This window comes from Wolffia australiana, chromosome 19, assembly GCF_029677425.1.
Source record: "Wolffia australiana isolate 7733 chromosome 19, ASM2967742v1".
NCBI classification, from domain to species: domain Eukaryota; kingdom Viridiplantae; phylum Streptophyta; class Magnoliopsida; order Alismatales; family Araceae; genus Wolffia; species Wolffia australiana.
Genome location: NC_135853.1, coordinates 9,671,415 through 9,726,143, shown reverse-complemented (window position 1 = coordinate 9,726,143; position 54,729 = coordinate 9,671,415). Strand labels below are relative to the sequence as shown.

Here is a 54,729-nt window from a genome sequence, read left to right as displayed (position 1 = left end):
ATCTCATCCGACGGCGCTTGAGGAATATACCAAGGGGCGGTATGTTCACCGCCCGCACGGCGCATACAATGCGCGGTGACGTGGCATATTCCTACTGGCAAACGTTGTGCAAAACACACAGCTAAGTGTGTTTTAAATGTACAGCCCTCGTTTTTCTGATCTTTTTTTCTTTATTTTTATTTTCACCAAGGGGTACGTGGCACTCAGAGAATCAACCCAAAAAATGGAGTTCAAATTTTTACAGCCAATCCGCCATCGACACATCATGGCGTGTGAAGAAAAAAAAAATAAATAAATGAATTTCAATCCAATGGCTAAGATTGGTCGAACTTCATTTATTCATAACTCTTGATCCTGAAGTCTAATTGAGGTGATTTTTTTATGGATTTACTCGTCTTAACCTCCTCTTTTTATATTTATGCATTCAGATTAGGCTACATTGATAAATAAAAATTAATTACTAAATGGGGGTAAAATGACAATTTTTACTATGTAACCTAAGTATAAAAGCCAAATTTCAAGAGGAGTTCATTCTGGAGGTGGCTCTATGACAATTGCAAGACATAGAGGAGATTCTGATAACATGCATTTTTATTACCTCATATGATCACATTTACATGTTTATTTGCATTAAATCACTCATATTTGCATGTCATCAAGCTTAAAATGATTAAATCTATTTTTAGAATGATTTTCTGAATTTTCTATATATTTTAGGATTTTTCTAAAAATGGATTCTATAAGAATATAATATTTGGGACAAAATATGATTTTTATGGAATATTTTGACATTAAATTTGGAAATATATGATTTGTTTGAGTAAAAATATATATTTTTACATATTTTTTGGTGTTTTATTTTATTTAATATGAAATTTTATGTATTTTGGCTTTTTTATGGCATAGGGTGACATGGCGCGCTGACGCGCCGCCACGTCAACGTCGAGAAAGAGGTTTTTTCTTTGTTTTTTGTCCTTTTGTCATGTACATGTGGCACGAAATGCGAAAAGCCATGGAATACAAAAAGCCATAGAATACGAAAAGCCACGGAATACAAAAAGCCACAGAACACAAGTGCTTTGACTTCTTAACAAGCACGAAACCGATGACATTGATGAGGAGGTGTAAGAAAATAAAGACTAGGATTGCTTCAACTTCAAACGGCCATAACTTTTGATCTACCACTCCGATTGAGATGAATTTTTCAGTGTTGCTTCATCTTCCCCTCCTCTTTCTATACATAACATAAATAGAGGCCTGGATCATTGTAAAAATCATCTTGAACTTGCTTCCTACTTTTGTCCTAGGTGTGTGGGGAGTTTTGAGATCAATCAAGAGTGTTCTTGGTGTCCTAGGTGTGTGGGGAGAAGCATTGGAGAAGAGGGGGATCTTAATGTCTCTCACAAATTGCCGTGATCCTGGCGGAACGTAAGGATCCAAGGTAAGTATCGACACCATACGTTGTCTCTTTCCGATGCCATAGATAACGTAATTATTGTTTATCATCAAACTTGCACTCTCATTTTACTCTCATTTCTCATCTCTCATCCTCGCCATTGTACCACTCCATATCCAACAACTATCCTCTTTCATACCATCGTTCATTGTCATATCCATCTCAATCACTCACTCTTCTCTTTAAGTTAATTTAGCTTATAAATTACCTAATTTTTATCAATATCACTAACTAACATCCTCGAATCTGCTTTCCGTCGATCGTCTTGTCAATCATCACTATTATAAGAAAATAATTCCTTAATCATCATTCCCTGTGGAAACTATCTGTACTATTCACTAACTAAGTATTTTCAAGTACAATTAAATATATTTTTATTGAATAATCTCAATTACCAACGACAATTTTTAACCCTAAAATTGAGATTCTCAGATTTATCGTGTATCAACTCTATTAGGTTATTTCTATTTCATTGCATATGATTTTTAGTGTGATTTGGATTATGTGTTAGTAAAGTTTGTGATTATTCTTTTTGATCTTGGTCTGCATTTCTAAATCGCTTGGCTTGAGCGGAACGTACAAGCCCATAATAGGATTGAGTGGAGAAATTATGAAATTGATCTAGCTATTCCATTTTCATATTACAAAAATTATAAAAAAGTTTAATTTCTAGGAGATAGTAGATTGCCTTTATGATCTAATAGTTAGTAAATTTTGATACCAAATCCCCCAAAACAAACTAAATTCAAATCATATTTTCTTCTTATCCCCTCTAATTGACCCCTTTGATTCCTTTTATTGGATCAAAGAAGCCAATCTAGAGCTCCTCACTTCTTTTATTCTTCCCATCTCTTCTACCCCCCTTTCTAAATTCTTCATCTAATTAGACTGATTTGATCTTCATTGAAGATTGAATTAACTCTAATTAGGGTCTAGTTATATACACAGGTCACAATTGAAATTCCTTACTAGCATCCCTTGGACGATACCTATACTTATCATTATACATCTTAAGTGAAGGTTTTATAAATTTTATTGTATAAGCTAAAATTAACAACGACAAGGGATTATAAAATTACAAATTCACCCCTATTTTTGGCTTATCAATTTGGGTGAATTTTGTAAGTTTATAATCCATTGTAATTGTTAATTTTAGCTTATACAATAAAATTACAAAATTCACCCCTATTTATGGACTTGTAGTTTTAGTACAAAAATGGCAAAATTAGTTTACAAAGACATATAGGGAAAAAGGTGGATTCTAATTCTGTAAAAGTAAGAATATTCAAGGGATAGAAAGATGAAATATTGATGACATAATAATCAATAAATATTTAGGATAATCCCCAATCATGATCTTGATACTCTATTTTCCCAAAAGTCTCTTTCTCTTAGTGCCATCTGAATAGGCAAATCATGAGTAAGGCTGATATATAACATGCAAATTAGAATGATGACCCTCTCAGCTTCCAAATGATCTGAGATTCAACCCCTATGCTTTGAACATGAAGTTTTACTTATCATTCTACTTTGTCCATGCAATGATTTTCCTATAAAAGGCTCATGATGTGAAACAAAACACCAGAATTTTGTGAATATCAATTTTTTGGGTTCTAAGCCCTTGATTGAGGCGAAACATTAATGATTCACGCAACATAAGACTCACAATGACATTCTAAAAATAATGATTGAATTACATATAAATTAATTAAATCTGTGATTTCTCAGGTTGAATACATGCATCTAGCATCTAGACATATCTGCATGATCCCCAGCAAAGTCAAATCTCCTCATTCATCGTGATGAACCATGTTATCACTCCATAACTATCAAAAAGCCATTCTGATCACATTGGGAGGGGAGACGAGGTATGGGGAGGAGGGAAAAGAAGGGTGAGATATCTAAATATTTTTGGCATGGATGAATTTCATCTAGGACCTTCCCTTTTTATACTTGATTATAGTTATTCATAAAAATCCTACACTTTATGTACATCTTTCGACATCCAAAAAAAATTTGTGTGTCACCCTCTAGGCCCATGTCTTTCTAGTTTATAACTCTAGTGGCCACATTACTTTTTTTAGCCTTTCAAACTAATTACCTATATCATCATATAGATTGATTAAACTTGGATTGATAGAAACTAATCAATAGGTTAATTTTTCAAACAATGGAAGCCAAGCTACCTCTTGTGGTCTAGAAGATATAAATAAATATAATGAATCTCTAATGGAATCTTGCAATCATCAGTTAATATGTACATAAATCCCCTCATTCCTTGCTCTCTCTCTCTCTCTTTTCTTTCTATCTCTTCTCTCTCTTCTCTTCTCCACTAGGTCCAATGTTTCTCTCTGTTCCTTTTCTTACTCTACCCTCTTCTCTGGTTTGTTGGGTTCAATGACTTATGGTGTGGTCAACTATCAAATCCTCACGTGTTATCCAAGAAAGTATTGATGCATTTGGGAATCATCGTAGAATGATTCTATGATGTTTTACTACATTGGACAAGGTCTTCATTGCATTGTCTTCCTTAAGTTGTCTCCTCTCATAAAAATGGTGGATGATATTATCTTGAACACTCAATCATCTCTGTAAACTTATTGATGTACTCAAGCTAATAAAGTTTGGAATTTTATGAATATGAATTCGTAGGCCATAATCAAAGCATAACTGTTTGTTCACAAGGCATCTACAGTGTCTCAACTCTAAGGACACTTACACAATCATGACGCGATTCAACATAATTAATAGATTATTATAATACCATTTAAGTATTCATACAGACCAATTCAATTAATTATTTCCACTAAATAATACCCACTATCTATCTTTATTGTCTCCACATTAATAGCTAAGAAATTATCCACACTCATCACATGGGTAAGAGTAAATAGATTTTTTCTAGAGGATGAATAGGGGTCGTCTCCATATGAAACAGATCTTATGGATTTAACTATCTCTATATAGTTATTCAGAAAGGATGAGAAGAGATACATAAAGAAATGGTGAGACGAGAGGAGAGCTTCTAGGTATTAAACGAAGACATAACCATTGATGGGAGATAAGCAGTCAGGGAGACATAAATAGAGTGAATAGAAACAATTGAGGTAACATGGGTGAAGATGTAAGGAGAAAAAGATAGATGCAGGAGATGAGTCTGAAATAATTGGGAGGAAGATAATGATTTATTGTTTATGAGGTAGGTGGGGGGGGGGAATATGGAACGAGATCATGACGACATAGGTGATGTATGACGTAGATAATGGACGAGAGTAGGTGGTGATGAATGATGGAGAGAAAAATGGTATTGATAAACCAATATAAGCAAAATACTAACCTTAAATCCCCATGTTTCCTAGAGTAAAGAAATTTACGAATGTAGATCAACCTTTCCTCTTCTATGTTGACCTTCTCCAATCACTCAAGACACCAAGAAAACCCTTGATGGACCTTCAAAAACTCACTCTCTTTCAATCTGTCTCTTTGGAAGAAGTGAGTCTCAGGTTTTTTTACAAATATTGCGGGCTCAATTTATAGAATAAACCATATTGGTTTATCAAGACAAAGCTACCTGAAAAAATTCAGCTAGATTAGTCTTCTAGATCATCTGATATCAATCAGATTCTTAGTCATTAATTCATTTATTTCTCTGTCCTCATCCTTGTTAGTGCCACCACATCGCATTAGTGTTTTTGTCTTTATCATTGCATTCAATGCAATGATTGCCTCATATTAAATAATCCTCTATCAATGATTCCCCTCGTGCCATGTGTCACAGCTCCAAAATACAAATTAAAGGAATAATGGTATAGTTATACACCAATATATTAAATAAAGGGGTTATGTGACGCTGCGGTACATTATCATACACCACATCAAAGCACAATTTAAAATGATCCACGCCAAACACATGAATGCCACATGTACACATAGTGCTACGTGCCTCGTAACACGTCATCGATGCCACATTTTTACCATATAAACTGTATGAAAAATTATTATTTGTAGATTCTCCATCCTCAGTCCACACACACATTTATTGCGCAAAATTACCCTCCATTTTTTATTCGTTCGTGTCATCGTCTGCAATAAAAAAATAATGAAAATGTTATTATTTAATGCTATATCGATGTCGTTATAATGATTGGCTGATGCCAGTCATTAACATGATTTATATTGGTTGATGATAATAATTAATTTGGATCTTCTATTTCAGTCGACGAGTTAAACATCAACACGTGGCCTGGCAATTTTTAATGCTGAACATACCTTAATAATTCATATAAAATGAAATACAAGCCAAAATATACATAAATATTTATATCTAGACTTTAAAAAATCAAATTGATGGGGGACCATCTGCAACCGGAAGTGCCAAGTCAACCCGCGCCAGCACGCCAGCAGCCACGTCGTGAGTCTCGAGCTGACGAGAAGAACCCGGATTTCAGGTACACGGCGTGACGAGAAGGCGTCTCCAATTCCATTTTTTGTGCGTTTTTCAGAACTTTTCGTTATGTTTCTCTTGGGGAGGGCATCCGTGTTTTGGCCCTTCCGTCGTACTTTGAACCGTCGTTTACGGCCCGATTAGGGGGGGGGGGTTTGTCCCTAATTACGGGCCTCCCCTAGGGCTCTCTCTCTCCCACTATAAAGGGAGAAGAGAAACCCTAGGGGAAAGGAGGAAGATTTTTTGAGAAAGAATGGAATGTGCGTTTGAATGTTCTTGGAGCATGGTGTCCTTAGTTCACCTACGGACCGTGGTAGAGAAGATCCTGCCCCCAAGGGGAGTCGGGGTCCGCCGAGAAGTCTTCCCCCTCCGTCGTCGTCGTCGAACTCGCCGCCCTACAATCGTCGGGTTCCCACCGAATGCTGCTGCTGTCCGTCTTACTCGCGGCCCCTGCAGGAGCCCATTGGTGGCTCTGCCCCGCCCATTGGTCGCCCCAGCCCTACAGGCGTCCATTGGTCGCGCCTGGTCGCCGGCCCTCACCGGAAACGCCGCCAGTACTGCTCGGGCGCCACCGCCGAGCGCCTTCGCCAGGGAGAGGGGCTCTCCCGCATTCGGGTCGACTCGCCGCGCCGACCAGACTCGGCTCGCCCGAGTCACAACCGTGACTCGGTCTTCCCCCTGACTCGGTCGACACTGAGTCAACCCAGAATTAAGAAAGGGCAAGCCGTGGTAATTTCTCGTCTCGGGAGGGGTAAAATCATCCTCGCGGTGTTGTGGCGAGCTAGGGTTCCCCGACGCCCCGCCGCCGCCGCCGCCGCCACCGCCGCCGCCGCCGCCGACCTCGCCACCAACGCCGATGAACACCGCCATTTGCCCTTGCCCTCACCGTCCGCGCCGCCGCACTCTCGCCCCTCGCCGCGCCGACCGCGCCAGCGCTGACGAATGTCGCCGTTCGCCCCTGCCCTCACCGCCCGCCATCCGCGGCTGAATTTGACACCGCTCGCCGCAGCCGCCACGACCGCCTGTCACCGGATTGTGCCGCCCACACTGCCCGGTGCGACCCATCGTCGTTGCCTCAGCACCGGCGGCGCCGTCGCCGCCTAGGGCCTCTGCCTACCGTGGTCCCTCGTCACTCAGTGCCGGCCACCGCCCTCCCCTGCCGCCGGACGAGACCGCCCGGCCCCCCGGCCTCGCCGCCACCAGGAGCCCGCTTGCCACCGCCCGTCGAGGGGCGGAACCCGGTGTGTCCGCCCGCCCCTACGCCGACCAACGCGGCCGCTCGGTGCTCCGTCGGTGCCGTCGAACGCCACGGCCGCTGCCATGGTTTCTGAGCTCGCCTTCGCCGCCGCTCCCGGTCGACTGTGTCTGCCCCGCGCTGCCGCCTGCCGGCTGTTCGTTGCTCGGACGACGCCGACCACATTGCCGTCTTCCGTCACTCCCCACGACTCGTCCTCCTCCCACCGCATCGGCCCGCCACGCCAATCCAGACTCGGCTGCGACCACCGCGACTTCCGGACTCTGTCCGCATGTCACACCGCTAACCCGTTCGCGCGTTATTATTTCTAGCAATATATCCTCTCGCGTGCTCCATCCTTTGATCTCACCCCTCTGCCGTTTCCACTTGCTTGGGAATTTGGGTAGTTATTTTCCATTCGTTCTTCTTGCGTAACAACTTGTTTCCAAACTAGATAGTTGGATCGAGGATACTCGCCCCGACGGCGTCCTCCGATTGATCTGTCGGGACATTGGGAGTCGGATCGTACGAGGCTCGTACGGGAATACCTCCAGGGCACTGCCCCTTCTCAGCTATCGCTGTACCTCTCGTTATTTCTTGCATTACGTGCATCCGCATTCCCGTCATTCGCGTGTTGTTCTTCGTCGTCCTGTGTTGCAACGCGCGCCGTCGATCCCGGCCGTCCGTGTTGCATCACAAATCTTTATGAATATAATGTTGAAAAATTTAGGAACATTTTATTCTGACTTAGAAGTTCATTTTCTTCCAGAATATGACGTCAGAAAAATCTCCACAAATCTTTTTAAAATTCATAAAATTCAAAACATTATTATAAAAATGAACTTATTTACTTAGGCTCATTTATATGCATATACAACCGATTTAATGCAAATAAACATGCAAATATCTGCTTATTAACCTATTAATAATACCTTTGATCAATAACACCTCAGGAGGATACACTCTCTTCACGGGTGAGTCAGCCCCATACAAAGATATCATCACCACTCCGAAGCTTTCTTATACTTTCCCACGAACTGAAAGAACAATACTATAAGTATATGGCATTGAAACCTCATGGCTTAGGCGGTGCTATTATCAAGACTAACAACGATACCATGTATTGCTAATGTAGCAACCGATATATTATATATTGGCTGATACCAGTTTTACCCATTTCAATTTCCAATTTGACATATGGAACAAGCTAACAATACGTGACAAGACAAAAATCACTGAGCAATCTCCCCGTGGCAAGCCAGAGTTCTAACGTGCTACAAGGATATGCTATCCTCACTGGCTAGTGGGCCCCAAAGAATGATTCACGCTTAAGCTCACTCGTTGCTGTACTCTTCTAAACACTTGTTGCTGTACATAAAATCAAAGTAAAGAAATCAGAAGTATGGAAAAAAGGATTAGCATCATCTTCGTAACCAGGTTTAGAATGAATTTTGTTTAGGAGCGGGATCTGCCCAAACCTGTGGTGGTACGGAAGGCATGGACTCTGCTACTTCGGTACCTCAGAGAAAGAAAGCCATCAACCATTACAAACAATATGTATGTTAAATAAATAAATAAAAGGCGTGACTCTAGGAGCAGAAGATGAGCAGGTTCTTACTTATTTTTAAGAAGTGCAAGGCGCGACTTTAGGAGCTTTTACGAACGAGAGCAGAAGACGAGCAAAAGATGCGACTTTAGGAGCGCCTACGAGCACAACTCTTGGGCTGGTCGTACTGTTTTTTCCAAAGGAAAAGCTCACTCGTAGTTCCCACTAACTAAAAGAACAATATGTTGGCAGATGCTAATATCAATACTGATAATAATACAGGCAGTGGCGCCGTAGCAACATATATCTGCCTCTTTCTCTCTTCGTTGCGGTCTAACACTACACCCAAAATTTGATAAATAGCAACCAATATCAGATACCCAAAATTCAGTGTATAGGACTAACACAGGAACACTAAATGGCAAGGCACAATTCAGAGCAATGTCTGACGTGGCAAGTAAGTTCTGACACGTCACGAGAATAAGTGGGCCCTACTAGAGAACGATACGGTTACCGCTCTAAGGGTCACCGCCCGCTAGCAACGAACTAACAGAACGAGACTATAAATATCGGTCTCTTTCTTTCTTCGTTCTGATCTCTGGTTGAGGAGTTGATCGATGGCGCACGAGGAGCTTCCCGTGCCGGTGTTCACGGTGTTGGATCCGGTTTATGGCCATGATTATGATCTCGAGGAGGTTCAGCTCCGATTCCAGACGCTGAACTCCAAGTTTATCGAGATCTACGGTGGACGGCCGGAGATTTTCGCTAGGGCGCCAGGTTGATCGAGTTTTTATCGAGATTGTTGTTTTTGCACGCTCAGATTTTGTGGAGTTCTTCTTGTCTAAATTTGTGTTGCTTGATCGGCGGTCCAGGTAGAGTTAATTTAATCGGCGAGCACATTGACTACGAAGGTTACTCCGTGCTACCGATGGCTATCAGGCAAGACGCTGTAGTGGCGATCCGGAAGCGTCCGGACGCTGAAAAAGTTCTTCGGATTGCCAATGTGAAGGACAAGTATTCGATGTGCACGTACGCCGCAGATCCTTGCCAGGTGCGTTCATGCTAATCGATTAAACTCCGTTTTCTTTGTTTCGTTTCATCCTAGATTTTTGAGTTGAATTTGGACTGCATTTCGCCGTGGTTCGCATTTGATCATTGCCCAGGCATGAGTAATTTGTTGCTCTACTCCATTCTTTCCATGATTTTCACGTGCCTCGAGTCTTTTCTATGGCTGAGATTGCTCTTTTAATCCGTGTTTATCCGAATTTTTTCATGAAAGATCAAATGCGGTTGAATCAAAGATGTCCATACCTCACTTCGTTCTTATGTATATCATGCTTTTCGTGGCATCTTCAGGAAATCTGATATCCCTGACCTTCTATTTCATAAAATGTGAGCCATTGAGAACTGAAATGGAATTTAAATTAGTGCAGTTATTTGAAACGGAACTTGAGCCTTAGCAAATAATAAAAAGTCTCATATGAGAATAAAAATTAGGCACAATTAAATAATAGTATTCCCCATTTCAAGAGATCCAGCATAATACCAATGCCCTCATTTGGATGATATACTGACTTGTAAGTGATCCTCTTGGCTTAATAGTCAAATTTAGGAAATGAAAATGACAGTCAATGAGCTTTCCTTTGGGCTGACTCAGTTATGCATTAAAGCTTAATTTTTTTTGAAAAGAATATATTTGGACTTCTGATTATTATTGTACTTATGTGCAGGAGGTTGATTTGAAGAACCATAAATGGGGACATTACTTTATCTGTGGGTAGGGTATTCTTCTCTCTTAAATTGATGTTATCGCACCCTCTGTCATAGGGTAGCAAAAACAAGGCCTAGCAGGTAGCACAATTTAGGTATTTAAATGCATCGAAATTCAAATGTTGAATGGGGCAGTCAAGGAAAAACTACAGTCGTATTCCTTCGCTTTATGAACTGTGCAATAAGGACAACCATAACACGGCTCTCCCAGTTGAGTTACCTTACCCCCATGCCATGCTATTCCACGATATTTATTGGAAAAATGAAAATGGGGGCGTGATTTATTATTAATATTGAATGCAGGGTTGAGGAAGGTTCTGATTTTAATCAGAACGAAAATAGCTTGCTTGAAACTCCATCAGGTGGGGGAAACTGCCCAATCTTCTTCATCCTGAAGACCCAACCATTAGGGACTAGACTTTATGGGCCAATAAATTACTGAGTAAAAGGCACTAATTTTGATCTTTTTCACTTCCCTCTATTAGTTGGTCAATCAACCTTATGTATCAACAAGTTGGCCATTAGTTAAGTCTTAGAATCCACATTGCCCACCCTTCAGCAAAACAAAGTTTTTCATCTACATACTTTTTTTTGGTGTTTAATATGAGAAATTTACTTTCATTCATCTTGGTACCAGAGCTAATCAAGTCAGATTGTCTATAAACCTGCCTAATTTATTTGATCACGATCTTGCTCTATTTCTTGCTCCTGGTTTTGAGTTTACTTTGTTCAAGATTCTTCATTTCTTCTTTTCTCTTTCCTCAGATTCACAATGGATCCATTTGTTATATTTTGCAGCATTTGGCTTGCTATTGTTTCATCTTTTTTTTTTGTTAGTTTGATTCTCTTCTGATTCCTTTCTATGCCAGATTTGGTAATTTAGTCTTGATTGTTCTTTTTTTTGAGAGACGGACATTTCTGGTTATCTTTAATGGGAGACAATTTCCTCAGCCTCATCGGCTTGTGTTGCCTCCTTTCTTTCATGGAATATGAACGTTCTCTATCGTCGTCCTCTTCTGTTGCCCTTCTTCTATAGAAGACCATTCCAGCTTTCTTTCTGTCATTTTTCTTATCCTCCATTTTATTCTTCGCTTGATCCACTTCCATCAGATCTCTTTGCTCTTTGTCATCATCGAGTATGATATCATTTTTCTCTCACGGTGAATGTCTCTATCACCTTAAATTGTTGAGAGGGTGGATTGGGCTACCCATAAAACATCATTTGTCTGCTTTGAGAGTGTGTAGGGAGATCAGGGAGAAAGAGAGAGGAGGGAGAAAGCGGAGACCCCTCATGCACTCTAACACCATTTTGGTCTCGAGAATTGCACACTGATCATTTCATGCAAATTGCATAATTACAGTACGAAATACTACATGAGTATTTTAATCCTTCCATCTAACATCTTTCCCTAATACATTATCCTTGTGCGCCGGTTTCTTCTGTTGACTGAAGAGCCCACTTGTGGCTTCTCCACATATGTTTTTTATTTCTTTTTTTTTTACTTAAAAAAATTGTTTACCTTTCTCTTTGGGAGCCAAATTACACTTTCTCAGCAAAATGTGTCTATTAGGTAAACATTGACCTTTGATACGAGCCTACCACGTGCATACAAGAGGACTAAGCGGCCTTGGTCAACATGAAGGGCACAGATGTTTTATAAATAAGGGATGGGAGGACAAGAAGCACAACGACTCATTTTTGTGGTCTGTTGCTGCAGCTACTGCCTGGAGGAGTGGGGTAGCCCCAATCCAGAGGGAGGGTTTCCTGGTCAGTAACAGGAGTTTGAGTGCCATCCATTCCCCCTTCTAGTCTCCTTCTCCTTCTTCATTTCTTGTACTACATTCCTCCTCATCACCGTCATACAGATCTCGGCATCCTTGGAATCAACTGACGTTTGTTTGTTACATTATTTTGTGAATTGTTCTAGTTTGGTTGGGAGCCATATCACATTTCCATTACAATATGAATATTTCTCTTGACCACCTATTGATATTCATACTGATGCCGGGGAACCCTCTTGGTATATTACCTTATATGAGCCCTCTAATTTGACATCTTTACTGATCATTGCCCTTGGGTCACTCTAATTTGATATATCCCATGAAGTAAAAATCAGACTTTCAAAGAAAATTATGTCTTCCCTTTCAGACAATTCACACCCAATTCAATAACAAATCCAACACTTGTACTCTGATGTGCACACTTCTCAATATTACTTAATACAGTGGGAAACAGGGTGACATTTCAATACTGGAGGGATGCCTGGTAGGCATGAGGCATCTTGAGTGACACATTTCCATGTCTGTACATGCTTGCACAATATCAAAATCCCATGTTCAGGACTGCTGGGATGGAGTGTGGATCCTTATCATACGGGTTCCTTATCTTACCAGATGATGTCTGAACTCATGGACATGCAACAATCCCAAATCGAGTGAAGACCGGATGATGGAGAGCAGGATGGTTGGGTTTGGACAAATGGCCCCTTCTCAGTCCAGAAGGACAAGGCGAGGATCCAGGAGGAGCGACAGGAAGACAGGTTGCTAATCCAGGCATGCAGATTCATGTCGGACAAAGAGTTCCATTGAAGGTGAGGAACTTCGGCTGGTTGCTAGCACGTAGAAGACTAGACAAGAGTCTTTTAAGAAATGCTATATCCGGACACGTTGTCACAATGCCTGCTATGCTCTAATAGGGAAGAAGACTGCAATCATCTCTTCTTTGAGTGCTTATTTTCTCGCTTGATTTGGGCCAGTCAGGTATTATCAAGGTTGAAGGTAGCATCTGAAGAGACTTTCTAGGACTCAATCCAGAACTACAGAGGTAGAGATTATGAGGCTGAGGATTGGCGGTGTTATGGGCCATCTGGTTGCATTGAAATGAGGTGCTGTTCAGGGAAGAATGGTTTCTACAGATGGAGCCATACACGAAGTCGAGGGATTAACAGCGACATGGCCCCAGCAGCCGACAGGCAGAGAGGGGAGGGTTAGAATATGATCGGCTTGACGGTGAAGGGAATGTAAGGTCCTGATGTGGGGTTTATCAATTCATCGGGTGTTCACCCCTTCATATATTTCAAAAAAAAAAACTTACATACAGTGGGGTATACTTCATGAGACATCTTGTGTATACACTCTATAAAATGAACCTGTGGATCAAAAATTTAGATACATCGCTGAAACTACTCGTTCTCTTTTGTTTTACGTTTCTCTGACTGAATATTTCAAGGAAGAAGCTGCACTTACAGCAGCTCACATCATTGGTCAGGTCAGCGTCGTATGTATTCATAAGTTATCCTCTACTTATGTCTCCTTTCTTGTGGGAAACCTAATTTCTTGGATTAGAAAGAAATGCTATAATATGCTTTAGTGCTGAGTGATAGGGTCCCTATGCGGACCTATCAAAGGATGAAGAGAAGTTGTTTACCAAGTGACGCCACACGTAGAAAGTGGCATTTTGATTCCAAACATCATTGCTGTGGTGAGAGTGGAGGTTCTCCAGCTCGTGAAGGGGGACGGAGAAGTTGCCGATATGGCCAATCTTCCCCTGAACTCTCTGTTTCCAAACCGTTCTTCTCTACATCTTGTTTCTCTGAAGAAGAGATCTCTGAATCTTCTCAGAACGCACATTGAATTTTTGATCCGAGACTTGCTTGATCATTATTTTCCAGTGGAATTACATTTTATCTTTCTTTGTGCATTGAAGCCCTAACACAGGAATAATTTAGAGCTGTGGCTCAAGTGATCTGTGGCTCTGTGGATTAAGAACATTCTTGTCATGTGGTACATTATTTACAAGAAAGTAATGCAGAAGGCTCAAAGGGAGAGGTTGAAGCAAAAGATCACACATGTGGAGTGCCTTTAAAGACGGGAAGGCAGGAAAAGGGGTGTCATTGAATCATTTTTCTAACTGCCGCAACAAACTATACGGCCATGCATGGTGGAGGGCTGGAGAGGCCAAGGATTCGGAAGGGAAGGGTTCTTTTGACTCTTTTATTTTTCGTTCCTCTATGATCTTCTTCCAATTGTCCAACTCTGATCCAGTCTTTCCTACCTATCTGGTTCTGTTAATGAATTTTTTTACAATCGCGTTGGCTATTGAGTTCTATTCATCTTCTTTTTGACGAATATCTGTGGGAGCGGTGTGTTAATCTCTTGACTGAAATTGATTGTAACATCGTGCCTCGTATCTGATGCATCTTGCCCGTTCATCTCCTATATAATTATAGTTGGCTATTGGGATTGCATCCAGTCTAGTTCTGTATGACTATAAACCAAAAATATTCAAATCAATTGACACTACATTAAAGTAACTTGATCTCTTGTACGAACCGTACATTGCTATTTCGGATATTGTGATCTATTGTTGGATCTATGAAAGGAAGAAGGCCAGTAGTAAAAGTGGTACCATTTGGAAGGCCTAGCCCTGCCCACTAATGGAGCATTGCGTGCCCTTCATCAAGCCCTGTAAGGGCAGGAATTCAGTCTGGAGTAATGTAACCTGTGTTCTCTCTCTCCCTCATTCTAACTGGTTGTGACTCTTTCCTCTCTCTCTCTCTGCAGAGAGTGGCATCCTCTAGAGAGCAGCAACCTTACCTCAGCAATCCTTCGTCATCTCCTTGCCATTCCCGTTCTCCTCTTTGACCCAGGGAACTTTCAGTCTCTTCTTCCCCTTCACCTCTCCTTTCTGAACCTTAAGATGGACAGTTTAACTGGAAGTGCTTTGGGTTTCACATCGTGGGCAAAATACATTCCATCGATACTCCCCCGCAGGTTTGTATCATCGGACCACTGCAAACTCCCCTTAATCGAATGCTTCCGTCTGAGTGTTTTCATCTTCTCTTTTCCAATGTGGGATTGGAGAGTATTCGTTTTCACCAGCTTGGGGCAAATTTTTGGATCTACCTCGGTATCCCAAGGTAAATCCAATGCATAGTTGATGAAAAATATTTATTGATCTGTCTTGGGTTATTAACATCATTTGCATGCTGTCATGTATTTGTCACTTTGAGCTCAAAATCTTCATCTTTTCTGATAATTTTGTTAGTTCAGTACTCTGTGTTTTTTGCTCTTATTTCATGCAGAGCAGAATACATTTTTTATGCATGTGCACGCAAATAAAATGTGCAGGTATAAAGGATTCTATGAATATGCAAAGGCGAACAAAATAAGTGTTGGTGAGCCGGTTGGTCTGGATGTACTTATTGATGGAACGGTCCCAACAGGTTTGTTCACTGATAATTAATGCCTATGCCGACGTTCTATCTCTGAAGCACACTTGATATTAATGAAACAAGCAGTCTTATTCCGTCAGGATCTGGTTTATCAAGTTCAGCAGCGCTAGTTTGTTCATCGACAATTGCTATAATGGCTGTATTTGGTGTGAATGAAGGCATAAAAAAGGTATTTTAAGAACCGTGAATGCCTCATATAATAAACTTGGCGAAGGGATCGTCAACTTTTTTGGATTTCATTATCCTTGGAATGGTGGTCTGCTTGAACTTTGTTGTTAACTAAATCTGTCGAAGGGTGGGATTTGGTTGAAAATTACTTGTGTTCATTGTCTTAGTTTTGTTTTTTCTGCATGGATTTTGGCACCTTTTGTAGCTTTAAATAATCTAAAACCATGCAAGATGAGTTCCCTTTTTATTTCTCTCTTTTATATTCTAAGGCATAAAAATTTGTAAATACACTGATCGATCTTGCTTATCAATCTGTTGTGTCTTGTATTAAAGGGTATTGGTTCCCTAATTAGTGTGATGCAAGTCCTTAATAAGAAATATTTTATCATTAAGTTATACTTCGAATATTCTTTTATCCCATTGAGTTGGCTGGAATGTCGCACATAGCAATGGAAAAAATGGGATATCATAACATGGAATCAGTGCTTGGTTATTTCAGGCAACAAGTCACCTGCAAATATAGCGGAAGTCATTGATTGAAAAAGTCCTACAATCCTTCCATTAGATGTATCATATTAGGTCAAGAGCTTCTCATTCTTAAAAAAAAGGACCAAAAGATTCTAGCAGAAAAGAAGATAAATATTGCTTTAGATACACAGTATAATGAGTCTTCAATTTCAACCTTTGTGACTGTTTCATTGATTTGTAATAGCAATAGGCTGTTTCAGGTTTTTCTAGTGACTCCAGAAATGATTGTAAGAACATACTGCATTGAATGTCAACTTGTTGAACTGATTCTGATTGGATATTGTGAGATCGGGAGAATAGAGGGAGATTCAGAGAGTCATAGCGAACAAGAAATAAACTCGTGTTTCCTTATCAAAAGCATAACCTAGACACGGTGTAGTACATTGGCTTTTATAGCCGTGTAAACAAGAAGGAAAAATACCCGTTGGACTCCAACGGTCATCTCATGACCGTGAGAGTCCAACGGTCACATTAGACTTGGGTTATTAGCAGTCACTTATGGGAGCCCAATGGGCCAGTGGAGCTAGCATGGAGCTAACACCCCCCCTCAAGTTGGGTATAGATGTTGAACATGCCCAACTTGGACACCAATGTTTGAAAGTGAGGGCCAGGGAGGCCCTTGGTGAAAACGTCGGCAACTTGCTCCAGAGTAGGAATATAGTGTGGGACAATAAACCCATCATCAATGCTCTTCTTAATGTAATGGCGGGCTACTCTGGCATGCTTGGTCCGTTCATGTTGGACTGGATTCTTGGCCATGGCAATGGCCGATTTACTGTCAGAATAGAGATGTATCCCTGTCCCAGGGAATAGATGTAAGTCTTGTAAAAGGTCTTTGAGCCACATGCCCTCACAAACGCCCTTCTTCAAGGCACGGAGTTCAGCCTCAGCACTTGAGAGGGAGACTTCTTTCTGTTTCTTGCTACGCCAGGTGACCAGGTTCCCTCCAAGAAAGCTGCAATAACCCGAGGTGGATCGGCTATCCTCAAACGAGCCAGCATAATCCGAATCTGTGTAGAGAACGACACTAGGTTCTCCGCCCTTTCGAAACAATAAGCCTTGCCCAATAGAACCTTTAAGATAAGCAAGAATTCGATCAGCTGCTCTTTGGTGTGACTCCCGGGGGTCACGCATAAACTGACTCAGTGAGTTAACTGCAAATGCGATATCAGGACGAGTATGGTTGAGATATAATAATCTGCCAATGAGTCTCTGAAACGACGTCTTGTTTACGGGAGCATCTTTGTCATGCTGTTCAGTTTTCAGCTTAACATTGATGTCAACAGGGGTAGCAGCTGGACGACAATCTAATTTACCAGTTTCCCGCAATAAATCCAAGATGTATTTGTGTTGTGACAATAAAATCCCTGTCTTAGAATATGCCACATCGATACCCAAGAAATAAGTATGGTTGTGACCAAGAGCTTTAATATCAAATGAGCTAGTGAGATATGTCTCAAGGCGCTGAATTTCATCCGCATCATTTCCCGTGATTATAATGTCGTCAACATAGACAATAAGAATAGATATCTTCCCTTGAGCACTATGCTTGATGAATAAAGTATGGTCGCCTTCACTCTGAAAAAATCCAGCAGATAGCATGGTTTTGGAAAATTTTCCAAACCAGGCTCGAGGAGATTGTTTGAGACCATATAGAGATTTCTTGAGATGACATACATCACCCAATTTTTTGCTTAAAGAATACCCAGGAGGAGGTGACATATATACCTCCTCTTCCAACTCCCCATGTAAGAAAGCGTTCTTGACATCATATTGATACAACTTCCAATCAAACAATGCTGCCAAAGCAATTAAGACTCGAATAGTATTTAACTTGGCGACAGGAGCAAATGTTTCATGATAATCAATACCGTATGACTGAGTATATCCCCGGGCAACTAGACGAGCCTTATACCTTGCAATTGAACCATCTGAATGATATTTAATAGTAAAAACCCATCTGCTGCCGACCAGCTTTTTTCCAGCTGGGAGAGGACCCATTACCCATGTGCCATTTCTCTCAAGGGCTTCCATTTCCTCATCCATAGCATTCTTCCATTCGTTGGACGACATAGCTTCTTTAAGAGATTGTGGAACTGACACGGTCATTAGAGCTTGAATTATTTTATTATACTCAGGAGAAATATGAGTATATGAAACATAGTTGCCAACTGGATACCGCTTTGGCTGTGTGCATGCCCAAACACCCTTGCTAATAGCAATAGACCAGCCATTGTTGCCGGGTATATCTTCATCAACTGCTTCATCAATTCTTGGACTACCTTCTGAGGCAGCTAGAGGTTCCTCATCTTGAGTATGACTGGAAAAAGGTTCTGCCATATGCCGCTGACTCATGTTGGGTGGTACAGAGATCTCTTGACTCCCATTGTCGCCGAGCTCCTGAACCATTAGGTCAAGATTGCCATCCAACCTGCTTTCGGAATCATAAAACATCCTTGCCTCATCGAAGGAGGCGTCTGCTGTGACGTAGAGGCGTTTTGAGCTGGGATGATAACATCGGTATCCCTTTTGTGTAGAAGAATAACCCAGGAATAAACACTTTAGAGCCCTGGGATCCAACTTTCCTGCATGATGAGCATGTACATACACAATACAACCAAATATCTTGGCTGGCAGATTAGTCCTTAGACATAAATGAGGAAATTCAGAAGACAAAAGATCAATCGGGGCAGAAAAATTCAAAGTTCTAGATGCAGTGCGATTTATGAGACGTGTGGCCGTTGCAACGGCTTCACTCCAGTATTGTTTGGGACAATTGCCTTGAAATAAAAGAGCTCGGGCTGCAGACATGGTATGGCCAATTTTTCTCCCAGCGAGACCATTCTGCTGAGGAGTATTCACACACGATGACTGGTGCACAATTCCCTTATCGCCTAGATACGTTTTTACTTCTCCGGAGAAATATTCTTTAGCATTATCGGTCCTTAGCTGTCTCACCTTTTTTCCAAACTGAGTATTTATCATTTCGCAAAAAAGGATAATAATTGATGGAACTTCAGATTTGGATTTCAGTAGATACACCCACGTATATCTGGTGAAATCATCCACAAACAAAATAAACCATCTGTGCTGGAAGAGGCCAGTGGTGGAACAAGGTCCCCATACATCACTATGAACACATTCAAATGCAGCGGAAGATCTATGATTTGAAACAGGAAAAACAGTTCTTTTATGTTTGGCAAATTTGCAAGACTCACAAATCAGATTGTCAATGATAATCCCCTTAAACAGGTTGGGGTATACATGTTTCAAAAGGGAAAATGAAGGATGTCCTAGTCTCCGATGGAGGAGGATGAACCGTTCATCGCTCTTGGTGTTGTAGGCCACCTTTTGGTTATCATCCTCCTCTTGGCCGTCTAGTAGGAGAAGTCCCCCTTCCTGCCTAACAGACGAAATCTTCTTCCCGGTGTCCTTTATGCACAAAAAACAAGAATCGGAGTCGAGGGTAAATCTCCATCCAGTATCAACAACCAACTGTGTTAGGGAAAGTAAGTTTGCTTTTAATTCAGGTACGTGTAAAACATCCTTTAGTAGTACTCCTTTGATAAAAACTGTCCCTCTTCCTTCAACTCTTAAAATCCCACCATTAGCGGTAAAAACCTTATGATTGCTGGAAACCGAGTCATAGGATTGAAAAAGAGATCTTTGGGGTGACATATGATCTGTCGCCCCTGAATCCAAAATCCAAGATGATGATATAGGACTAACATTATTGTAAGTAGTGAAAGCAAAGTGCTCACCTGATCTGGCTTATGATGTGGAGCTCATCTTCTGTAGAATCTTACTCATCTCGGATTGGATGAGTTTTTGAATGTCTCCCCCATCATGCTCTTCTTGGTGGAGGGATCTCCCCCTTCACTTGCAACATATGCCTTTTTCTGGTCTCTGGGCACCCAGAGGCCTTTTCGGATCTGCTCCTCCTTCCAGGCCAGTTTCCTGCAGTCCTTTACGTGGCCTTCCTTCATGCAATAGCCTCAAACAAGTGGTTCTGGAGGATTACCTTCCTTTGGAGTTACTTTAGGAGTCTGTGGAGGAGGCGCCCCAGAGCTTGAATTATGTCGTGGCTCACCCCTTTTGGCTAGGTGAGCTACAGGGGTCGGAGTAGTAGATTCTTCATCTTTAAGCGTCAATTTTCTCTGCCATTCTGCTCCTTGCAGTTCGGAGATAGCTTCTGCTAGTGTCGGAAATCTTTCTCGATGCAGCAGTTGACTTCGTAAATTTTCGTATTCGGAGTTTAAACCCATCAAAAAGGTGAGTGTTCTGAACTTGACCTCTCGGAGATAGGATGGTGAATTCTTATCTCCAGTGGGCCAGAGAAGATCTGGTTCTCTCCAAATAGCCTTGAGCTTTGCTGAATATGAGGATATGGACATACTGCCTTGCTTCAGTGTTCTCTCCTGTTCCCGGAGGTCCTGTTCCCGGAGGTCAAAAACGCGGAAGTCGCTGTGGGTCTCTGCACATGATTTATTAATTTCTTCCCAAAGATCTCGAACGCAGTCTATAAGCATATAGTCATCTCTTTGTTCTTCTTCCATATTCCGTATCATCCAATTCACAATAAAGGCCTCCTCCGACTCCCAAATATATAATTTTCGATCATCTCTGAAGGAGCATCCTCCGTTAGGTGTTTGCCCAAGTACGCAGCTTTGAGAGACCTTTGAGCAAGGGTAACCCATTTCTGCCCATTTATCCCATTATATTTCATATCCAGATCAGGTAGTATCAACCTGTTCTGGGTTGTAATATCTGCCTCTTTGGTAGTAGAAATTGACGCCTCTAATTCCCCTTCCAACATCTTTGACCGGGATTTGCCTCCCATGGAATCTAAGCAATTGGTAAACAAAGTTGGGTAGATGGAGAATTACCGGTCAATAACAGTTGACGACAATTGCTCAAAGGAGACGCGTGCGCCTAATAAATACGGCCCGAAGTAAACGAAAATCGCCGAATGGATATGGCACCAGCTGAGAAAAAACTGCAGAACACCGTCGGGCGCAGCTTCCCGTCTGAAATAAGGGGAGTGCCCGAAGTAGAAGAAAATCGCCGAATGGATATGGCACCAGCTGAGGAAAGCTGCAGAACACCGTCGAGAAGTTTCTACGGCCGAAATCTGGCTTATTTTCCGTCCGAAAGCTGCCGAAATCTGCCGAGAGCAATTCTACGACGAAAATCTGGCGTCGGAGGTTCGTTGATGACGATTGATGACGTTGATGACGCAGAACTCCGCCGAGAACAGCTCCACGGACAGGAACAGGTACGATTTCCGTAGGCACAGGACGCCAGAAACGCGTCGTAGATTTGACGAGATTGATTTCCTTCGGAGAATAGGGTTCCGCGAGAGAGTCTCAAAGTTCTCACGGGCTTTCAATCTTTCGGAAAAAAAATATATATTGGATCCGCTCTGATACCATGTGAGATCGGGAGAATAGAGGGAGATTCAGAGAGTCATAGCGAACAAGAAATAAACTCGTGTTTCCTTATCAAAAGCATAACCTAGACACGGTGTAGTACATTGGCTTTTATAGCCGTGTAAACAAGAAGGAAAAATACCCGTTGGACTCCAACGGTCATCTCATGACCGTGAGAGTCCAACGGTCACATTAGACTTGGGTTATTAGCAGTCACTTATGGGAGCCCAATGGGCCAGTGGAGCTAACATGGAGCTAACAGATATGTATTAACAGGCCACCTTAGAAAATATTCGTTGGATCTCAGATGCCAAATATGCTGCATGGAGTTCTGAAGTGGTCAATATTCACTCATGGCTGCTAAGCAGAATGGCTGTGGATTTGTATCAAAAACCTTTTTTTGTGACAATTCTGAAATAACTATGATACCTGAAAGCTTCCTCTAAATGTTGTAAAGCACTAGCATTTGATTATTAGAGGGGGAAAGAGATTTATAAGCTGGGTTAAGCCTGTTTACAAGAAATCTTTGATACTTTTTTTCAAACCCCCTCAAGCTGGAGCATAGAAATCATATGCACCAAGCTTGGGGAAAAACTGCCACAGCTTTCACCATGAACCAAAGTAGATCCACAAAGCCTTGATCCGCACTGGGCTCTGAATTAACAGAACCAGCGACCCAAACAGATACACTTGAATCCACAAGCACCTGGATACAACTTGTGAGTCTACAAGGGAGGTGTGCCTGAATCCAACAGCATTAATGAAGAACTCCAACAGCTAAAAGAGTGCTCAGAGAAGGAGAAAAACTCTCAACGGGGGAAAAGCCTATTCAGTGAGGACAGAGTAAATTAGGGGGGTGGTATGTAAACCACAAAAAAGTGAGAAGGCATGCAAAAAGTTGAGGAGATATGTGACAGCACATCTCACATCCTCTGCCATGCCTGGTTTGCAGGGACAGGTCTTAGAAATTACGTAAGGGAGACCTCGGCCCTAGCAGAGCTGGAAAGTCTTCAAAATACAAAAAACTGAAATTCTCTGGCTACTGGCAGAGCCAATAATTCATGAAAAATGAAAAAATGGAGATTTCTGAAATCTTTTGTCGACAGGAGATTCTGTCGGATCAGATTCCTGACATTTCAGTTCCTACCGCTTATGGAAGGTCTGTAACTCAATAAAGTAAAGTGGTCCAAAAAGTTACTCCCCAATAATGGATATGGGTCATTAGGGTTAATCTGTATCTTTAATGTCTTGAGTGTACATATGGAGAACAGAAGTAGAGAAGTGGAGAGAGCGAGAGTGGAAAAGCTTGAGTGGGCCACGGCGTATGTCAAATGTATCACAAAAAATATTGTGCAATTCTTTGTTGAAACTCTTCCCGTTTTGGTCAAAAAAATGATCTTTGATGGATAATCTGATGTCCAAAAACTAATAAAACAGGCTAGCAGCATGATTTTCTCTAAATACTCCGTGCCAATATTTAGCTTACCCTTAACTTCGAGAAAAATTTATTACATAACTGATGTGATTCCCTCGTGCATCTATGGAACATGCGGAATCAAGGAGGTCCAATAGGCCCTGATCACCTTTCCCTGATCATATGACGCTCTTGGTCTCACAGGGAGGGGAAGTAATCCAGTAACTGTAAGCTCCCTCTTTCTCTCTCTCTCCCTCGTCACCATTATACTAGCTCAGTCAGGGTTGGCTCTGCAAGTTTCCTCAACCCTTAGAGCCTTTAGCGGCTTTGTCTCTCTGGGAGCCTTTTTACACTCATCCCCCTTCCACCTCATTTCCTTCTCACACGAAATCACTTCTGTCCTCCCTCTATCTTCCCTATCCTCTCCTTGTAGAACCCTGTCGACAATTGTGGAACACACTTTCTTTTGTTTAATTCAGGCACATTTTGGAAGATTGAGGTTGAGACACAGTTGATAGGATCTAGGAGAAAAGAAATCAAACAGGATTCTCCTTGTATAGATGAGAGTCAAAATATATCAGATTGGATTAATTGTCTGATAGATCGAGATAGAGTTCCACCAATGCAGACAATGTAGCATACAATGTAGAAAAAGTAAAGAGATTATCAAACCAGGATCTCCTGCTCCCCTTCTGGACGCAGGCTTCTCCTGCTCTCCCGCCCTTCCTGCGCTCCTTGACGGGAACCGACCTTTCTTGAAAAATAAGCTTGTCCCGTGAGCTGGTCCTGGTCTTTATTTATAGGGTCGTTGACCCTATTAGTGTCCTCGGGTTAACATGGACCTGCCTGTGCGGTTAAGTCTCCTTTGTTTATACTTTCTTGAAAAGAACTTATCAACAGTGAACCAGTAAATCCATTATAGGGAGAATTATGAATGATTGTGTGATTATTTATAAATTACAGAGGTGAATTTGGATGGTTCTGGTTTGGGTTGGTCATCCTTGCGGGTAATGACCATGGGACAGTGATGAATTATCATTGTCCTTGTCATTTGTTTGTCTCAGGACAATGATGGCAATATCATCATCCATATGCTAGCCGTGGATGATCTCAATGATGATGTGGGAAGATGAGGAAATTGTCATCGTCAACATCTCTTATCCCGTAACCTGGATAGGGCTTTGCGGTTTTTACAACTTTTCTTCAATATTTTTCGTAAACAGTTCATTATGGGGCAATTCCTGGTTAAACTTTTCTTCAATAAAAGAAGTCTATACAAGGATCTGCCAAGGGAATGAGGACCAAACGGCCATATCGACGTGCCAAGCTATATGGCGCCTAAAAGCCCCCCTAAAGGTAAAGATCTTCGGGTGGCTACTGTACCGCAAGAGACTGGTGACTCACGCCTTCCTGAAACGGTTGTTCCCAGAGATACCGACGATTTGTATCTTTCGCACGCAAGGAGAAGAGGACTGTGACCATCTGTTCTTTGCATGCCCTTTTGCACGATCAACTTGGGCTACTCAAACACATCTGGGAATCAATACGACATCAGCTGAGGCCTTTTGGGAATCCATGCAAATAAATGGAAATAGACGAAAAGAGGAAAGGGGCCGCGCACTGACGGTGCTCTGAGGAATATGGCTACATCGAAATGATGTGGTTTTCAGGGGGAGGCAGGCCTCACTGGACGGACTCACCCATGAGGTCGACAACCTCATTGCGGCATGGTTTCCGCAAGGGGGGAATAGAGAGGAGTGGTTAAGCATGTATCACACGGACTCTAGGGCCCATGTACTTTTCGGGTGGCTAATGACTCTTCGGGTGACTGCCTTTTATTTGATTAAAAAAAAAAACAGTTCATTCTGTATGTATCTTATGTTTTAGTAGATGACTCATCGATCATGTGGAGCTGTGGTTGTCATGGACATCTATTGATTTATTTGTTTAATATGTTTCCCATGCACTTAATTTAACCAGGAATTTCATCATAAGGGGGGAATATAGTTATTTGTTTTTTTGAAGACTTGTATGACAAAAACGTCCTTGTACATCATTGAACATTTACCATCAGCTTATTTTGACTACCCTTTTGGTGCGTAACATACTGATACTTTATGCAAATTTTATTTCTTGAATGATAGTTGGCATTTTTTAAGTTACTAATAATGTTTTTCTCCTATTTGTTGTCAATAGAAAGAAATAGCACAACTTACTTGTGAGTGTGAACGACACATTGGGACCCAGTCTGGTGGTATGGACCAGGTAATAATCTGTCAATTTCATTATATATTTACATTTTTTGAAATGCTATGTCTCGCTTTAGATGTGTAGATATTTGAGTAGACTTTTGAAAGAATGAGGCAAGGGAATGAACCGAGAAGATGATCCTCTCAGTAGAAAAATTTGGCCTGGAGAAAAAGAAGGTTGTGTGTTTAGGAAGATGTCCAAATCCACCATCAATATATCTTTCAAAAGTGTTCTTCAACCCCTTTGTCTAATTGATGGCTGTAATCCTCTTCCTAAACTGATTTTGTACCCTACAGTTTGAGTAGCAGCTGAGTATGGGTTGTGTCATTTCTGTGAGCGCCACTATCGGAGTGCTCAGGTTCACCATATTGGCGGAGAAAGAATAATAATTGTACAATGTGGCCTCTCATTAGAAACAGAAGAGTTCTGTAGAGGTTACATTTTGGTACCCTATTATGCCCAAAATGAGCTACCTTTGTCCAATCCGTTTATAATCAGATCTCAATATTAGAAGGTCACGAAGCAATATTTAGGGGGCGCCAGGTGTCCAAGGACGGGCTCGCACACAAGGTCGAGTGCCTCATAGCATCATGGTTCCCTCGAGGTGTAAAGAGAGAAGGGAGGGGTTGACCATGTAAGAGGAGAGCTTTAACTCTCTCCACATGTACCTTTGGGTGGTTATCGCTTTGTAGGGTGACTGCCTAACATTTGTTTTCAAAAAAAATCCTATAAACAAGTAAGAAAGTGTTACGTTCCTTACAAAATGAATTATCCAACAAGAACACACGTGCGAGTCCTAGCACATGTGAACCATTTTAAAATAAGAGGTAACCGGTGCGGGAGGGGGAATCGGGCATTTCTTGAATCTGGAGGCTGACGATTACGACCGCAGAAAGGCTGGAGCAGCAGGAGCAGGCCTGCTGATCCGGAGGGGGAAGTGCCGTCACGGAGGGAGGAGCCACCCGGCGAGCTACCTTCTATATTTTCTTCTCATCTCATCATTTATCTATTCATCGATGCTGCAAGTCGTATCATAAAGACACGGCATAAGGTATGCAATGGCGCTTACTTACCGATTCTATTTTGTACTTTATCCAATATGGGTGTCTAGCAGCATCCATGCAGTCTAAAAAAATGTAGGTTATCGATAAAAACTTTATATTCAGACAGAATGTTGAAAATATCTGAGACCTGAAATGTCCCAGGGATTTATCCTTTCAGTTAGGAAAGTATCCATCTTGCTCGCCCTTCATCTCTGAAAAGCTTTAGGCATAGCTTTATGCCAGGTATTTTAGACAGCTTTGTACCAGAGCTTTGAGTCTAAAAGGCGATCTTCTACCTGCAGATTCATCAGTGATATCATCTGCTGTTACGAATCTCAACAATGTAGTCCAGAAACCAAAGAACGTGTAGCTTGAATAGTGACCAATGTCTTCCAAAAGAATTACAATACTCTCGAGATCCAGGAAGATCAAAAAGATTAGAAAAGAAGAGAATACGTAGAAAGGGATTTCGGCCACATCGGCTCCCTCCCCGCCTCTGGTGGAGAATCTCTCGCCAGAACTTCCAGTCTTTTTCCCTCCCCCTCCCTTCTGCTTTAATGCCTTTATTTATATGAGCGTCTTTCCCGCCCAAAGTTTGTTACGCCTTTCTTGCTCGTTTCTTGTATACACGGGGAAGATTCGTAACATCTGCCTAGTTGAGTCTTTGGCCTGCAGCTGTTTGGTGGTGTTGCATTCTTCTGTCTGACGTCCTGATTGAATGGGATTTAGTCTCCATGCTTTCGTGATACGACTCTTGTATCTTCTATCGACAATATAGATTTTATGTACTCGCACTCGTCTGAGAGAGGAAGAGATTTGGAGAGTTTGAGATGGAGGAAGAACATGAGAAGAGAGAGAGAGAGAGAGTGGAAGGGTCGACAGGGTTGGCACGTCGAGTGAATGGCGGAATGATGCACAGCATATGAATCACTTCTGATGGTCAAAAGCTGCATTCTCTGGTGTTGGCCACACCTTAAGAAGGTCTGGTCATTGGGCCTGTCCGAGCCGGTCCAAAGACATGTCGGGTGGGTCGAGGCCGGCCTTCGTAGGTGCGGGTGTAGATTGTATCAGGACTCCCCCCCAACGTGACCAGCTTGTCCTCCAGCTGGAAGTCAGGGAATTGATGCCACAACTTGTCGGTGACTTCCCGGGTAGGTTCAAATTCTAGCAGGTTCTCCCAGTGTGAGAACTTGTAGGCTGTGAGCAAAAGGTTCAGAAGGCTGCGGTCTGTGCTGGAGTGACCTGCCATTCATTCTCTGACATGAGTCAGGTGGGAAGGTGTTGAACGCATTCTGCTGGGCCCACTGTGCGCTTCAATTGCGACATGTGAAACATTGGGTGAATCTGTGCTTCAGGCAGTAATTCAAGGTGCTAGGCCACTGGTCCAAGCTTCTGGGTGACCTACAGGGTCCAAATTCTTGGCTGTGTACTTTTCATTCGAGAATGCGGGGAGGGACCTCATGCGATATGACTTCATTATAAGGCAGACCATGTCACCCTCCTTGAACTCGGTGTGTTGCCGGTGGTGATCAGTTTTTGTCTTCATGGTGGCCTAGGCATGGACCAGGTATTGGCAAAGTAATGGCAGCATTTGGTTATGCTCTTGCAGCAGTCGGTCAAGGTCATCCAAGGGTGTTGCAGGACTGCCATAACGTATGAGCATTGGTGGTTCTCAGCCATAAACTGCCTGAAATGGAGACATTTTAATGTAGCAGTGGTAGGAGGTATTGTAACTGAGCTCTGACCAATGGAGCCATGCACTCCATTTCCTCAGTTGGTCCCTGGCAAAACAACGAAGGTAAGTCTCGAGAGATTGGTTGGCAACTTTGGTCTGACTGTCTGATTCGGGGTGGTACATTGAACTGTACTTCATGTGTGAAGTTCCTTCCAAAAGTGACTTAAAAAGATGCTACCACGATCCGAGTCAATCGTGCGCGGGACGCCATGTAACTTTACGATCTCACGTGCAAACTTGTCAGGGATGTCTCGGGCTATAAATGGGTAGTGCAGTCCAATAAAATGGCTGTACTTGATGAGGCAATCGACGACCACTAGGATACTGTCTATTCCGCCCGATTTTAGGAATCCTTCATTATGATCAATGGAGATGTCTTCCCAGATTTTCTGGGGACTCGGTAAGAGTTGTAGGAGTCCTGCTGGAGAAAGAGATGACAATTTGGACTGCTGTTTATTTATAAAGCAAGCCCTCTCAAAATCGAGTATGTTAAATTACATTAAGAGGAATCTTCGCGTTCTCCGAATGGATAATTCTTTAATTTGTGTATTTGGTCGATGAACCTGTGTAGTTCATCTCAGGGGGGCATGGGTTGACATGATTCTTAATGTCCTTCATGCTGCACCAATACAATTGTTGGGCTACCCGTTTGCATGTTTTGAGGAAACCTAAGTGTCCTCGGACAGCGCCATCGTGAAATTCTGCCAAATACGATGGATAAGAGGAGATTCGGGGGGTACCAGGGGGTGACCATAGTACAGTAGCATGTTGTTGACACAAGAAATTTTTCCTTGACTTTCGGGTGCTGGATCACTGTCAGCAGGTTTGGATCAGTCTCCACCTCTCATCGGAGTTCCGCGACATCGGTCCATGTGGATACTGAAACCCGGACGTCCAGTGGTGATGATTGGCATGAAAGTGCATCGGCTACCTGGTTCAAACTGCCTGCTTCGACTGGAGTGAAAATTGATAACCCAAGAGTTTAGCGAGAAGATGGTGGTAATCCCCTTGGATCAATAAATGCTTGTGGCTTCATTGGTCAGTGCGGATGACAAATGCTTGAAACATCAGGTAGTGACGGCATTTCTTAACTGCGAGAATGATGGCCATCAGTTCTCTTTTGTAGGCTTAGTGTGTCAGTGCTGTTGGATGGAGTGCTTGGCTGAAGAAACCAATGGGTCACTCATGCTGGAGTGGAACGACGCCCACTCCTTCCTTGGAGGCATCCATGTCAACAGTGAATGGTTGGCCAAAATCTGGGAGGGCTAGCACTGGTGCTGACGACAGGGTACTTTTCAAGCTGTCGAACACTTGCTGGGAGGACCACTTGAAGTTCTCCTTCTCGTGCAATTGTGTCAAGGGCCAAGCAAGAGAGGCATAGACAGTGATGAAGGGTCAATAGTAGCCTGATAGGCCCATTAATCCCCACTGCTGTCCGATAGTCTGGGACAGTGGCCATGTTCGGACAGCTTCAACCTTCCCCGCATTGGTGGCTACCCCCTTGGCAGAGATCCGATGCCCAAGTTTCGAGCTTCGATTGGCCAAAGAAACACTTCTTTGGAATGATGCAAAGTTGATGGTTGGAGAGCACCTGTAAAACATACATCAAATGTTCCCAATGTTTGGCGTCAGAGAGCTGAATATGAGATTATCATTGAAAAAGACCAAAACAAACTTGCGTAGATACGGTTGAAATATAAAATTCATGAGTGCTTGGAACGTGTCTGGGCCATTGCAAAGGCCAAATGGCATTACCCAGTATTTGTAGTGACCTAAGTAGGTGCGGAACGCCGTCTTTTCGATGTGTTCCACTCTCATCCGGATCTGATGATAACAGGACTTGAGGTTGAGTTAGGAGAAGACCCTTGTGCAGTGGAGTTCTTCGAGAAGTTTGTTGACGACGGGAATTGGAAATCTGTTTGGCATGGTGTTACACTCCCGACAAATATAAATAATGCAGGACGAACCTTGGACCAAGAATTCAGAAGATAGCAAGAAATTGTAACATTGAGATCTGTGAAATCATGAATAGAGTTTGTAGAAGAAGAATGAAAGAAAAAGGGAAACAATATGACCAAACCGAATCGGTCGGCTGTCCTCTGGAAGGAATGGAGGATCTCCCTACTCCAAACCAAGAGAGCGTCGGAGTGTCTGGAGCTCCTCTCAAGAAAGTTTGTTCTGTGCTCCAGCTCGGTCCCCGGCCTTCTTATTTATAGCTTTGATCTCGTCTCTAGTCGTCTCCTGTGCGACAGCTCAGCATGGGTGGATTTGGTACGTTTCTTCTGTTGCATGTACGTGCATGGAAGGGTCGTATCACATGGTGACACTGTTCAATGCTCAGTAATCCACTCAGAAACGCCAACTTCCTGTATCCTTTTTCATGAGTAGGGTGGGACTTGAATATGGACTGCATGACGGTCGGATGATGCCGGCGGCTAGTTGTTCCTCGACCAGCTTCTCCAGCTCATTCTTTTGGAAATGGGAATACCTATACGGACAACAATAGACAGTGGCTGAGTTGGCCCGTAAGGTGATCTGGTGGTCGCATAAGCGGTGAGGCTGCAGCATCATGGTTGGCTAGGAAAACTGATGGGAAACAGGTCTGGTAATGTGAGGAGATTTTGGTAGCATGTAAGTCCTGCAAGGCTCCTAGAATTATTATAAATGATGTAAAAATCCACTCGGGAGCTGTAGGCACAACTTATTGTGATGTTACTTTAGACTCTACCCAATCATTTAGACCTGGTACTTGAATTAAAAGAGTAAAAATTATATTATCACAATAAAAAAATATTTGAAGGCACTAATATGATAGACAAGTAAAAGCAGACTTGTGACCGTTATTTCTCTTTTTATGAACAAAATGATGCACCATTTTTTTAAAGACACAGTGGATGCGTTTGAACCATTTAAATGTGGTTGCGTTTCACTATATTTTATGACTTCTATCAATCTCATGCTGAAAGAATCAAAATTTGGTGGTGCAGGCAATCTCAATCATGGCCAAACCTGGTTTTGCGGAGCTGATTGATTTCAACCCAATTCGTGCAAGTGATGTGCAACTGCCTGCTGGGGGAACATTTGTTATCGCTCATTCCCTTGCAGAGTCCCAGAAAGCTGTGACAGCTGCAACAAACTACAACAATCGTGTTGTAGAATGTCGGTTGGCTGCAGTAAGTTATGGAACATTGTATTTACTGTATGAGGAAAATGGCATTATATATTTTTTGAGGCTACCCTACATTCTTTTAAACACACCTCTTATTAGGAGCTGTAGTCGACGAACACCATTATGGACTGGTGTTGGATGGTTAAATACACATTCATAAGCTGCTATTAATTTGCCTCTAAATTTCGAAGGTGTGTTGAAAAAGTTTCGCACATTAAAGTTCAAGAAGCTCAGAGCTCATGTCTTTCAGTTTTAGTTGAAAGGAAAAATGGTTTGTGTTCCTTCCATATACGTTTGCTTGATGTTCTTTTGGTTTTTATTTAATGCTTAGAATCTATGCAGATTGTTCTCGGAATCAAGCTTGGCATGAAAACAAAAGAAGCCATCTACAAGGTGAAAACCCTTTCTGATGTTGAAGGACTGTGTGTTTCTTATGCTGGGGACCATGGCCATTCGGATCCTCTTTTTGCTGTGAAGGTACTACTCTGTTTTCCAAACGCAAATACATTTTGCAATAATTTTTTTGGCTGGCTAAAAAGAAAATTCCCCAATTTCCTCGTACCTTATTTCAAGCTATCCTTCATTATTATTTCGTGAAAAAATGATTTTTAACAAAGTGATGTTTTTGTTTGTCGTCCATTGATTTTTTTCAGTCATTTGAGCTACAGTTGGATGCACAAGTGGTTGATGTCTTATTTATCATTTATACCAGCATCCTCCTTGGGTTATTTCACAAAGTTGTGCAGCATAACATGACGCCTTTTAATAATCTAATCCATATTATCCGGAAACTAGGAGTTTGATTTGAGCATATTAGTGTGGTGGAATAAGGGCACTTTGGTCACCAGGTTGAGTCTATAAAGGATCAAGTGGAAGAATGGTCATCAGGTCGAGTATATTTAGGAGGGAGGATTTTGTAAGCAGAGATGGGGAAACTCTGTTTACAGGTATGTCAAAGCCTGAGAAAAGCTATCGGGAGATAACTTGTGAAAGAAATATGCTACTCTTCCCTTCATGTGTCCAAAAAAAATGAATAAATCTGCTCCTTTGTTACGATGAAATACCCTAAAAGAGATATATTCTTTCCACAAAATAGTTCTACGGTATTTCACTTGTTTCTATCAACTAGTATCTAATTGGTCTTTCCCTTAAAATATTTCCAGGAATTCCTAAACGAAGTTCCATACACAAAAGAAGAGATAGAAAGAATTACAGAGGAAGACTTGTCAACAATTTTTGCCAATTCACCCACATCTCTTGATGTGTTGAGAGCTGCCAAGCATTTCAAATTGCTTCAGGTAAAATATGATAACCGTAGGTTGGCATGATCTTTCCTCTGCCACTTAATTATTTTTTGCAAAAAGTAAGATTAGTTCATCCTTTCATAAAAAAGGTAAGAATATTTCAAAAAGTAAGGTTAGTTCACCTCATCCTATCCCTAATTTCGTGAGACATGTCTGAAGATTTGGTGATATCTTTGCTGGGATGTGCACGAGAAAATGTCTCATTTACACACTTGTGAGAACAAGTATGAGACTGGGAGACATCGATGCATTTGCAAGTCACATCCACTTTTTCCTTATTTTTCCTGGGAGATTTATTTTTCTAGTGTCTCTCTGTTTCGTAAGAACTTAACGCTCATATTGCTGACACGTGTGTACTAGTTTGAGACTCTCGATTAGTTCTCATTTTTCCTGACTCATTTGTTGTGTTTAACGTTTGGCTTGCAATCACAATGTTATTTCTAGAAAAAGATGCATTCACATAATTTTATTTAGTGAAGAAAAAGTATGAGGGTGATAAGAAACTTTATTAAATTTTCTCAGGCATTTATAAGCATGCTATTGAAACTAATATATGGGAAAGAATGCTATCTTCTGTTAGAGTCCTGATAAGATTACTGATTCTTCGAAATCATGGGGTTATAAATACATTGGAATGTTTTTCGATGAATGATTGCCCTGTGGTTTCTTGACATGAGTAGCTGAATCTGGCTGTCATGAGGAAAAGAACTCCCGATTCGGAATTTCTTGAGAGTTCGGTCACCTATCTCTCTCTCTTCTTCTCTCTTACCTCTTCCATATCTCCCATTCTCCTCTCTCTGCCTCGTCCCATTTCTTGATTTTGTTAGATCTCCATGGGTATCGTAACATCTTCATACTAGTTTCTGTTAGAATGAACAGTGCATCAATTTTCTTGTGTTCCTTTTAGGGTGTATTTTAAGTAATGATGTCCTCAGAGGATTTTTTCCAGTTTTGGGTTCATAGTGTGGGCTGGGTTTGAGAAATTTTCAATCGCATAGTGCAATATTTTCATAGAATTGCACTCACCTTTCATTATGTGGGCTTAAATTCTTTGTGGTGCCTATTTTTTATCTTCTATTTAGCTCAGATATACTTGCTTCATTCTCTGTTTGGATTTTGAGCAAAAAAAGGATTGCTCTTACACGTCTAAGAATTCAACTGTGCGCAGCGAGCCTGCCATGTCTACTCCGAAGCAAAGCGCGTCTTTGCGTTTAGAGATGCCGTTCTCTCAGACCTGAGGTGAATGCTGTTTTTCTTCCTATTTTACAATCATAATATATTATTTAATCTACCAATTCAGTTCTATTTTGTATAGTCGAAGAATCACATGTATTATCCTAAACTGGGAAGCAGTATTTCATTATTTTAGGTTTATTATCAATGCAGAAAAGAAGAACAAAATGATCCATAAATCTCTCAACAGGATCCGTTGTCGGAAGATAATCTAATTCTGGATTGGCCTTTTGGGTTTCATTGAAATAAAAATAAAATTTAGGTGGCCGCTTGCGTTTAGAAAATTTCGTTTACAATAGAAAATTTTGGAATCATTGAAATGAGGATTTTTTTAATTGTTAGGTCTTATTGCTCTCCCGGAGACCTTATCATACGTATAGTGGTTTTGTCTTAAATCTCCTACCTTAAGGCCCATTAATTATCCTAATCTAATGAAACCTTTTCGGGGTAGCATTTGATTCACTCGTTTACAACGATTCCTGTAGAATTCGTCCCACCATTACCCCCAGTTGGCCATTTCAGGGTAACAAAATGATTTTATTACTATGTGATACGACCCCCATTCCCTCTAGGGGTATTTTAGTCATTCCCTTCTTGAAAGTTTCCTTAAAATAATGGTACCACTCCCTTTTAGAGGGCAGCCAAGAATGAAGAGTTGAAGTTTGTAAATTGGCTGATCTCCTCATCCTTCTCTCTCATTTCTCCCAACTTAACCCGCTGACAATTCCCTTCCTCTTCACTCAGTCTCTCTTCCTCAACCCTTGGCGATTCCTTCCTCCTGTGATCATCCTTCCCGCACCGGATGTTCAGTCAGCTCGTGTCACAATCGATCCCTCCCTTGTCATTCATTAATCCCTCTACTCTGATATGATCCCTAATGAGGAGTCAGGGGTAGTTGTGTCCTTTACCTTAAACATGTTTCCCTTTCAATATGGCGGTGTCCCTTCAGATAGAGAGCCAGAGAAGTTCTTTGCGACTGGAAATACCTGTCCTTTCTTCCCTCCCCCTTCAATCACTGTCCCTCGTGATTGTTATCCTCTTCACCGCACCTTCAGGCGACTCCTCCTCAGCAGGTCCTTATCCCTCCCCTCAGCCTCTCCTCGACCATTCCCGTTCTCTTCTTCATCCCGGGACTCACTTTAACGTCAAATCACATTGGAGACTTACGTCCCTAGTGAGAACTTATCATACTCTCTCTCAGAAAAACCCTTCCTTAATAGGAACATGTGATGATTCTAAATAATGGTTCAATTGAGTCTATACCTGGAGAAGATAGTTCCAGAAATTGACTAGAAGAAATGAATCCTGATCAGTTCCAATTCAGGAAAAGAAATCAAGAACGAGGTGGCAGTACAATAGTGGGATGGGGAGGAGCAGAAATGAGAGAGCGTTGAGGGATGGGAGGAGAGGAAACATTGGGGAACACCGGATTGGTGATTCCCCTTCTGGATGAGAGGATCTCTCAGCTCCAGCTGATGATGAGTAACTGCTTCTTGAATGTTCAAAATTTCCCACCTAAGCTGTCCTCCACCTTGTTTATAGAATTGATAGTGATCAGTGCCGTGTTTATTTGAACGACTTGCATGGGATTAAGGCGCCCGTGATTGATTACTTTGTTGGGCCCTTTTTGGAGTGATAAGCCCTGGGAAGGACCTTATCAGAACCGACATCAAGGTTGTTGACATTATTTGTCACGCAACGATTGTGGTTCGTACCAGAGTAGTTTGTCATACAAATGCTTGTAGATCTTCCTCTAGCCTGCTTTTTGTTTGATCATCTGTTTTAGACATATTTTAAGAATGATGAATGGACTTGTATCCTCTCAACCAGACTTGTATCCGGGGACCCATATTGTGTGATAGTGGAAGTGGAGCGTTTCAAGGGGGACTGAATACCACCTATGATCAGATTGTGGGGCCTGGAGGGGATTTTTGAGGTCAGGATGTATACACACATGCAGCAACCACCACCAACAACAGGAACGAGAAAGGAAGAGGCTGAAACAAGTAAAGATGCAGATACATCACAAGAGAAGGGGGCCACAACATCAAAGGAGGACATCATTCATGAAAGTCAACAACAAAACAGCGGACAGAACATACAAGTGAATGAGGGGGGAAACCAGGGAGACGATACGGTAGTAACGGAATCCAGGGATGCAGAAGACATGCAGATAACAGCCACAGGAGCTCAGCTTGAAAATGAGAACATTAGCCAAGAGGAGGCGTCACCAGAAGAGGAAGCACTGCAAAGTTTGAAGAAGGGCGACGAAAGGGCAACAACCACATGTCTGATCCTTCATCGAACAATGTAGTGAAAAGCACAAGGAAACAAGAAGAACAGGAAAGTAAGAGAACCATAAAGCATCGTCCAGTACAAGACAAAAAGGCGGATTTCAGCAGCCAATTTAGTCTACAAACAGAAGTTTGGAATTAAGCATGAACGGGAAATTGTAAAGTGGATGACGGCTGAGAAAAGCAGACGTTTGAAGTTAATAGCTGGGGGAAAGGCGAAGCGCAAATGCTGACTCCTAGCTCGCAAGCACCAGTGTCAAACCATAACCATAATCAGGATTTAGGGTAGAGAATGGAAGAACAAGAGAAGGAACTCACGTTAAGAGTAGAAAATGCAGAACACACCCTCAGACGGCGCCCTAGGGTTTTTTTATAAGTAGCCTGGGCGTTTCAGTCATCCAGGCTATCGCGGACCCGATAGCCTGGATCCGCTTCACTTATATCCGATAAGGACATAAGCCTTCAGACAATACAAACACATATAAATACCAATACATGATAAAACATCATAGGCTGCTGACAACCAGACATGGAGATGCCCGAGATGGTGGCCTTCATCCACTTCACAATTTCCCGATCATGCTTAGTTCCAAACTTTGTCCTTTTGTAGACTATATTGGCCGTTGAAATCCCCTCTTTTTCTTGTAATGGACGATGCTCTAAGGTGCTCTTACTCCCCTCTGCTTCTTGTTTCCTTGTGCTTTCCGCTACATTTGTTCGATGAGGGATCAGGCATGTGGTTGTTGCCCTTTCGTCTCCCTTCTCCAAGACAGTGGAGATAATTGAAGGTGGGGAAGATCCCCTACTTAGCCACCAAATAGAGGATGTTTCTATGAGGGCGGGATTGCAATGGAGTCAGGAAGGGGGCAGGGGGAACAAACACGCAATCATGAAGTGTGTTTCATGGAATGTTTGTGGGCTCCGAGATGAGCGAAGAAGAGGGGTGATAAGAAATTATTTGAAAGAATGGGGAGCCACAATAGTATGCCTGCAAGAAGCTATGCCAGAATCTTGTGAAGCTAGAGTGTGGAACATAGTGGGCCGAGGATTTCTCGAGGGATTCTTGGTGGTCAATGCAATTTGATGATCTGGTGGTGTGGTGGTAGCTTGGAACGATACGGTGTTTTATAAAGTGGAAACTTGGTCGGGCCAAGTGACGGCAGTCAAGCTGAGAAGGATAAGTGATGATTATGAGATGGTAATAGTATCAATATATGGGTCAGCAAATGCAGCAAGGAGGAGCACATTATGGGGTGAGCTGGCAGAAGTGGTATCCAACTTCCACAGGTCTCGAATGCTGTTGGGGGTAATTTCAATCTGACGCTAGAGTCGAGGGATAGGCCAAATAACATGGGAGGACTAGACCCTGACTCTGAAAAAGTTTGGTCATTCATAGCCAATACATATTTAAAAGAGATGGGGCCAATGGATTGTGTGTACACGTGGAGGAGCATGGCAGAAGGTGAGATGAAATATAGACTGGCCAGATTCCTATCTTCAGTCGAGGTAGCAGAAAAGTTCCCAAATGCAAACGTGAGATCTCTACCAAGACCATTATCAGATCATACTCCCATCGTATAGGCAACAAATGAGACATTCACCGATCCACATATTTTTTAAGATGGATAAATCATGGTTCCATGAAGTCAATTTCAGGGATGAGATAGAACAAGTGTGGACTGCACAACACAGAGCGGGGTCCTATATAGAGACAATGGCTGAGAGATTGAAAGGGCTACGGCAACATTTGATGGGGTATAAAAAATGAGTTTTGGAAATCAGGAGAAAGAAGAGGAATGAAGCTCTAGCCAAACTAAAGCAACTGGATAAGTTGGAAGACAATCAGAGCTCTAAAGGGAGAAGAGGCTCAAGAACGTAGAGGATGGCACTGGGTGGTGGCAGAGGAAGAAAAGAAATTGGAGATGGACTGGAGACAACACTCAAGACATTTATGGTTACACGCAGGCAACTCATATAGAAGATTCTTCCACGTGGCGACAAACGGCAGAAGACGTACAAATCAACTATTGAGAATAAAGGTGGGACATCGAGAACACATCGGATCACAGGCAGTGGGACAGGCCATTGCTAACCACTTCCAATCCTTCTCCAAAAAGGGGAATGGAACTGGCGGAAGTGGTGTGATAGGGGGCCATAGATGGTGAGCCCTGAACATCAAGCGGAATTGATTCATCCATTTTCAGAAGATGAGGTCAAGGCGGCAATCAGGCGGTTGAATGGCGATGGAACTCCAGGTCCAGACAGCATACCAGTATTCTTTTACAGTGAGTGTTGGAATTCGGTTGGAATGGATGTGATGGCCATGCTTGAAGAGTTTAAACAAGGAAAAGTGAATATGGAATAAGATCAATAGATCATATTTGTTCCTCCTGTCGAAATGTCAAGGGGCAAATAGAATTGAAGATTTTAGACTCATTTCACTGTCAAAATCTATCTATCTCATTATTGCAAAAGTGCTGGCAAAAAAGTTGCAGGCCAGGATAGCAGAGCTTGTTAGACTCGCTCAATCAGCTTTCATTCCAGGTAGACTCTTGGTTGACAGCACAGCAACAATGGGAGAAATATTAACAGCATGGAAGAGGAAGGGTACCAGAGGATTCATGTGGAAAGTCGATATTGCCAAGGCTTACGATTCATTAGACTGGGAATTTTTGCGGGTCTCTATGAAAAGAAGGGGTTCCCCCAAGGAATGGATCGGCTGGGTGAAGAGACGCATCACAATGCACTCTTGCATGGTGCTAATAAATGGACAACCAGAAGGCAGTCAAATTCAGCCACGAAGAGGGGTGCGACAAGGATGCCCACTGGCACCATTATTGTTCATCTTGGCACTGGATGCACTCGCAGTCTGTACCAATCAGGTGTGCTCACAAGGATTGTTGCGAGGCTATCAACTGTCTAACCACCAAAATGGGATTACATTGCTCGAGTATGCTGATGACACCACCTTCTTCATCGAAGGTTCAGCAAGGGAAGCAAAAAATCTATCTATTATAATTGATTTATTCACAGATTTCACGGGACTACAAATTAACTGGAGAAAATCAGTCTTTTTGTGCAACGGCCTATTTCCTGAAGAGGAGACGCGATGTGCAGAGATACTGAGAACATCGATTGGGAAACTCCCAATAAGGTATTTGAGACTAGCACTGACAAAGTGGAGGATGATGATATGAACCAAATCAGGAAATATAAGCTTAAACGGCATTTGGGAAGGCTCGTTCAGCAATGCTACTAAAATTAGATATGACCAATGATATTACGGAAGAGGGAGCATCCTCAAGAACAGGGATCTGTTGAGAGTTGCAGTTTTAGTCGACAGTCGAGGAGATCCTCCAAGACTGAGGGGAAGACCGATCTGGTTGACCTCCACGCGGACGGCCAGCTGATCCAGCCATGTCTGGAGTCTATCTCCTTTTCTGTTATTTTCTTCTTCTTGTTCTGTTCTCGTTGTTTCCCCTCCGGGATTAACAGACTGGTTGTTTTTGTTTAAGGAGCGGGTTTATTATCTTGATGTTATTTTCACAATCCTCTCGACTCCTTGTTGCTACGTTTTGATACAAGGAAGGGTATTGTATCAGATGACAAGAGCAGATTGGCAACTGGTCATTGAGAAGGTGAAAAGACAACTAGAGAGGTGGCAAGCTATGGTGTTATCAAGAGGGGTTCGATTGGTGTTGCTGGATCGGTGTTCTCATCCATTCCGATATTGTACCTCTCAGTATTCAAGACTCCAGCAGGAGTCGGGAAGAGATTAGATGCCATGACGAGACACTTTATTCAAGACAGATTCATACACCAGAACAAAGTAAGAGACTTGGGATGGTGGCTTGGGGCAAGATATGCCGTCCCACCAAATTGGGAGGTATGGGGGTCTTGCACATGCGGTGTATGAATATGGCATTATTATCCAAATGGGAAGAGAGAATTTATGAATCCACGGGATGATCTTGTCATCAAATTACTGCAATATATCTATTGCAAGGGATTGAATTGAGACAGAAAGGCAGATCCATATCATGGGGCATTGTCTTTCTGGCACGGGCTTAGACAGATCTTTCCACGAGTACAAGGATTCTTTTCTGCCAAGTTAGTCGACAGGGCGACGTTTCAATATTGGAGGGATGCATGCTTGGCACGAGACATGTTGAGTGAAACGTTCCGTCGTCTGTACACGCTCGCTCAGAATCAAAACGCCCATGTTTCAGACTGTTGGGATGGAGTCTAGACACCGATCATACAGGGTGCCTTGTCCGACCAGCGGGTATCTGAACTCATGGACATGCAACAATCTCTAATTGAGTGAAGACCAAATGATGGAGAGCGGGATGGTTGGGTTTGGACAAATGGCCCCTTCTCAGTTCAGAAGGCCTACGCGAGGATCCAGGAGGGCCGACACGAAGACAGGTCGCAAATCCAGGCATGCAGATTCATGTCGGACAAAGAATTCCATTGAAGGTGAGGATCTTCGGCTGGTTGCTAGCACGAAGAAGACCAATGATAAGAGTCTTTTGCAAAAGGCTATATCCGGACACATTGTCACAATGTCTGATATGCTCTAATGGGGAAGAAAACTGCAATCATCTCCCTTTTGAGTGCTCATTTACTCATACGATTTGGGCCAGCCAAGTATTATCAAGGTTGAAGGTGACATCTGAAGAGATTTTCTAGGACTCAGTTCAGAATTGTAGAGGCAGAGGAAATGAAGGTGACCAATCATTGACAGTGTTGTGGGCTTCTAAACGAGGTGCTGTTCAGGGGAAGAATGGCTTCTACAGATGGAGCCATACACAATGGAGGGTTTAAAGGTGACATGGCTCGAGCGAGCGACTGGCTGAGAGGAGAGGATTTGAATATGATTGGATTGATGGTGAAGGAACTGTAAGGTCCTTATTGGGGGTTCACTGATTCATCGGTTGTTCAACCCTTTTATATTTCCAAAAAAAATAGAATGATGAATGGAAGGATACATGTTTATTTATTTTTATAGATTGGCGAGCAGCTAGTTGACGAGGAACTCAAAAGTTATCTTCTTGCAGCGATGAGGGAAAACTTGAAAAGCTGGGGAACCTCATGAACGACAGCCATCACAGCTGCAGCGTTCTGTACGAATGCAGGTATGTCTTCATGTGGATGGTTTTTTACACCCATAATAAGTATATGTACATACACACATTTTTTTGTTCAAAAAATTAGCTCGTCCCAATGTGTATCAAAAAAAGAGTTTTCTCATTTTCAAAAATTACTGGGAGAGAGACAATTCCTTTGTTGACAGTTATTGACTTTACAAATTCAGGTCTAACTGAAAATACATCTACAGTGTAACTTTCAAGCTCTCTTTATGTGAATTTTTATCTTAATAGTTGACGAAAGTAACTCCTATTTGTACAAAAACGCTACATGACCTTTAAGTTCAAAATGAAAACTGACCTCCAGCATCTCTAACTATCTTTTATATTTTAATTGCTGACGAGAGAGCTACTCTGTTTGGGTTTAGCTGTCCGGAACTGGAGGAGCTAGTAAAAACCTGCAAAGAGAATGGGGCGCTGGGCGCAAGACTCACTGGTGCAGGCTGGGGTGGCTGTGTGGTCGCCCTAGTCAGAGAATCAAGCGTTCCTCAGTTCATCCTGAATCTCAAGGTCAGTGAGTATTAGAAATTTGATGCAATCCCCAGTGGCATATAGGGTTGTTTTTACAAATTCATCCGTCTTATGTGGTTGCTTCTGGTCTTTCTCTGAATCTCAAGGCCAGTCAGTAGTATTAAATATGATACGATCCCCAACCGCATTTAGGGTTTTTTCTTAATTTCAACCCATTTGGGGGGCCTTTTGGTCTTTCCCTAAATCTCTAGGTCAGTCAATAGTAAAAATTTGATTCGACCCCTAACTGCATTCAGTGGTGTGTTTTTGTAATTTCAGCCCGTTTGATTGGATTTTGGTCTTTCCTTCATTCACGTTTTCTTTCAACTAGGAGAGACCTTCCTTTAGGAGACAACCAAGAAGAAGTATAAAGTAGTAGTTACAGTTCCAATTCTCTTTTCTACTCCGTCTCAATTCCTTTGGCCTCTTCGATTCCCTACCCCCTGATCATCAATCAATCACTGCATTCGCGTGATGAGCACCCCAGTCGATCCCTTCATCCTTCCATATACTTCTCGATTGTAGTGTTTTCCATCCCAGGAAAAAGTCATCATTGTCATGATGACTCGTCACAATCTTGTCTAACAATGATATCTTCATGATCATCTCAGTCAAGGACGAGTGTCGAAGATGATGATGATGGTGATGACTCGTCATCTCGTCATCTTGAAGAAGGATGAGAAGCTGTTGGTGGCTGGCGGAGGAAAGGGTTCACCCCGCGATCATCATCATCTGGCCGCCAGGATGGTGATGACGATGGCAATTTTTTCATTACTATCATCATCATCCTGGCCGAGACGAATGATTAGGATGTTGATGACTCATCAAAGTCCTCTGGCCATCATCATCGAGGACAGCAAATTTAAATCAATGTTCTTATCAAAATTTCTTTCCCCATGGGTTACGGATTGACCGAGTTGCTTCTGATCATGGTCACTCTTCATCCCAGTGTATTATAATGCTCAAGCTTTCGGTAGACAATAATGCTCTGTCTTTTTCCATGTCCATCCCTACTTATCTCTCTCTCTCTCTCTGTTCATCTCTCCATTCATTATCAACCAACCACCCATGCAGACTTTTCCTCAAAAAAAATCGCCAGTTAAATGCATACTCTTTTTGCCTAACCCAATTTATTATATAGCCTGTCAGATCCAACGTATCTCTCTCTCTTTCTCTCTATCTATCTATCTGTCCATTCTGTGTAGATTCTTCCTTGATGAAAAACCATGGTTTATTACTTGTCCCTCTCTTTGATGAGCCCAGTTGATGATATCTCTCTCTCTATCTATCTATCTGTCCATTCTGTGTAGATCCCGCCTTGATGTAAAACCATGGTTTATTATTTGTCCCTCTCTTTGATGAGCCCAATTTATGACATCTCTCTGTATATATGTCTGTCCATTCCATGTAGATCCCTCCTTGATGAAAAACCGTGGTATATTACTTGCCCCTTTCTTTGATGAGCCCTATTTATGTTATCTCTCTCTCTCTATCTATCTGTCCATTCCATGTAGATCTCTCCTTGAAGAAAAACCGTGGTCTTTGATGAGACCAATTTATGATATATCTCTCTCCAGTTATTTGTCCATTCCATGAAGATCTCTCCTTGAAGAAAAACCATGGTTTAGCCCTTTCCCCTTTCTTTGATGAGCCCAATTTATGATATTTCTCTCTCTATCCATCTGTATATTCATTATCTACCTACCATCTTTCTATGGAGATATTTTCTCGAAGAGAAACGACTCGTCACCCGTCTCTTTTAGATACCAATTTATAATTCCACTGACTTAGTCCCATGTTGGGATGCTGTCATCTCCATCTCTCTCTCTAACAATTTTATATCCCTATTGTTTTTCTCTCAGACCACTTGTTTATTTCTAATCCTCGTCTCCTAATGACCGTTGACTTTACATTTTAGCACGTTCCAAAACAAGATCATGTATCTCTCTCTCCTCGTCTCTGAAGGCGACCTCGGGAATATTTATATCTCTCTCTGGCAGGAATCATTTTACCAGCCAAGGATCGACCGTGGGATAATCGACGAAGGCGACCTTGGGCTTTATGTGTTTGCTTCCAAGCCCGCCAGCGGCGCTGCCATTCTCACTATCTGAATCCATCCTATTTTAATTCTATCTCTCTCTCTAGACATACACTCAATAATAAACTGCTGAATATTGCATGATTGGAATGGTTGATACTTCCTTCTCTTTCTCTCTCATGGTTTACTTGTTGCCTTTTTAAAAAAAAAGACAAATACTTTACATTTCTCTCTCTCTCTAGACTCAAAATCTAGATTACAAAATTAATGACACTTCATGCCTTGAGTAAAACTGCAAAAATTAATTAGGTAACATGACAAGGACTGCAAAAATTAAATAGGTGCGAAGTGGTATTGAACTTTTAATTTTCACAAGTTGGGAAGAAATGGGAAAATAGAATTTCCTTTTTCTTTTTGCCAGCCAAGATTAAAATAAATGCAATTAAAAGTCGTCTATCTCTCTCTAGACTGTCAAAGTTGCCTCCTTTTTGGCTTTTCTTTATTAAATGAAAACTACAGATAGAAAGGGCCACCTCATCTACCTCTATCTCTCTCTCCTTTCATATACTTGTAATCTATTCATATCTATACATCTCTCTCTCTAAGTATATATCTGTCAAAGTTGCCTCTTTTTTGGATTGCTTTTTTTAAAGGAAAATTACAGTTATAAAGGGTCACCGCATCTACCTCTATCTCTCTCTCCATACATATACCTATAATCTATTCATATCTCTCTCTAAGTATATATGACAGGCCATCCTCTGTAGACTCTCAAAGTTGCCTCTTTTTTGGTTTGCTTTTATTAAAGGAAAACTACAGATATAAAGGGTCACCTCCTCTCTAGACTCTCTATCTCTCTCTCCTTTACATATACCTAAAATCTATTTATATCTATTCATCTCTTCTCACTAAGTATATATCTGTCATCCCATCCGCTCTATACTCCCAAAGTTGCCTCTTTTTTGGTTCGCTGTCACTAAAGGACAGCTACGGATAGAAAAGGCCACCTCATCTACCTCTATCTCTCTCTCCTCGCATATACCAATAATCTATTCATGTCTCTCTCTATAAATATATATCTGTCATCCCATCCTCTCTATACTCTCAAAGTTGCCACTTTTTCGGTTTGCTTTCAAATGCCACCTCATCTACCTCTATCTCTCTCTCTCTCTCTCTCTCTCCTTACATATATACCTATTTATATCTCATCTCTCTCTCTAAGTATATATCTGTCGCTCTCTCTCTCTCTATCTTCCACAGGAAGGCATAATAAAAAGGGGACACGGTTCCAGAGAGTCTGTCTGCCAGGAGGGAGAAAGTAATTATAGCCGTTGTGCCAGGCTGCCAGCTAATGCCAGCTGGCGTCACGTGACAGACACGTGTCTCTTCGGATAAGGTTAGACGGAGCACCTCGGCACGTGTCATGGCACGTGCACAATTTTCCACGTGTCCAACGTAGACGTAATTGATTTGTTGGCTAGTCAACGTTCGACTTACACGCAGCAGGCCATCCTTTTATTCGAAAATTACGAATTTGCCCCTTTCTGTCCGTACTGTTTGCCGTCACACTTTCTCTCTCTAGGGTTCTCTATATTTGTTTAATCCCTCTCTTACCTACTCTCTTGACCTTGTCTTTCTCTCCAGAATGCCCTCTGTTTCGCTGTTTCTCTCTCTAGAATTGACATCCATATTTTCTCTCTCTAATATCTCTCTGTGAAATTGCCAATTTTAGAAGGGGGTCCATATTTGGTGGGCCGTCGGTTTCTCTCTAACTCTTCTAACCTTGTCTTCTCTCTCTTTCTCTCTCCTCTCTAATCTCTCTCTCTCCGAACCTCTCTCTATCCCTATTCTCTCTCTCCTTTCCTATTCTCTCCATCCCTATTCTCTCTCTCCTTTCCTATTCTCTCTATCCCTATCTCTCTTTCTCTCTCCTCTCCTAATCTCTCTCTTTCTCTCTCCTCTCATTAGCTCTCTCTCTTTTCTCGCTCCTCTTTTAATCTCTTTCTTTCTATCCCTCTATCTCTCTTTCTCTCTCCTCTCCTAATCTCTTTTTAATCTCTCTTTCTATCCCTCTCTTAATCTCTCTCTCTCTCCTCTCTCAATTTATCTCTTCTCCCTCTTTCTCTCTCTCTCTCTCTCTCTCTCTCTCTCTCTCTTTTCTCTATCCTCTCTTAATCTCTCTTTCTCTCTCTCCTCTCTCAATCTCTCTCTCTCTCTCTTTTCTCTATCTTCTCTTAATCTCTTTTTCTCTCTGCTCTCTTAATCTCCCTCTTTCTCTCTCTCTCTATCCCTATCTCTCTCTCTCTCTCTCTCTCCCTCTTTCTCACCTTTTCTCTTTCTCCAAAAACAACGTGCTGGGTTTTGACCTCTCTCTAAAACGATGCAGGTCTCCGTGGACCGCGGTCCTCTCTCTTCCCTCTCTCTCTTCTCCTCTCTCTCTAAATAGGTACAACGGATACAACGTTCAAGCAGTATTTGATTTTTTCCCGTCGGTCCTCTCTCTCTCTAAATAGAAGCTGGCAGGCACTAGTTCCCTCCATCGCTATCCCTCTCTCTCTCTCCTCTCTCTAAGAAAGGTCAGCATTTCTCCTCTCTTTCTCTCTCCTCCCTCTAAATACAACCCTGTACTATCCCTATCTCTCTTTCCTCCCACATTTTCCCCATCGTTCTCCCCCTCTCTCTATCTCTCTCTCTCTCCATATTTGTCTTTCAATCTCTCCCTCTTCCTCTCAATCTCTCTCTATATCTTTCTCTGTCTCCCTCTCAATTCTCTCTACATCTTTACCTATCTCTCTCTACATCTTTCTCTCTATCTCTCGCTACATCTTTCTCTCTATCTCAGTACATCTTTCTCTCCATCTCTCCCTACATCTTTCTCTATTTCTCACTTTCTCTCTATCTCTCTCTACATCTTTATCTATCTCTCACTACATCTTTCTCTATCTCTCTCTTCATCTTTCTCTATCTCTCACTATATCTTTCTATTCCTGTCTCTACATCTTTCTCTCAATCTCTCTCTATCTACAATTCTACATCTCTCTCTCCACATATTTCTCTCTATCTACAATTCTACATCTCTCTCTCCACATCTTTCTCTCTATCTACAATTCTACATCTCTCTCTCCACATCTTTCTCTCTATCTACAATTCTACATCTCTCTCTCTCCACATCTTTCTCTCTATCTACCTACATTACATTTTTCTTTCATCTCACTACATCTTTCTCTCTATCTCTCTCTCTTCTCTGCAAATACAACGCGGCGCGCGCTGTGCACGTAAGATGTGACCGTCCATCTCTCTCTCCTCTTTCTCTCTCTAACTAGATTTTATATAAATAGCTCAAGCGTTCCTTGTACACCATCGTGAGGGCCGCCAAACTCGCCTGCCCCTCAATCCCACGCTTCGAATCTCCTCCTTGTTCTTCCCCCCAATCTTTATAAAAATCTCAATTTTGCTCGAGTTCTTCGTTCAATCTCACCATATCTTCATCGCGGATGCAACATCGGTGAGTCTCCCGATCTCTCTCCTCCTCTCAAAATCCCTTCTTGACGTCGTTTTTCCCGTTTCCGCAGGCCCAATTCGATCGTTTTTCACGCGATTTTCCCTCGATCTCGAAAATGCCGGCTTGATTCCTCTTGAATCTAGTCCTTAGCGATGATTCCCACGGAAATCGACCTCGAGCAGGGGGTTGGAGCCGGAGAAGGCGACGGAAATGCGCCTAATCTGGCGAACAGCCTTGTAACTAGAGTTTGTACCGGCGCGGAGCCGATTGTAGGTTCGGTTGAGCCTGGCAAGGAAGAGGAAACCCTAGATTCTGTGGAGAAGACGACCACCACGAAGAAGAAGAAGGCGGGGAGGAAGCCTCCGAAGCCGCCGCGGCCTCCCCGCGCTGTTTCCCTCGACGCTGCCGATGAGAAGCTGATCCAGCACATCTCCGAGCTCGCCATGCTGAAGCGCGCGAGGGTTGAGCGCATGAAGGCGTTGATGAAGACGAAGAACTCGAGACCGGCTTCTTCTTCCAGCAGCTTCTGGCCTCTCGTTGTCACGCTCCTCTTCTGCCTCATCATCGTCTGGCAAGGTACGATCTCTCCGACAATTCTTCCGATTGAAAATCAAATCCCCGGTTAAGATCTGATTCTCTGTGATTTGATTGTCCTTTTTCTCGAAATCTGAGATCAAATTGAAGGATAAACTGTGAATTGGTTTGAAAAGTGTTGTCGCTTTCATAAAATTGATCTGCCCGAGCGGAAAGGGTTTGAAACAGTTGGAACATGTGATGCTTTTTCGACTGTTCTTGAACCGTGAACTGTTCTCTTTTCAGGGATTTTTTCGAGAAGTCATTCGAGAGGGAACTTTGCTGGGTCGCCCGAGTCATCTGTAGGGAATGGAAGGATGATCCAGATTCAGTACTTGAGAAACGCCTTTCCCAGCGATTCTGTCAGTCCGTCCTCGGCATCTCCAAGGTGAGATTTCTTCTTTTCCTTGGATTAAAATGATCTTGATCTCGTTTAATCCGACAGCAAAGACCCATTTTTGTAGTTAATTTTTCTCGCCTTGACCATGAAAATTAATGGTCGGTGATCGTTTGAAGTTTTGATAGATTAATTTGGTCCTGATTGAAAATCTCAGCTCATTCTTTCTAATGAGTGTGATTATCGGATCAGCAGATCGTTTTCTTCTTTTCTTGGATTAAAATGATCCTGATCTCGTTTAATCCGGCAGCACAGACAATTTTTTGTTGTTAATTTTTCTCACCTTGATCATGAAAATTAAGGGTCGGTGATCGTTTGAAATTTTGATCGATCGATTTGGTCCTGATTGAAAATCTCAGCTCATTCTTTCTAATGAGTGTGATTATCGGATCAGCAGGTCGTTTTCTTCTTTTCTTGGATTAAAATGATCCTGATCTCGTTTTATCCGGCAGCACAGACAAATTTATGTTAATTTTTCTCTTCTCGATCATGAGGGCCAGCGATCATTTGAAATTTTGATCGATTCATTTGGGCCTGACTGGAAATTTCTGTTCATTTCTCCATTGAATGTGATTATTTGGATCGGCAGATCGTTCTTGAACAACCTTGTTTGTCTAATCGGCTCTTGACAATCTAATCAGACGAGATCCAATACAATCAACTACGACTGCCGATCCCTAATCCAAACGTTCCTTAATCTGTCTTGATCAGCATTGTTCATCTCACATTATTATTTTAATGTGATTAATTTTTATAGCAAAGGGTGGCATCTGTTCTTCTTTCTTGTTACCTACTGTTCGTTAAGAGCATACAAATTAGGGTATAATCACGTAATTAATTTTTATTTGTAATTGGGTATTCATTAATAGCATACAAATCAACATTATTCATCTTATTTTTTTACTTTTATTAATCTGGTATCCCAGATTCATTGCCGTGGATTTCTATGGAAAATGAAGCTTGCGCATTGTTTATTACAACAAATTAGTATATATAATTACGTCATTGATTATTGAATTTCTTTATTTTTTTGCACTATTTATGAATTTGTAGATGTAGATGTATATAATCAACCTTGTTCATTATATTTAACAAACTAAGGATTCATAAAGAGCTTCTCAGGCAATGTCAAGAATTTGGGTTTTAAAAGCAATTGCAGAGAGCTGTGATTATGATCATCATCTGATCATCTTTCGTCATCATGCGCAGGTCTCTTGGAGTTAGAGGGGTCATGCAGGGCAAGAGAGGTTGATCAGTCAAATAAGAAGAATCTACCAAGTAATCTCTCTCTCTCTCTCTCTCTCTCCCATCTGTAGAGAAAGTTCTCTCTAAAGTTGCATCTTTTTTCTGTAAAACAGTCTGACAAATTTCCTCGTTCATTTGTACATATGAGGGGCCAGTTTATGGGACACCATGGGTTTTAAAAACAACTCAAGGTTTCGCATAAATGATATTTAATTCAATAATCCGTGCAATTTGGGAGGGAACTACCAAGAGAATGACTTCCATTATCAAATGATGATAAATATAAAAAAATTGAAACATGAAAAGCATAGTTGGATAGGTCTTGGCACATTACATGAAAAGTATAGTTGTTGAACTTGTTATTGGGTATTAGATATTCATTGATTGAGGCTCACATGTGTTCATGTCTTGGGCCTGAAAATTTAAATAATTCTTTATCATTATTCCTATAAATGATTTTCCACTTAATGTTACTTGCTGAGATTAGTTGTGGATAATGATGGTAGTCTTATTGAATTTAGTTTCAGGTCCAAGATATGATTATTTTTTAGCCTAGCTTACTGTTACCACATATGAAGTGGTGGATTAATATAAGCCAGCCACATTAATATGGTTCTGAGGTTACAATGAAACAACATGACAATAAATTACAGAGATATGGACTGTAATTGAGTTACAGTTTCAACCAGAGTAACTATGATTACCCAATGAAATTCTCAAAGGATTTTGATAAATATGTTCTTTCGTTTTTTTAATGCAGCGACAGTCTCATCTCTTTGGTTTAATAAGGTTGAAAGGTAAAATAATAGGAATTATGCATTATCAGTTACCAAAACACGAATAAACATTTTTACATGCTTTGTATTATTAAATAATAAGAAAGTTAGCTTGAGAGAAGTGTAAATTTGAATAATAAAAGGTCATCCAAAAGCGTTTTACGCTTCTGATGAATCTTGGTCTTCACTTAATTAAATACAACTACGGCGATTAATGAGCCCAATATTAATAACATAAAAAAAAATACCTGCTGACCCAACCCTTTCGACCAAGCTCAATATCTTGATAGCACACGTCCATTTGACATTAGTCAACTCTTTGACTATTTTCAAGTCTTCAACTGAGGTCAACCTTCGACTCAGGTCAACTGTACAGCTGCGGGCAACTCTTTGACCACGGCCAAATCTATAAACACTATCAATTATTTGGCTACAGACTATCCTTTGGCCTTGATCAGCCCTTTACCCATGTCAAACCCTTAGACTAGTGTTTATCCTTTGAAAAGAGTTTGATGCATCCTGGATCCAGGACATGAGACTCGGATGTGACAGATGAGTTGTATCATGATCAATGTACGAGACGCGCGGACGGGCGAGATGTAGACGAGGGAGGAGACACCATCCATAACGTTGCCCATCTTATCTGAGATGTCTCTTTAACTTTGGGGTTTGACGTCTCGTAGGTCAGGTGGGACAGAAGACATGTCCAAGGATGTGACCTTGTATACAAATGGTAATTGGAGCTATAGCATAAGCATGTGATGATCAATTTTGAATTAGATAAAGACTTTAGGAAGGTGATAAACTCAAATTTTGGGTTAAATTTATGTTGTTTTTTATTTGAGATTAATCAATAAAATTTATAAACCAATACTCGTGTGATAATTCTAGCTAGTGGATGATCGAGTCGTCGTCACAGGGAACAGATCTTAGGGATTTAACTCTCTTCACAGTGATTCAGGTAGGATGAGGAAGGATACATATAGGGTAAGAGGTAGTGATATGATGTAAATGATGAGATGAGATGGGATGTACTCAATATTTAACAAGGGATGTAGGTGGGATGTAGGTGAATATGATGAGTAGAATTCAGGGAGTAAGATAGACGAAGATGCAAGGGGAAGATGGTGGATGTAGGTGATGAGTGAGAAGGGAAGAAGAGGAAGATAGTGGTTTAGGGTTTATGATCTAAATAGAGGGGAGAACAAGGGACGAAATGATCTGTGATGGATGATGATATATTCGAGTGGAACTGATGAGGAAGGTGATAAGTATCTACCAAAGGTATGAGATGGAGGAAGGATACGAAAAGCATGATACTGACCTTAAAGTAGATCCCTAGTTTCACCAGGATCAGGGAAATTTTCTGATGTGGATCATCCTCTCCACTTCTCCATTGACCTTTTCTATGAGCTCAAGACACCAAGAAAACCTTGATGGACCTTCAAAAACCTCAATCTATTTCAATATGCCTCTCTAGGAGAAAGTGAGTTCAAAGATTTTTTACAAAGATCTAAAGCTCAATTTATAGATCCAATCTTATGGATGGATAGCGGAGAGAAAGATGAAGCTTCCTCTCAAGATTTCATCTAGATTGGCATTATGGATTGTCAGATATCAAACTCCAATGTTGGAGAATTCTTGGCCATTGATTTAATTTATATCATTCTCTCCCCTCATCCTCGTCACTGCTGCCAGATTACCTATAGGGATTCATATTTACTTTCACATTAAATGCAATCACTTGACCATGATTATTCCGCATCACGCCCCGTATCCCTTCAAGGAAAAGATAAAAAGGAAGGAATAAATATATATTATTATTTAAGAAAAATAATATAACAATGAAAGATGTGTGCGATGTGATGTGATCGCGTGTCAGCATACACCACATCAAATTTCCTAAGAAGGTCCTGTTAATGATGGACACATCAGCATCACATGTACATGTTGTGCCATGTGTTTCGTAACACGCTTGAGGGCGCCACAACTTTTGACTTGTCAAAATATAAACTAATGATAAAAATAAAAATATTAAAATCAAATTTTCTCAGTCTCTGCATCACATTTATTGTGATTTAAATATTTTTCCTGATTGGGCCACGCCATAGTTGTAGTAAAAATAATAATAATAAAAAGCATCAGTAGTTCATCTCATAATAGTATCTTTTCAATGATTGGCCGATTCCAATCATTAGTGAGATTCAACAATTGGTTGATGCCAATTTTTTGGCAACATGCGAAGCGAAAAATTTGAAGTGATAACGAAATTCATATAAAATAACAATAAGTTCGAAAAATATAATTAGATATCTTTTCCAACTTAGAAAAATCATCTTCATGAATATAATGTCTAAAAATTGGAACAATCATATTGCAACTCAAAATTTTATTTTGACAGAATATAGTGTCATAAAAAGGCCCAGAAATACTTTAAATGCAAAACCGTATTCTAAAAATGGATTTCATCATTTTAGCCTTGATAGCATGCATATACCACCAATTCAAGGAAAATAATTATGTAAATACTGTCATTTAACCTGTTAAGACTGATATTATCACAAAATGCAGATCAAAACCACATCGACAATCAATGAAGAGTAAGACCTAGTAAATTTTAATAAAATGCCTAGGTATATGTTTTATTGAATGTTGAAACTAGATTATGAAAACTCAACCCTCAGTCAATAAGTTTACATTAACTCACACATGCTTATTCATTTCAGCAATTACGCTTATGAAGATTACCAAATGTATTGTTGGGATCTAGGCCATTCATGAAAACCTAGCAAATTGTTTTCATGACTACGGAATATGTAATCAATGACTAAATCAAAAAAAAAAATTTACCTCGTGGGGAACTTTTTCCTCCCTTAACTGTCCTTGGGAGAATTTTCTAAAGCCTTCCGCATTTTTGGGCTCCAGAAGTATTCAGGTGATCAAGAGGCTCTTGGATCTCCACTTTTCGTCCAACTATTTTTGAAGATTTTGTTGGTCTTATCACTATAAAGACTCTCTTTTTGGTTGTGGGAGAAAAAGAGAAGGAATTCAGGGAAGGCAGCTCTGTCTGGCTTGGGTCCCTAAAATAGGTTTCCTCCCCTCTTTATACTTTAGTTATCTAAAAGTCATTTAGATAAAGTGTATCTATCAATGTTCTTTTAATGTTGTGTGTGAGAACCTTTAGGCCCATGTATCATTCTAGTCAATAAGCGGCCTAATAATAATTACTAGCCTTTCTTATTAATTAATGATATCAACATATAGATTAATTAAGGGTTGATTTAACGCAATCCATAGTTTAAGTTTCTAGAATGCGGGGTGTCAAGCTACACCGCATGCCTTGTAAGATACACAGTAGTGTTCAAACTCTCTCATGAAACCTTTATTTTCATCAGTTAATGCATATGTATAATCCTTCATCCGCATAGGACTCTGAAATGACTTAGGGTATTGTTAACCATCAAGCCCGAATCCATTATTTACTTAGTACTAGTGTGTAATGTGGATCATTGGACAACCTCTTCTCCAAAATATTCATTACTTTGGCTATTTGATTCTTTTTCTTCCTTGAGTCAATATCCATTTACACCGAGGCCTCTCTTGACTGCTCAATTATCTTTGTGTACTTCTTGCTATGTTCGAGCTAAGATATGTTTATATCCCTTAGTTAGGAACTCATAAATCTTAATTAAAACATGGACATCCATGTATAAGATGTATGTGGTGTCTCAGGCCAACGAACCATTTATACAACTGTGATATGAATCAACCTCATTGATGTATAGGAATAATACTATTAAGGTATTTATACGAATAAATTCAGTGAACTCTTTCTCTAAAGAGCACCCACCGTCTCTTCTTAGTACCTCCACACAAACGGCCACAATATCAACCATAGTTATCATACAAGTAGGATCATATAGTGATATTCTATCTGGATAATTTGATGTCCCTCTCGACTATCCATGGAATATGGATATTTTGAATGCACGCTTGGCGAATGGTAATCATTTTAGTATGATCTTATCACAAGTCAACAAGTCATTACATTCATTCAGGGATTTTATTATGAACTTGACACGAGAATAATAATAAAATAAATACTTTAATAAACTTTAACAAAACATATATGTGTGATTGGCTTGATGGACACATAATATCCATCACTATCTATCATTAGTATCACCACACTAATGGTTATGGGGTCAGCCATACTCATCTATGAGCATTACTAGATATTGATTTTCTTTTCATATATTTTGATGTCCTAACAAGTATCCTTCAAAT

At 41.4% G+C, this 54,729-nt stretch overlaps 2 protein-coding genes and 1 long non-coding RNA gene across 7 annotated transcripts; all 3 read left to right on the top strand.

Moving 5' to 3' along the window:
- Positions 1-9,262: 9,262 nt before the first annotated feature.
- Positions 9,263-44,129, top strand: GALK (Mevalonate/galactokinase family protein). 5 transcript variants are annotated; one of them, XM_078590547.1, is made up of 14 exons: positions 9,662-9,731; positions 10,411-10,457; positions 12,022-14,917; positions 15,014-15,369; positions 15,581-15,675; positions 15,765-15,853; positions 25,420-25,488; positions 31,239-31,424; positions 31,763-31,897; positions 32,584-32,718; positions 33,893-33,963; positions 41,312-41,389; positions 41,770-41,911; positions 43,912-44,129. In XM_078590547.1, the coding sequence occupies exons 4-14, from the start codon at positions 15,263-15,265 to the stop codon at positions 44,020-44,022; spliced, it is 1,218 nt and encodes a 405-aa protein (XP_078446673.1). In that variant the 5' UTR covers positions 9,662-9,731; positions 10,411-10,457; positions 12,022-14,917; positions 15,014-15,262; the 3' UTR covers positions 44,023-44,129. The 5 variants fall into 5 exon arrangements, with proteins under 5 accessions (XP_078446671.1, XP_078446670.1, XP_078446669.1 ...); XM_078590546.1 differs by having other exon boundaries at positions 12,022-14,941; XM_078590545.1 differs by lacking the exons at positions 12,022-14,917; positions 15,014-15,369 and adding an exon at positions 9,263-9,457 and having other exon boundaries at positions 9,553-9,731; positions 31,763-31,813.
- LOC144715600 (uncharacterized) lies at positions 10,464-11,073 on the top strand. The gene is made up of 2 exons (XR_013584664.1): positions 10,464-10,660; positions 10,754-11,073. It is a non-coding gene; the product is annotated as an uncharacterized LOC144715600 (long non-coding RNA).
- A 3,166-nt stretch (positions 44,130-47,295) lies between the features above and the next one.
- Positions 47,296-49,887, top strand: LOC144715687 (uncharacterized). Its single transcript, XM_078590652.1, has 4 exons — positions 47,296-47,454; positions 47,522-48,027; positions 48,271-48,412; positions 49,631-49,887. The coding sequence occupies exons 2-4, from the start codon at positions 47,604-47,606 to the stop codon at positions 49,671-49,673; spliced, it is 609 nt and encodes a 202-aa protein (XP_078446778.1). The 5' UTR covers positions 47,296-47,454; positions 47,522-47,603; the 3' UTR covers positions 49,674-49,887.
- The last annotated feature ends 4,842 nt before the right edge of the window (positions 49,888-54,729 follow it).

What these genes read in the sequence shown, in the direction of transcription:
- GALK (XM_078590543.1), top strand. Translation starts at nt 9,298, where the DNA reads ATGGCGCACGAGGAGCTTCCCGTGCCGGTGTTCACGGTGTTGGATCCG. An exon ending in GGACATTACTTTATCTGTGG is followed by an intron (nt 10,458 to 15,580) that starts GTAGGGTATTCT and finishes TAAAATGTGCAG; the next exon opens with GTATAAAGGATTCTATGAAT. An exon ending in TAGAATGTCGGTTGGCTGCA is followed by an intron (nt 31,425 to 31,762) that starts GTAAGTTATGGA and finishes GAATCTATGCAG; the next exon opens with ATTGTTCTCGGAATCAAGCT.
- LOC144715687 (XM_078590652.1), top strand. Translation starts at nt 47,604, where the DNA reads ATGATTCCCACGGAAATCGACCTCGAGCAGGGGGTTGGAGCCGGAGAA. An exon ending in CCTCATCATCGTCTGGCAAG is followed by an intron (nt 48,028 to 48,270) that starts GTACGATCTCTC and finishes TTCTCTTTTCAG; the next exon opens with GGATTTTTTCGAGAAGTCAT. An exon ending in CCGTCCTCGGCATCTCCAAG is followed by an intron (nt 48,413 to 49,630) that starts GTGAGATTTCTT and finishes CATCATGCGCAG; the next exon opens with GTCTCTTGGAGTTAGAGGGG.